The following is a 60,948-nucleotide window of genomic DNA, read 5'->3' as shown; positions in this document are numbered from 1 at the left end:
GAGGTATTTAAAAGACATGTAGATGTGGCACTTAAGGCCATGATTTAGTGGTGGACTTGGCAGTGTTAGGTTTACAGTTACACTCGTTGATCTTAAAGGTCTTTTCCAGCCTAAATGATTCTATGATTCTAATGTTTTAAAGAAAAAACTGCAACCCGCTGTGGTGTCTGTAGGTGTAGCGTTTAGAAAAGCGAGGATTTGAACTGGCGTTTCTCATAAGGCAAAAAAAGAACAGCACTACCGCCCTCTCCACCTCTCCTCAGGGAAGGAAAGGTGCTCTGAGGAGTGAAGCGCGGGGGGGGGGGGGGGGGGGGCGGCAGGCAAGAGCCTCTGCCTCTTGCGCAGGCGCGACAACGGCCCGCCGCGTTGGCGCGATCCGAAGCAACCTCGCTGGCGCGCGGCGGCCGCCGACCAATGGCGGGGGAGAAAGGGGGCGTGGCCGGTGCGCTGCCGGTGCGCAGCGGGAAGGCGCCCGAAGTTTGAAAGCGGCGGGAGGTTCGCCGGGGCGATGGCTCGGCCGGGTCCCGCGGCCGCGGTGTTTTCGGCCTCGTCGCGGAGGCTTGGGATGGCGGAGGCTTTGGTGAGAGAGCGCGAAGCGGCGGCGAGGGGGGGAGGGGGGCGGCTGTGGCGGGCAATGTCCGTTCCCTTCCGTAACAGCCGCGGCGCGGCCTTCTCCTCACTGCGCTCCTGAGGGGCGGGTCCGTCCTTTCGAGCCTGAGGGCGCGGCGAGGCTCTGCGCGTCCCCCGCTTCTGCCCGAGAAGAGCGGGGCGGGTGTTAGTGCTCTGCCCTCCTCCCTCTTGGCGCCGGTTGCTGGCACAAGCACTTCTGTTCTGAGGGCTTGTCTGTTGGGAGCCCCGTTTCCCTTAGGCTGCCTGCAACTGCGCCTGTCGCTCGTCTCTGGAGACCTTCCGTTCACCGGTTAGCGTGTAAAGAACCAGCGACTCTTGTCTAGATATGCTTAGTGGTGGGTTGACCCTGGCTGGAGGCTGGGTGCCCACCAAAGCCGCTCTATCACTCCCCCTCCTCAGCTGGACAGGGGGGAGAAAAATATAACAAAAGGCTCGTGGGTCAAGGTAAGGACAGTTTAATAAAGTGAAAGCAAAGGTCGGGCGCGAAAGCGAAGAAAAACAAATTATGTTATTCTCTACTTCCCATCAGCAGGCGATGTCTGGCCACTTCCTGGGATGCGGGGCTTCAGTATGCGTAGTGGTTGCTCCTGAAGACAAAAATGCCCCGCTTCCGTCTGCCTTTACTTAGCTTTTATATCTGAGCTGATGTCATATGGTATGGAATGTCTGTTTGGTTAGTTTAGGTCAGCTGTCCTGGTTATGTCCCCTCCCAAGATCCTGCCCAGCCCCAGTCTACCATTGAGGGGGTGGGGGGGTAAACATTGGAGAGACATCCTTGATGCTGTGTCAGCACTGCTCAGCAGTAGCCAAAACACTGGTGTGTTATCAAGACCTTTCTAGCTACTGATGCAGAGCACAGCACTACGAGGGCTGCTATGGGGAGAATAAACTCCATCTCAGCCAGACCCAATACATAGAGACATACTATTTTTCTTCCTACCATCGTCTGTCAGCGATACACAGGGAGTTTAAGTTTTAAAAGTTCATTATCTGTAGTGGGGTATGAACATAACAATAAACTGTTTTAAGCTCTTCTAGATCCATTGCAGGAATTTTTAATTTTCTTATACAAAAGGTTGCTTGTCAGTTGATTGTACTGCATGCTGCTGCAAGCGGAAGAAGTTTAAGCCTGACAGACTGAGTTGCTGTGGAGTATGGCTCTGCACCGTTTCTGAAGTGATGACTTTTGGTCAGTTGTTTTCCTGTGCGACCTAGAGCTTCTTCCTGCCATTTTAAGTTGATGTTGAAAATTTGCAGTGCAATAAATCCTTAAGTGGTTTTGGTTATTTTAATTGCCAGAAGTAATATTCAAAGAGGAATCACGAAGAAGTACAAAGTAATGTCAGTATGGCAAACTTAGGAAAAATGTGCTGAATTCTTTTGTATTAGGACTAGATAATCTCTGTACTGCACATACACTTTCCAGTTTACACAAGTGAAGAAGAGGTCATAATTGTTTTTCAGCTAAACAGGTAGAATTTTTTTGAGACATTTTCTTGTCACATTGGTGAAAAACTGCACTCTGCTTAGCTCTTCATTTTTTCTTGACTTGCCCTTTCCTGTTTTTATCCTCTACAGTCTTTGTTCCCAGCTCAGTAGGCTGTATTTCATTTGTTGGCCTGGAAAGTAACGCTGATAATATACTGTCATTTGAATTATTACTACTGTAGTTGTGCTAATAGATGACTGGAGTCATGTTTGCTATTTGAATGACTTTGATTATACTCGGGGTTCAAGTATATGAATAAGTGCTGGGAGTTAATTGAGAGTTTTACTATGGAACAGCTGATGTCCTCTCACTGCCTGTCAATAAGGTCTTGCCTGTGATAAACACAGGGTAAGAATCTCCATGTGAGCAGTTCTCAGAGCAGCAGATGTGTCATAAGGTTATGTCCTAGCTTGCTTTGTGGTAGTTCATTCGTTCTTCTTACTTCAAAGATAGTATCTATAGTCATCACGGAAATGTTAACCAAATCCTTAGGTTCTCTGATTACTGTCATGTAAGTTTCTTGCAAGTCTCTCTGACTTCAAATGCAACAGATGCTTGACGATTCTTGAGAAAAGCTGAATTTCTGGCAGTTGTCACAGGGGTTGTAGCTACTTGGCATTCTAAGAAAAACAGGGCTGCAGTAACTCCCACTAGGTTCCGGTGGATCGAGAATCCTCGAGACTTGCTTACATGAGAAACAGGAGGTTGGTCATTTATTTGTTTTTCTGTTGAATGTTACGAGTGCTTAGTAAAAATTGATTCTTGTTTCTTCACAGAATCATTTTAAAAAAGACTACAGAGCAAGATTCTGCCATGGAGGAAGGTAATTTACATTTAAAATTTTATTCTCAAATACGATTGTTTGGAAAACTTATGTTGATTTTTGTCCAAGAGCTTAATGTCAGAGCTATTGGGTGTATCTTATTAAACTGATCATATGATGTTTCCCAAACTTCTTGTATTTCTTAGTGGTGGGTGGAGCAAATTGTGCAGGGGGTGGTGTGCTGTGACAAAGCACCAAGGATTTCCTTTGAATTCCTCTGCTGAGGCAGTGGAACTGTGGTGTAGCTATACCTAAGCTACCTGAGCACAGAAGCAGTAGTCTGTGCAAACATTTTACCTTTCGAGAGGTAGAGAAATGAAGCCCATGCAGAGTTCTAGCTTATTTGACCCTTGCTGGTAAAGGTTAGAGGTGAGTTTGAGTATTGGCAGTGTTGTAGCTTTCTTTAAAGACATGTCAGTAGTCTGTGAGCTTTTTGTTACTGGAATCCATTTTTAGACTTGCATTTCATGAGCTTACCAAATCTACCGAAATACCTGTTTTTAAAGACATATAATAATCATTATGGGAGAAACACTCCATGGCTTTTCCCTTGTTATCTTGGTTTTGATCACCGTGGTCTGGCTAGTGGATCACTTCTGCCATTTTCATTTGTGCTGGGGAGGTTTGAAGTAGTAATCCAAGCAGCTGAGCTGTTTGCTTGCTTACAAATTTGATACCTCAAGCCAATTCTTGCTGCTAAAACTTTTGTAGAAGCACAGAATAACTGTGGATAAGTGGTAGAAAGAGAAGTAGAGGGTTGAATACTTGTATGAAGGGATAGGTGTGCAGCCTATACATTTCATTTCTGGGCCTGCTGAGACTGGATCACTGTGCAGACAACATTACTTGAGGGCTGATTTTTTTTAAAATTTATTTATTTCAAGCGAGAATCTCTGTTCATCCCAAAGCTGTTTTACCTGAGAACTGTTGTAGTAGTTGTATGTTTTCTTTTATGTAAAGAGATTTTTTCAATCTCATCATATTCTGTGATAGTGGGGCTTTTTCTCCTGGAATCCTTATTTAGACAAGTTTTTTTGCAGATATTTCTGCATGGAAATGGTAGGTAAAATATACTGAAGTGGGGACTAGTGGAAATAATTTAAAATATTAAGAACTTTACTACTTTTATATTGCTGGGATAGGAACATTTAGTATTTTTGATTTAAATATTTTTCCTTCTTTTTTTTCTAGAAATAAGATTGATGTACAGCCAGGTCAAAATGTACTGACAGTCATACAGGATTGTTTCGAAAGTAAGCTTTTATTTGGTGTTTTGCTTAATTTGGTGGTTAAAGGAAAAAAATAATTTCTTCCTTGTATTATATTTAGTGGTAAATAAATAGAAATGAAAAACAGAGATAAAATGGATAAAAATAAAGTCTTTTTAACGGTCTTCAAAAGCACCCCAATCCCAGACACTAAAAACTGTGTCTTAGCTGTCTTATGAAGGTAATCTTTCTCCCCAGTAGGTGGTTTCTTTCTTGTTTGGATTTACGTGACCTTAATGAGCTGTAGCAACTTATTAAAATAAATGACACCTGGACAATTCCAAGAATCTCTTATTTATAGCTTTTTCTTTATAGGTTGTAGCAGTGATCTTGAAATAAGCTCTCCAAATGCAACCTGTTGCTCAACTCCTATTGTCAAAAATGAGAAGAGGACTTCAATACAGAGCCAAAGGGTAATTTAGTTACGGCAGTGTCACAACGTAGCATTGGGTACAGTTTCACTTGGGTACAAGTTTAGCTCTGTAGGGTTTAGTTCTGTATGAGTGTTGAATGAATAAGCTCCATATATCACTTGTATTAGTATATAGGCTGTAATTTAACCTTCTGTACTAGTTGCTGGTAATGTTTTTTTTCTTAGTTTGTTGTGCTCTAATAGTAAATATTCTATAACTAGATTTATTTAATAGATTATTTTCTTGGGTTTTTTTGCTAATATAAGCTTTTTCAGCTTTTTGTACGCGATAGTTAAATTTCTCATGGTCTCAGGTTGAAGCATGCTGCCTCATAACTGGTGGTGGGTATGGCTGCCTTGGACTCCACTGGGGTTGGTCTCTTCTTCACTTTGCCAGATATATGGACACAGTTCTTCTGATGGATAGTGAAATTGAAAGATGATTCTTGTATAAAAGCAGCTTGTCAACTCCTGATAAAGTTATCTGTACTATAAGTTTGTGCATCTGTAACTTTGTTGAAGAGTAGAAGCAAGTTGAAGGACTTGTTAATGTGCTGAGAGAATGATGCCAATAATTTAGTTTGTATATTTAGTTTTAATATTTTGATTCTAGTAGTTTTTTGTAAAACTATGATATTTTATTAATGGTGGTGTTGAGAACAGACATCCTTTATAATGGTGTTTGTTTACTTCAGTCTGATGTTAGTATACTGTATAACCTCAAAGTGATTCTTGCAAAACCTCAGCCTGACTTAATAAAGGTGAATTAAATTGTTTAAATTAATTCATTCTAATGAAAAGAGTAAATAGCTTGCCTGTGGACTAGCAGGATGTCTGTTCAAAGCTGCAAATTGGTATTTACTGTACACACTGTTTTACCTGTTGTTTGAAATTCACAGTTTTAGAAAGTCTTAAGTGATAGAAAATTTAAGTGTTTAGTTAAAATAGAACTGTGCTTCAAATGAGTAAGAATTAAGGGAAGGAAATTATATTGTGTTCTGTAGAATTTTATATTCCTGTCAAAATACCGTTGCTTTATCAAATATTTTGCTTTGTCTCATTATTTGTTATCAACTATACCAGCCAAAGGCAAGGTTAACTAACTCTGTGAAAAGAGCCTGTAATTCTGCAGAGTCCTTACCTGCATCACCACTGAAACCAGTGAGCAGCAAAGGTTGGTAGCACTGTTATTGAATTAAGGTTTTTTTAGGTAACTATTTTTTTGTAAGGTTTTGAGTAGAAGAATTAAATCTGTTCTATATATATGGCAGGATGGTCACATGAATCACCTCTGAAGCCTGCAATACATGATCACATAGCTGATTCTGAAAAACCAAACTCTCCTGTGTCTGAAAGAGAAACAAATAATATGTTAAAAGATGCTGAAGCACTGTGCAAAAGTCCTGCCGCATCTTTGGACTCTGAGGATGATTATGGGGCTATTGGATCACCTCTTCTTCTGGAGGAAGCAAAAAGGTCTGTGCGTATGTAAGTAGAGCTGAATGTGGTGGTGGTGGTGGTGGTATCGTGTCCCCGGCCCCCCAGGCCGCTTATGGTAAATTAACACAGTGGTTTCAATCATTTATGAGTTTAGATTGTGAACTCATAAAAAATAATCCTAAGTTTTTCAGAAAATTTCTGTATCTGGGTTTAGAAAGGGCAAAACTGTTTTTTTTATTAAATATTCTACTTAGACCACAGGACTCGCTTTGAGAAACCTAGTCTGCTGGGGGCTGATGGGGCTCATCTGTCAGAGAAGAGGAGGACCATCTTTGGTCATAGGCTTGCCAAGCTGGTGAAGAGGGCTTTAAAGTAAAGTTGCTGGGGCAGTGGAACCTCAGTCCATCCCACTGCTACCACTTTGATGCCAGTGCCAGCAATAGATGCCCAGAGCCTGGAGAAGGATCACAGGTCAGCAGGAGAGCCCCTGAAGAGCAGCACAGAGTCAGCTTTTTTGGGGCCCCATCTTAAATGCCTCTATGCAAATGCACATAGCACAGGGAATAAACAAGGGGAGTTAGAGATGTGTGCATGCCTGCAGGGCTATGATCTTACTGGCATCACAGAGATGTGGTGGGATGGCTCCTATGACTGGAATGTTGGAATGGAAGGATATAGGAAGGACAGGCAGGGGAGATGAGGAGGGAGTGTTGCCCTTGATGTCGGTGACCAGCTGGAGTACATGGAGCTCTGCCTGGGAATGGATGAGGAGCCAATGGAGAGCTTATGGGTCAGGATTAAAGGGAGGACAGGGACAGGTGACATAGTGGGAGTCTGCTACAAGCCACCTGACTAGGAAGGCCAAGCAGATGAGGCCCTCCACAGACAGGTAGGAGCAGCCTCATGTTCACAAGCCCTAGTCCTCATGGGGGACTTCATCCACCCCGATAACTGTTGGAAGGACAACACAGCAGGGCATAAACAGTCCAGGAGGTTCCTGGAATGCATTGATGACAACTTACTTCTCCAAATGATAGAGGAGCCAACAAGGAGAGGTGCTATGCTGGACCTTGTTCTCACCAACAAGGAGGGGCTGGTGGGGAGTGTGAAGCTCAAGGGCAGCCTTAGCTGTAGCAACCATGAAATGGTGGAATTCAAGATCCTTTAGGCAGAGAGGAGGGTGCACAGCAAGCTTGCTACCCTGGACTTGGGGCCTGGAGCATAAGTCTTATGAGGAGCGGCTGAGGGAGCTGGGGTTGTTTAGTCTGGAGAAGAGGAGGCTGAGGGGAAACCTTGTTGCTCTCTACAACTACCTGAAAGGAGGTTGTAGTGAGGTGAGTGCTGGTCTCTTCTGTCAGGTGGCTGGTGATAGGATGAGAAGAAATGACCTCAAGTTGTGGCAGGGGAGATTTAGATTGGATATTAGGAAAAATTTCTTTACTGAAAGTGTTTTCAGGCATTGAAACAGGCTGCCCAGGGAAGTGGTTGAGTGACCATCCCTGGAGGTATTCAAAAAACATGTAGACAGGGCACTTCGGGATGTGGTTTAGTGGGCATGGTTGGCAGTTGGACTCGATCTTAAGTGTCTTTTCCAACCTAAACGATTCTATGACCAGGAGAGCAGACTTTGGCCTCTTCAGGGATCTGCTTAGTAGAGTACCACGGGATAAAGCCCTGGAGGGAAGAGGGGCCACAAAAAAGATGATTAATAATCAAGGAACCCCTCCTCCAAGCTCAGGAGCAATGCATTCCAACAAAGAGGAAGTCAGGCAAAAACGCCAGGAGGCCTGCATGGATGAACAAGGAGCTCCTGGACAAACTCACACAAAGGGGAAGCCTATAGAGGGTGGAAGCAAGGACAGGTAGCCTGGGAGGAATACAGAGAAATTGTCCGAGCAGCCAGAGATCAGGTTAGGAAAGCTAAAGCCCTGATAGAATGTTCAGCTTGGAGAAGAGAAGGCTCTGGTGAGACCTTGTGGTAGCCTTCCAGTAACTAAAAGGGGCCTACAAGAAAGCCAGGGAGGGACTTTTTACAAGGGCATGTAGTGATAGGACAAGGGGTAATGGCTTTAAACTGAAAGAAGGTATATTCAGACTAGGTATAAGGAAGAAGTTCTTCACCGCAAGGGTGGTGAGACACTGGAACAGGTTGCGCACAGAGGTTGTGGATGCCCCATCCCTGGTGTCCCTGCCCATAGCAGGGGGGTTGGAACTAGATGATCTTTAAGGTCCCTTCCAATGCAAACCATTCTATGATTCATTCTATGATTCTGGTGATAAGGGTTGATTCCCAAACGTGCAGTACACGAGTGCAGGAAGCCTATTAGAATAGATTTGACCTACTTTTTTTCAGGAAAGTGCTCTAAATTATCAGCTTCTCAGTCTAGACTTATTCAGTGAATCCTATTGACAGTGTTGACCTTAAAAGTTAACAAAAAATTTGTTAAAGCAGAGATGAGCAGTCATTGTTCCTCTTGCTCTGAATATACAAATGTTTTATACAGAGTAGAACAACTTCAGTTGTGATCATTATCTGCTCTTTGGAAAACTTGAAGCCCAGGTGTAATAGTGGCCAGTGGTCCCAGCCACAGTTCTTTCCTGGAGGACCGAATCTTGGGGGTAGATCATAGAGGGGGACTGACACTGATCCCACTGACTCCCGTTGATGGAGTGAGATTGGGAAGAGAGTGCACCTAAGGTCTGGGAAGCCTGACAATTTCTTGTGGTGGGTTAACCCTGGCTGGATGCCAGGTGCCCACCAAAGCTGTTCTATCACTCCCCCTCCTCAACTGGACAGGGGAGAGAAAATATAACAAAGAGCTTGTGGGTCGAGATAAGGACAGGAGAGATCACTCACCAATTACCATCACGGGCAAAACAGACTCAGCTTGGGGAAAATTAACTCAATTTATTACAAATCAACCAGAGTAGGGTAATGAGAAATAAAGCCAAATCTTAAAACACCTTCCCCCCACCTCTCCCTTCTTCCCAGGCACAACTTCACTCCCAGATTCTCTACCAAGCCCCCCCAGCAGCACAGGGGAACAGGGATGGGGTTTACGGTCAGTTCATCACATGTTATTTTCTGCTGCTTCATCCTCCTCAGGAGCAGGACTCCTCACACTCTTCCCCTGTTCCAGCGTGGGGTCCCTTCCACAGGAGACGGTCCTCCACAAACTTCTCCAACATGGGTCCTTCCCACGGGCTGCAGTTCTTCACGAACTGCTTCAGCATGGGTCCTTTCCATGGCGTGTAGTCCTTCAGGAGCACACTGCTCCAGTGTGGGTCCCCCACGGGGTCACAAGTCCTGCCAGAAAACCTGCTCCGTGGGCTCCTCTCTCCACAGATCCCACAGGTCCTGCCAGGAGCCTGCTGCAGCGTGGGCTTCCCACGGGGTCACAGCCTCCTTTGGGCACCCACCTGCTCTGGCGTGGGGTCCTCCCCGGGCTGCAGGTGGAGATCTGCTCCACCGTGGACCTCCCTGGGCTGCAGGGGGACAGCCTGCCTCACCATGGTCTTCACCACGGGCCACAGGGGAATCTCTGCTCTGGTGCCTGGAGCACCTCCTCCCCCTCCTTCTTCACTGACCTTGGTGTCTGCAGGGTTGTTTCTCTTACATGTTCTCACTCCTCTCTCCGGCTGCCATTTCCTGTCTGTCCCAACTTTTTTTCCCTTCTTAAAAACGTTATCACAGAGGTGTTACCACTGTCACTGATTGGCTCTGCCTTGGCCACCAGCAGGTCCGTCTTAGAGCCGGCTGGCATTGGCTCTCTTGAACACAGGGGAAGCTTCCAGCAGCTTCTTACAGAAGCCACTCCTCTAGTCCCCCTGCTACAAAAACCTTGCCACACAAAGCCAATACATTTCTGAAGCTCATTCTCCTAAAATTAGGAATTTGTCTTGCTGAGCAGTCCTTACTTTGATCAAGCATCGTAAGTTAGGAATTTGTCTTGCTGAGCAGTCCTTACTTTGATCAAGCATCGTAAGATGACCCCATGTTGCCTCATTGATTTGGACACTTGCTACTGTGCTGGGAGGTAGTACCGCTAACCTGCATTCCAGCAAATTACCAAATGGAAGCTCATTCATAAGAAGTGAGACACTGTCAGCAGGAGAAAATGAGAGCATCTGTCCATCCACATGATACTTTAATGTGCACTCAGGATTTAAAGCATCATATTTGAATGCTGTTTCTTATACACAGATTACATTTTGATGACCAAAATAATCCTGCTGCAGCGAAGAGCCACATGGAAGTTGAAAATTTGGAAGGACCTCAGACTGGGAGAGATGAGCAGATTGTTCCTGTGCAAGGAACAGTACATATTGCTACGTCTTCTGTACGGAAAGAGAAGTCTCTCTCTTCGGTCGTCTTAGCAGCTGTAGCAACAGGAATGTTTGGTAAAAGGTTTGTTTTGAGGCTTAATGTGGAACATAATTTGCTAGTAAAATAACCCAGTCCTAAGTATTGGAGCAACATTCTTTTACCTATAATGATGGTCTGGGAGAATATTTTGGGATAGTCCAACATTACTGAAAAATGCCACTTGAGAAGGGCTTTGAATAGTTGTTTCAAAGTTTTGTGCTGTTAGGATTTAACAGTGCTGCTGCTTTTGTCTGCCAGTAAAATAGTATGTAGCTGTTGAGTAGTGTTTCAGATTGAGGCTGACATGTTTTGATAGGTAAGTTGGAAGATTTAGGAAAACCTTATGTGATTCTGAAGTTAGCAGTGATCAAGCAGTCTTTTTCAGAGCTAATATGGAGCTGACTGGTATTTAACCAGGAAGATGACTATCCAGCATCTGAGAAATAATGAGGTATGAATATGAGGCCAAAGCAAGGAGAAGCAGGCCTTGTCCTATTTTTGGAAGCTAAAGGGCAAAGAATTATGAACTTTGTAATAATTGTTCTGAGGAATGTCCTCTAGTGTGTTTAGGTATTCTGGAGTCACCACTAGATTTGCAAGATTGAAAGTCAATTCCGCCCCCCCGCCCCCCCCCCAAACGATGTGAATACTTTGTCCCTCCTTTCTTTAGGTGTTCAGCTTCAATGTCACCGCTGTTACCTCTTCCTGTGAAAGATCAAGATATAGAAATAGAAAATGAATGTGAATTCTTAATTGATGAATCAGATGGTGTACCTTTTAGTTCTTTTTCAATACCCCATAAGAACAAACAATCAAAAAAAGATGGCTCTGCAATTCCTGTTTCTAAATCTCAGTCTTCTGAAAAGGAGAAGACAGAGAGTAAGAAAGGCAAGAACAGAAAAGTACAGCTTGAAGCACTTACTACACAGAAAATGGATGATTTGGATGTCAGAGTACATGACTTCAAAGGAACATCAGGAACAGATCCAGTCTCTAACAGTGAAGGAAAGGTCCTTAAGTCTCAAAGGCAAAAGAGTACTCATATGGGTAAGTTATTTAATAGGTGTTCAGACTTCTCCTTCCAGGTCATATTACTGAATTTTTTTGTGGTGGTTTATTGGGAAATATGGATAATGTACATGAGAGACATTAATGGATTCCTAATTGATGTTTCAGTTGCACAGTTAGGTTTGGGTGTATATAAGGCAGTTTGGGACAGTGTCTTCACTTCCCCCTCCCCTCCCCCCAGCCCTTCCTGTTAGGACATTAAAAATTAAGTTAGCAGTGTTGCCTTTTCTTATGAGCAAAGAAGGTAGGTACCCACAAGTGTTTGCCCCTCTCTGTAGAAAGGAGGTTAAGGTGTGTGCTTTGAACTGGAGGGGATCAGTTTTTAGGAATTATTTGAGAAGAGTTTTGTAGCAGGTAGCACTGAAAACTGGAAAGCAGATTGAATGTAACATTTCTGCCTTTTTTTTTTTCTGCTAGGAAATACTGGAAGTACACCAAAAATTCTGTTTTGAATTTTTTCGTATACTACAGATCAGAGAAAGCCTTCTTTTAACCATCAGGGAAAAATCTGGTTTTGTGCTACTTTTTTTTTTTTTCTTGATTCCTTGGTTTATTTTTATATTTTCAGATGTCAACATATATCTTCAGGTTTAATGAGAAAAGATATTAATATCTAAGTGTTTTGTGTATTGACAGGAAAGGCTAAAAAGCATGCACTTAGGCAAGGCTCTTCAAACCAGAAAAAGGACACGTCCGGGAAACCAGAAGGCAAAGAACTGGTGTTGTCATGGTCTAGATTGGAAACAGAAGCATCTGATGCAGAACAACATAAAACAAGGGTGATGCCAAGTGATGATTTGCCTATGCCCTCAGCTGGGCATCAGCAAGAGTGGACTCTGTCTCCAAAAAAGAATCTCAAGTCTTCCAAAGATGTGCAGTCGGCTTCAAAAGCTTCTCAGCGATTAGTTCACAAGAAACAAACTGCTAAGCAGAAGCTTCCAGAAATATCTAAGAGACTGGCAGAAAGTCCGAGGAAGAAGCTTAAAAAATCTGACAAGAAAAGTAGTAATAAAAAGCCTCAGTTACAAAGAGAGGGGAGTTCTGACAGTGAACCTGATGAAGAAGAGCTTGAACGAGAGCCCGTAAAATTGAATGAAGTGTTTACCTCGCCTCTGCATCAGAAATTACAGACTTCTGTGATTCACGAGTTGGCTAAGTTTGAAACACCTGAAAATGCATTGCACACATTGGATTCACTTTGTGGTGCAAATAACAAGACTCCTGTAAAAGCACTACAGCATCTCATAGACAGTGTGAAGAATGCTGAAAAGAAACAATTGTCAGCTAAGTCTTCAGGGAAGATGCTCAAAAAGATGCATTACAGAGCCAGTAAAGGTGTTTGCTCAAACCCTGAGGACACTGAGTCTCAAATGGATTCTGACAGCTTTTCTGTACAGGACACGGCAAGAAAAAAACAGAAGTTATCAGATGTGAAAATAAAGAGTAACAAAAGAAAACGTAACATGCAACATGGACTGCGGTAAGATTTGTATGTTATTCCTTACAAGTGTGGTGTAACTTGGTAGATAATTAAACACATCTTGTTAACTTTTAAGCAGTAATGGCCTAATTGAACTATGTGACAGTTTCAGACTGGTTGAATAGCTAATAAAGAAACCAAGTGGTGTAATCAACATCCTGTTCTCAAAGGTGCGTGCCAAGTCTAGTGTCTGCTTCTACATAAGGAAACTTGTGCTGGGATTTTTAAAGTCGTCTTTTGTGACTTGTGTAGCAGATCCAGTTTAAAAACAAAAAAAAAAAAAAAAAAAAGAAGAAAAAAAAAGTCACATATGAGCACACAACCCCACCACCCATAGAATAACTTCACTGTCAGGTTTGTTGCTTCGTTTATAAATTGAGAAAATACAGTGTTTAATTCTTCAGCTATATTTATTTTTTGTGGAAGTAACTTTACTAATGATTGGTAATCAAAAGAGGAAGTTTCTTTAACCAGTCTAATTGAGTTTTTAATTGCTGTTCCTTGCATTGCTTTTTAAAATTTTTTTTAAAAAATGTCTTTTTTTATGGTTCTGTTCAGTACATAAAATTATTGACCTACAGATTCCTTTCAGTAAGTAAAATTGACAACAATAAATGTGATGGTAATTTTTTCTTTTCTAGAGATTACGTTGCACCTGAGAAGGCTACAAGTTGTGAAAGGTAATTTCCTGAGTTGTCTGTAAATTTTGCATTTAATCCCACTTCTGCTCCACTGAGACAGAACAGCTCTTTGGTACTACTACTGTGTTCTGTGTTCCGTGTTCTACTAGCAAAGAACCTAATAGAAAAAGGATCGCGATTCATGCCTGAGGTGTTTAAATACCATGCTAATACATAATACAGTTAATAAACTAATAAAATTCTCCTTCCTGTCATGAATAAGGGGTCATAGTAAGTTTCTTGCCTTTGGGGATTTTTTTCCTTTGAGGCTTCCTTCCACATTAGTGTGTGATTTTTGAACAGAAATACCAGTGCTACTAGAACTAGGAACAACTGTACTAATAAAGTTGCTGCTAAATAGGGTATAGAACTGTATCTACAATCCAAACTTTTGTTTGTGCACAATAGATATGCACACATCTTCTTCATGGGATGGGAATTTAATAACAAAGCACACAGGAGTGGCCGTCTGTGAATTGATTAAATTGTTATGTTGTAATTCTACTGAAAAATTTTATAATGAGCCTACTGCTGAATTAATTGGACAAATTTATAGTGTAGGTTTGCTAATCCAGCACTGAAATGCATCTTTTAGAGTTCAAGTGGATCACAGTTGAACTTCATTGGCACAGTAAAAGCAGTGAAGCACAGCGACAGATGGGGGAAGGAGGAAAGGTTAGGGGTACTAATGCTAAGGCTGTACGAGAAGTCTTGTTAGAAGTGATTTGATTGCTAGAGAATCTCTGGTAGAGTTACATACATGTTAATTAATGTCATTTTATGACAGAATACGTATTACAAATTACAATTGCAAACTATTTTACTGTCCTTCCCTTACAGTATGCAAAACATTTCTTTAAAGTACTTCTATAATCATGGTCTATGGAAAATTGTTTGAAAGGTAATGCTACAAAGGAGAGGAGAAGGTCTCTTTCTTCTGGAATGGAGAAAAAAGAAAAAAGAAGTCACAAGATTTTTTAGCAAACCTGTTTAGAGAGAAGGTGTGAACACTAGTTTGTCTGCCTGATGACCAAGTAGAGGAGAAATTAATGAATTTCAGACCTATGGTTCCTAACTAGCAGTCATTTTCTTCAGTGTCTAATTGGTACAGACAGATGTTTAGAAGGAAAAAAACCCCACCCCACATGATCTGAAAAAACACCTTAAATTTACTATTCTCGGTGGTGTTGTAATGTTCCTTTGACATTTAATGTATTCAAGCAGGTGTATTTTTTTTTCCTTTGAAGTGGGCCTGCTCTAGAACATGGTGATAGATCTGCTTCCAGAGTTAAGTCTTGGGAACAGGATACTACATCTTCAGGTAATGTTTAAAGTTGCTATTTTCTTGCATTTTATGTATAAGCTTCTTATAAGCTGTAATTGATGGTACAGTAATTTCTGTTGTATTCTGATTGTCCAGAATAAGAAATGCAGATTATATTGGCTGTAGTCACTTTTCTGCCCAAGTAGGTGATACACTATGCCAGCTGTACATTGTGTTAGCTTTGGAAGGACAAGCACTACATTGTTTGGCATCAAGCCTACCAGGATAAAGTTACCCTTCCAAAATACTTTGAACAAATTTTTTAGCCTTGGTTTGTACCAGTCTGGTGTGTTGCCATGTGATGGTACTATATACGATCACTTCAGGCCACCCTAGACCAAATTGTGCAGCCTCATGGAATTGTGGCCTGTTTGCCTAAAAATATTTTGGTTTTAAGTTTCCCTACACAAGTTGCACATATTGTCATAATGAATATGAGCCCTGGGGATAGATGGTCTTTTCGTTAGTGTTGTAGAGCCAATTGTGAATGTTGTTAGTTCATGCAATGCTTTCTTCAGAGACCTAAGTGTTGTTGGTGTTCTGATAAGAAGTTTGTTCTAAAGTTAAGCTTGGGTGGTATAAAGCTGAATGATCTTGCACTTTGATCAATAAAATTATATGTATAGTTATGTTTACTTGAATGTATAGCTTTCCTGAAATTTTCAAGCTTACACTGTTTAAAAACTAACTACATATACTGGTTTTCTACATCGGGTTTCATATGCGTTTAAAGGAAAAAATGTTAGTGGAAACAGTAATATTGGGACTTCTGCTTGTATTACCTTTTGATTGCTTCTAGTGGATATATTGAATAAAAGTCACATATAGTAAATGCCTATAGTGGTTGTTTTTTGAATGTATTTTCAGGTAATTCTGAAGACTTGAATTACCAAGTGAAAAATCTGTTGTCAGACAGCATAGCAAGGCGTAAAATAGGTAAGATTATTTTAAAATATATTAATGTAAGTGCACAAATGCAAATGTATTTCCAGCTTGATGTAAACTTTGCTGAAGGAGATGCAAGAAGACACCTGGAAATGGGTTCATATGTTAGTAAGTATTTACAGATAAGGCTTGTTAGTTCTTCAGGTATTACAACCATGCTCTAATTTTGAAGTTACTTTTAAAAACTTCTAGTGTTTCTTTTTTTATTACTATATCCAACAATAATATTTTTAACTGTTACATTTACATTTTTCATTTACTATTGAGTCAAGACACTGCTTACAGTTCAGTGAGAACAGTAAGAATTTGAATTAGTTTTGCACAGTGCAACTGAGGGTGCAAATAACCTGCCTTCTGTGGTGGTCTGAGTCTGGATAGAATGGAACAATGGGCACACAGCCGATTGTAGTCCCATACTAGTCTGTTTTTATTGTTCTTTATTCCCTTGATTATTATTTTATGCACAACACTATAGGTGTCTACCTTGAAAAACTATTTCAGCAAGTTTTTTCTTATTTACCATTTTTATTTCTGGCATTTAAATGTTCTTGACTAATTTGCTCTCAAGTCTTAAGGGGCTTTTATTCTTTCTTACAAACAGTAAACCATCGAATCTTATTATATTCATATATGGCAGCTTAGAAAAATTGAAAGTTGAGACTATGTAGTAGGTAAGTCTGAAGATAAATATCTGAGAAGTCTTGGAAATGTGTGGGGTTTTTGTCGGCAAGTGCTGCTCTTCTGGAGCTTGGAGATAGGACTTAAGAATCTGCAAGAGAAGGGGCTGCTTATGCAATCTCTGTTACTTTCCTCTTGCCATAACCAAGGCAGTGCCTTTTCACTGTTGCTAATGAAATCTCTCAGATTTAGACAGGGTTCTTAGTCTTTGTTGAGAGCTTAGTCTTCACAGTTGTAGCATGTTTGCTGCTCCTTGTGCTTGAGTCCCTAATTTCCATATCTCAGTGATTCACTAAGATATATAGAATGAAATCTAATGTAAAGTCAGCATGATGACTGTTTAAGAAAAAGGAGAGTGAAATACTGATGTATGCAAGAGAAAGCTTTTGGCCATACTTGATTCCTTTTTCCTGTCATGATAGCAATGTGATCTAAATATCATCTGGGAACTGGTGACCTCCTGATACGGAACAACAGGAAAGCATTTTTAATGTTTGCCATTTCTGAATTTTGCTTTCATACTTAATGTGAATGGTTTCATCCTTTAAATCAGTAATGCCTTCCAACACACCTAATGTTCGTCGGACAAAAAGGATACGTCTAAGACCTCTGGAATATTGGCGAGGCGAGCGTGTAAACTATACGATGAGGCCTTCAGGTATTAGTTCCAAAATACCTATTTGCTTTCTCCTGATAAAGCAGTAAAGAGAAATCTGTGGGTTGGTCTTGTGTCATGAAAGCTTTGAGATGCTTACTATTTAGTAATTTTTTTAAAAAGTAGATTATTTATGGTCTCCAGCTGTTCAGTCATCTTTCCGTGGAGTCTTTCTGTCCTGATACTCCTGTGTCGGTGAGGAATAGTATCAGCAGAGCATGTTAAGTACCCTTGCCTTAACTGTTGAGGGAAGAACAAAATGGTTTCTCTGTACTAGTAGGTTTATTACATCAAAGATTCTGTATGATATCAGAAAAAGAGAAAATCTACTGGATCATTCATTGGAGCATTTCTCTTTGTGTGGAGATTGTTCTCCAGAGCAAATACTATATTATTTTGTCCAGTCTCAGTGTTAAATTCCCTAAGTGATAGAATATATCTTGTTCTCAGGGACTTTTTTCTGACAATTCAGCATAATTTGGTCCTTTCCTAATTAGTCTGCTTGAAAATAGTATTTCTTTTGTCCCTAAAATTGATATTTTGTCTCAAAAATTGACTGTCATGTCAAGCCTTTCTAAAATGTTCTTTGACTGAAATATGGTCAGATTCTTTTTAAAAAGTCTCAGGTTGCCTTGCACACCAAAATACTTGATGTTGAAAAGCTTTTTGGTTTGTTCTGGCTTTCTGAAGCTATCTGAAAAATTCAGCATCAAGGAAATATATTCTCAGCTGAAATGCTTGTTGGTTGTGCAAGTCTGCATTCTTGTAAAATTATTATGAGTTAGTGAACTTTGTTTAAATTTCTTTTGTTTCAGGAACACTTGTGATTAGTGGAATAGTGTGTCCAGAAGCAGAACCTTGCAGGAAGGTTGAACGGAGGAAGGGCAATCACAAAAAGAGAAGGGATGAAACAAGTATGAACACAGACTTTTTTTTTCTTTTGATACTTAAAAAAAAATCTGTAGTCAAATACTCTATTTCTGTAAGATTTTTCTCCTGTAAAAACTTGATTCTCTCTCTCTGGGTGAAAATAATGTTATAATGAAATGTGTTAATGTGATCTGATGTGGAAAAACCTGTTCTTATTTTCTCTATAACAATGCTGTATAATGTCATTGTAAAAACTAATTTCTCAGTGTTAGAAAGGAAGAGATACAGGACATATCCACAAGTCTTGTGGTGCCTTTAAAGTAGGGGTTGAAGAAATTAAGCTGTACTTCTGTCCTTGTTCAGCTCATTGATTAATGATACTAATATGTTTAGTTTCATAATGCACAGTTAAGGTATAAAAACTTATGGTAATTTTACTGATGCCTGTTAGTATCACATCTGAAAAGGCAGCATATGGTGTCAATAGAGTTTTAAGCTATTGTAGGTTGAATACAAAAACATAACAAGGTAGGTGAAGAGAGAGCTTTAAGAACAGTGCATAAAATTGTTAGAAGTGGGCAATAAACCTGTGTTTAAACAAACAGGAACAGGAAGCTTTGCTAGAGCCTCTGTGGCCAGTAGATAATAAATACGTAGGTAGTGCTCAGAAAAGGGAGATAGAGTCAAAGTCCAAAAGCCAAATTATTTTTTCTGTGCTCTCTTTGGAAGATGTTTTGATCCTAAAGAACCTTTCTTTATAGGGACTGTCTAGACATTTTGTTTGTGACTGAAACATTTCTGTGTGAAGCTATAGAACAAATAAAACAAATGCTGACAAACCTATGCTAAAGGAATATGCAATATGGTACTGACACAGTTCTAAAACAAATCAGGGCTGAAATAATCATTAGAGAAATAAGGTAGAAAACAGCCAGTGTTGGTACAAATTTCTGATTTTCTAGGGTGTTGCATGTAAATTTTATTCCTTACCTCAAAAAGAAAGTAGTAGGACTAGAGAAGGTTCAGAGAAAGCTTGTCAAAAAAATGAAAAGACTTCTGGAGAAGAAGCAACTACATGGTGAAGGCTCCTCAGCCCTGAAGAGAGTACTACAAAGGTGTGAGAAAGACCTATAAAATCACTAGTGGTATGGAGAAGGGGAATGTAAATAAGTTGTGGTTGGTTTTGTTGTGTTTTTTTGTTTGTTTGTTTTTAAACAGAAGAACTAGAAGGTGTGGAAGGAAGATAGTGAGAGCTGGGTTTTTCAAACAAAATAAGGTGGCACTTCTCACTATGTGCTTGCTTCCCCAGAATACTGTGGATAAAAATATTTCTGTAGACTCAAGTCAAGAACTAGATAAATTCACAGAAAACTTAACTGTTAATAGCTCTAAATAAAGTGTGTGAGCTCCATGTTAGAGGTGGAAAGTATTTCATGGAAGTGCCATTACACTTTTAAAGCATTTCTGGGGATGGAAGGGGTACTTACTTTTGGCCATTGATTGGAGACGGGATCCTGGTCTAGATCAACCTTTGATCTAAGTACAGTTTCAGTACATGTTTCAGTACAAATCATTTGTAGTTCATGTAAAGCCGGGCTGGTAGTGACTGTTCATACTGTATCTTACAAGAATTATTGGTTGCTTTAGGTGCATTTCAACTGTCTTCTGGAAGTGATGGATTCCCTCTTTAACAGACCTTCATCCTGAAAGATAATCTTTCTAGCATCCTTGAATTTTAAGTGATGCATATAAGGACCATCAGCTGAGTAGAATTTCTAGGACAAATTCCTAAATTTTATTGATATGATAAAAATTCTGTGGTTATACCTATAGAGTTGTACCTGTTGCTGCTTCTTTTTATAGAGAGATGGTTATGTTAGAACAAAGCTATTTCAAACACAGTTACTTTCTACCTACCCCAGACTGTCTTGGTGTAAGAGTATTTAAGCAGCCATGAGTGCCTATAAAGTGCTATAGCTTGCCTTTAACATACTTGTTCTGACTGCATTTAAATAAATTTCCTGTGCACTGTGGAGCTAAACTTGTCTGCTTAAGAGAGTTCTGCAAGAGAGCTTTGGGTTATTTATTCTGTTGTGAACATTCTCCAGCATCTCTTTTCTATTTGAAAAGCGTAAGGTTGTCATCAACTCAGGCTATTTCCTTCTCTGGAAAAATCTTTTTTATTATCGAAATTGTTCTTTGATTTACAACTTACGGTGAGATTACTGTAATGGTATTTCTTGAGAAGAGGCAAATTGAACATGTGCTTATTCTTTTGAACACTTTATCTCTTAAGTCTCCTGATGCCCATCAGCAGTAGGTAAAAGAAAAAAATTTGTTCTTCATACTTCATAATGTATTTTATTTCCTCTGAGTATCTGTTGCTAGAAAAGCACTTCTCTTAAAATGCAGATACTTCTGAGTAAATACTGTCATTAATAGCATAGGATAAATAGTGGGCATTCCCCTGGAAAATTCTTTAGGATTTAGAGACCCTTTATCTATTACACACAGAAATAATTCCAATGAAAATTACATTTTCAAATAATTGCTATGGATGTTTTCCTTTTATTAAAATGTATTCAGTCACTTAGTAAAACAAATTTAAGTGCTTAATGTGTGAAATCTAAACTTGTGGAAAAGTTGTTAATTAAGTTTTTAAAATGTAGAGTGATTATTTTTCAGTTTTTGCTTTTTTTTTTTTTTTTTTTTTGTCTCTTCAGGAACTGAGATACCTGCAAATTTGGTTGACACCCTAGCTGATACTTCTAAGCCAACCATTGTAGTGGACCCAGTAACAAATGGGGAAGTACTTCTAGGTGGGTTGAGGGGGTGTGACCAAGGGCCTTTCTGAATTACATAGTAAGTGTTAGACCGATAAGAAAAAAAATTGGGCATGAAAAGGTGAGCTGTTGAAATATTCATTTTTCTTGTGGAGAAAGGAGACACAAAAAGTGTCCTGATTTTTCAGCTAAATATTGAGTCTAGCTCTTAGGGGTGTTGCACTGAAACAATATGTAATGCATATGATTTAATAAGTAGTTACTGAGCAAGTAACAAGACTAATCATGTATTAGCATTAATGTTAATCTCCTGGACTTTTTTTGTAGAATGTGTTAACACTGAAAGCAGTAACTCGTGCTTCTTCAAAGATGAGTCAATAGAAATATATAAAAATTTGAATACATCTTATTTTGCCACTGGTAGATTGATTTTGAAACCATTTAAAGAAAAGGGACACCAGTTTGTCTACATGGATACAATAGTAAGTATGCTTTTTTTCATTATTTTTATAAAACAGACTATGTAAACAGAAAATCATAGAATGGTCAGAAGTATCATACGAAGTTGACAGGTTTTTGGAGCTTTTTCCAGCTATAATGCAAATAAATACAGGAAACATTAATGAATCATTTCAGTTGTGAAATCAGTTATAACCAAAGAAACTTGCTAGGGGTACTTGGAATGCACATTACCCCGCTTTGCTTCCCATTAAATCTGTGCGTCCATGTATGCTTACTGTGTATCTTGCAGGCAAGGTAGAAGTATCAAATCAATAAAATTGCTGCCCCCCCCCTCCCCCCTTCGAAGCTGTGCATTTTATTTTTCAGCAGGGTGGGAAGAAGGGATTGCAGCTCTGCTAGCTTATTTGTTTCTTGATCTTTGTTACAACATGTATGCAAAACAAGGAGTATGTTTTCTTGGATAAGTTAAATGTTTGCAAAGGAAACACTGCTAATCTTGGAACCCCTTGGCTTTCATTAAGGCTTTCCATGTTATCCGTGGCAAAATTATTGTTACCTTACATAAGACGTCATATTATCTGACTACAGGAGACTTCTTCTATGTTCCAGCAGGTAAGTTCATGTGTTTAAAACCAATTTGTTGGAGATGGATGAGACTGAATTAGCATGCTAGGAAGCAAAACCAAGCTGAATGATGGGAGGAGTTAAGTTTGAGTAGAGAGTGGGAAAGTATAGGGTTATGAAGAAAGGAATGTCGCCCAACGCTGGATGGGGGTTGATGAGCTAACCTTTGAACGGGGTGATACAAACACTGCTTGCTTAAGTGAGTTGGCCTCAAAGTTTTTGATGACATACCAAGTTCGTGAATTTCTCTTGGTATTCTGGTTCTGTCCCTAGCTATAATGTTGGGGAAACTTCACAGACAGCTTAATATAGTGGTTGTTAGTATAATTGTTGTGGTCACCATCTGTTTGCTGGTTTTTCTACATAAAATTATGAAAATCCATTTGGATCTGGTCACCATATTTTACTCTTCATGCTTGATATATAGAAGGTGCAGAATGTCTCGTTCAACAGGTTGTAACTTCATGTGGGTTCTTGAGAATTTAGACAGCTCTGATTTTGCCCTTCTGAAATAAGTAGAATGAATTCCATATGTGAAGCTGTCCTTCAGTGGGTAAGACACTAGTCAGGAGACTTTGTAGTAGTTGTAAAGCAGGCTGTTCATGAAGCCATAGAGAGCTTTTGTACAGCTTTCTTGTGAAGAGTCTATATTAGAAAATGACAAGCTACCACTTGTTTTTCCATTAACTTTTCACCATGATGTCCTGATTGAACAATCATTGTTCAATTAATACTCAATGCTTTGAAGCTTTTTTTGTGTGTTTGTTTTAATCTTAAAAGTTTAGGGGTCTGCAGAGACAATTTTGTAGTTTGCTTTTTGGGAAAGCAGATTATACAATCTGCTGAAAGTTCTGTATGGCCATAAGGATCTATAGTTGCTTTCCATTCTTCCTTGCTGCTTTATGGCCTGTCTCTATGCCTGGATGGGCAACGCAATGGTTGTGCCAGGTGACCTCTTTGTAATTCATCAAGTGTGGCTGTATATGAACATTAGGACGTTGCTCATTCCCAACAGTCAGTGCCTTTTAGATGTTTCTATATTTGTGGTCATGTTAGTACGCAAATCCCAAGTGAAGATCTGCAGATAAGATTCCATGTGAAGTTTTTATTGAGATTTTTTGTAGGAATAAATTAAAATAAATTCAGTCACCTTAAAGTTGTATTGTGGGTTTTGAGAACTGAGAGCTCAAGCCTGTTACATTCTTTTCAGTAAAAATCTTCTCAGCAAAGATGCACTTTATTCTTACCCTAGGTTAAAATAATGACACTAGCTGTATTCCTTGTTATCTCTTTGAAATGCAATGATGTACCTGTAAGGGTGGCATCCTAGATTAGGGGCTAATATTCCTTCTGTTAAAGTATTTGAAATAAAAACACACTTGGCTGAAGACAGGACTTCAAAAATTGCTATTAGCTTCTAAAGAAAACCTTCTCTGTTTTTATTTGTAGGAAATGGATATAACATACGTAACCTTCTGAACGAAGAAAGTGTTCTTGTCTTCACACAACTCAAAAAAGACAATTTCTACAGAAAAGTTTGCTGAAACAGTTTTCAAGTTTTTGTATGTTTTGAAGTTCTTTTTACATACAGAAAGTGTTTGAGTGTGCCCAGCTTAACATTACAAATTAATACAGAGCAGCTGAAATCAATGTAAGAAGAGTTAAGAACAAAACCAAAAGAACCTCAGTAATTTGCTATCAAACTGAAAGAACATACTGAAGGGCCTCACTCTGCATCAGTTACTGTTCTTGTCGTCCAAAGACAGAAAGATAAAAGTGTAAAATTTGTGGGTAAAGCACATTGTTGTTCCAAATTGTATTTATATGCCTAATCTCCCTAAAGATGCTTAGCACTTGAAAGAATTTTGACATCTTCAGCTAACGTCTGAGAGTCTTAACGTCTGCCTGGTACAAACTGCTTAGAATAATCTCTATTTAAATATAAGACTGTGCTGTTCACGTTCCAGTAATTGTTGTCTAGGAGATGGGCTGCTGGAATGCTTGTGTGCAGGGGTCCAGCCTTCTTCTAATAAGTTAATGACAGGTGTTTCTTCCTTGTCTAGCAGAGGTATTAGTGCCTCAAATTCGAATTGTGAAATGGGAGCTCTTAGTAGGAGCTTATCGGTCCTATCTTTTGTATGGAAGCTATGGCTTGATTAGCTCTGAACATCGTGGATAGCTTTGTTTTTGTGTAACAGGGATAGGTCATTGTCAAGTGTATTACTTTAGTATCTCCTTTTGTTTCTGTTGCAGTGTTCCTTGATAATAATGAGGACCTTTGGAAAAACTAATTATAATGTATGGTCCAGAAGCCAAGTCTAGATAGCAGATGGTATACATAGCATTTGTCACCCAAGCTTTTCAAGGTTCCTTCTGGTTGAAGATAAGGATAAACTACAGCGATTCTGCTGGGTGCTTTCTCTCTATGGTCACTGCTGTTCTAGAAAATTGAATTGGAATTGTAAACTTTAAGGACTTGAGGATTGAGTATTGACTTTTTAAACAGTCTTGGGAACAACATCTTTATGCTATATCTAGAGTATACATTAAAGTAGGAGGACAATTGGCTTCCCTTAAGCTTTCAGCTGCCAGCTAACTTCATATGTCTGTGAAAGAGCTTGGACACCAAGATTACCATACCTCTGTGAAAGACCCTTTAGATTGGGGAATTCGAGGTAATATATATATTTTTTTTATCATCCTCCTTCAAGCAGTAGTTCCTATGATTAGTGCATATTTAGACTGACAGTGGAAATACATAGTAGAAGTTTTTTTGGCATCTTTGCATTCATGGCTAGGTCATGCTTAACTCTGAGAAGATGAAACAGAGGAACATGCTTATTGCCATTTAGTTTTTCTGTCTTGATACAACCTGTTTGCTGTCAAAGTTCAGACTGCACGGAACGACCTTTTTAAAAATATTTTTATTAGCCTCAACTTTTATAAGCAGTTTGAGTTAATAATAATAAAAAAAGTAATTTAGTTACAGCTGATAATAATTTGATATTGGCAGCTTTTCTAAATTTTGGGCATGGGTTGGTCTCTTCAAGGTCAGCAAGATTCTGTCCTTTCTGTGTTGGAGCCATACCAGCTACCAGATGGGCACACATGCTGTCTCCACTGCTTGAAGGGATCCCACCCTCTAAAATGTTTAGTTTGTAAGTCTTTCAACTCCTCAGGCCTGCAGAGGTCTGGAAGTTTGCCACTTGGAAAACAGTACAGGGCTAGCATTAGACCAAAAAGCCTCTGCTCCTAGCCCAAGCATCTTGTCTCCCAGTGGTCAGGGCATGGATGTGGACTCTGAGCCCAACAGCTCATTAGTTCCAGCTGAAAGTCGGAACAAGACCACTTTTCAGTTGTGTTAAAGGCCAGGGAGTTCAGAAGGAAGACAACCCAGCAAATTTTCTTCTGCATTACATGTTTTTGTAGATCAGGTAGCAGAAGGATACTTTGTTCAGGGGTTAGTGAACATGTATGGACAACGGAGCTCATGGCCCTAAAGGAAAGTATGGATGTATGTTGTGACAGAGCTCAAGGCAGAGAAGTGATACATTGCCCTTGTTGTATTGGGCACCAGTGTGTCTTCCCCCACTGCACTGTACTGCAACTTGGCAGCAAGGTTGAGTGGATTTTCTTTTGGGTCATAAGTAGATGATGAGAAATACGTAATCAGGAATGTGTGCAGACCTTTTCCTGACACAGGCTGGAAGGTAGCAGATGTTCAAGTGCAGGTTTGAGGTCAGCATGCCATGAATGCCTGTTTCTGTTTTCCTAATTCTGTGGCTGGGAGTGTTAACAGCATAGGGTGGATTTGGTAAAGCATGTAATTTTTTTAGGCTGGATGGTTTTCTTGCTTCCTGGCTAGTTGATTTCTTGAGAGAAATGTCCTGTATAGTCTGCAGAGAACATTTTGTAGTTGGACTACATGTTTTTAAATTTTTCGTTTAAGTAGCAAAATCAATTGTGCCAAGTGTGGCAATTAAGGATTTTGCTTTAGTTTAGCAACAATTCCACTATTTGTCACTAGATGGGGCTTCAAGCACAGCTGTTTGTCGTTGGCATCTATGTCCGGTAGGGTTTGGTTTTTGAAAGTAGGGAAGAAGAGTATGTTACAGACGGAGATAAATACAGCTGAATTCTGTTGCAAGGAGATGTAAATCAGTTTCTGTTAACGTTAGGACTTGGCACTGAAACATGCTAACAGAATGAACTTAGCAAGCATGTTGTACTAGTTGCAGCCACTTGTTCAAAGTTGTTTTTTAAAACAGTGCACAGAAAGAGTTGAGTTGAGCTAGGTTGTTCACTGTTTGGCTGGACTGCGTTTTAATTTTTTTTTCTTTGACTTGACACTTGTAAAAAAACTTGCTTCTGTGTCATTAGGCTGAATATAGTGTGAGGAGGTGCAGGAGAATGTTGAGTTCCAGGACTCCTACGGGTGCTGAGTTGTGCAGTGTGGCGAACAAGAATCGGTCGTTAGTCAGAAGAAGCAGCTATGTTTGACCACTACCTGGTCTTGCTTTGGCTCCTGTTTCCTATGTTTATGTGTACATCAGGCTACTACTAGTCATGGGTAACCTTTGGAGGTCTAATTTTTTCCTTTACCAAATGGGATACTGCAAAGAAAGAAAAAAGCCTTCTCTGAAATGTGAGAAGTTATCATTCTTCTTCCTGCATATGTGTGATTCTACTCTGAGTAGTTTTAATTTCCACTGACCACTGTGATAGTTTCACATAGATATGTAGCAAAATTATTTAGACTTGGTAAAATGCTAAAGTAATAGCCCATATAGAGAATGTTGTGGTCTGCAGATGAAACAGATATTCTTAGAGTTTCTGTAGTGTTATTTGCCTGTTGTAGCTTTTAAAACAGCTTTTAAATTATTTCATGGACTACAATGCCTTATATATTCAGCTCGGATGGCACAGCTTGTTGCTTACACCAGAGTATGGAACATCACCTCTAATAGTAGTAGTAGTAGTAGAGATCTGAGCCTGGTTTGTGCTAAGCTGGGCCAAAGTTGGTGGGCCAGTGTTGCCTGCTGTGGAGTGGAGTTGGGATTGTCGTTGTGAGAGACATAGCCTTTTCTGTTGCCTGTGTAGTACACAGGCTGTTCCTGGAGGATATCACTGGTTTAGTATATTAATTCATTGCTTTCTGTCAACGGTAATGGAGAGAACTGGAAGCAAAAGCTGAGTCACATATTTCATCAGGTTCATGTTAGCAGGTACATGTGTTCTATAGTAGGTGTTGTGGTAACAATTAGAGGTTTATTTTAAGGAACTTAATTGACAGTGGCCCACCACAATAAAAAGTCAGGTTTTTGAAGGCTTTGGCTCTCTTTGAAAAAAATTACTTTACTGGTTAGTAGGTTCTTTTGAAAATCCATCTTTTCATAGTTTCATTTGGTTAGAAAGCTGTTCCTGCTTTAATAAACAAAGCCTTTTTGCAGTTTAAAGCAGCAGCAGAATGGTTGCAAAACTGTCAGATATGTGTGCACATCCATATTCGTACAAGTTTGTAAACATAAAATAAGAGAATGTGAGCTGTGTAATTACAGAAAAATAAACAGCACCAATAAAACAACTTGTTGAGGCACATATACAATTTCTTCTATTTTTCAAGTACACAGCTGAATTGGTTATCTGCAGATGATTTTAAATTAACATTTGGGGAATGCAATAAACCTAAAGAGCTATTTCCTCATTTCATAATAGCTGAAAAGACATTTCAGCATGAAGGAGTATTTCTTAGATTTCTACTGATGTATAGACTCTGTTGCACAATGTCTTCTGTAATACAGGATTACTTTAAGTGGTGATTGATTGCAGATAATACATCTAACTGAAGAGTATGGAACATGCCTCTTTAATGATATTGACAGCTGTGGTAACTGAATATGTTAGTCTTTCCAAGCTGGTACGTTTCCTCTTCAGAATATCCTATCACTTCATGGCTGATCACAAATGTAGTCAGAAGAGACCTCGACGCCAAACGTTTCTCAGGTTGCATGGAAAAGCTTCATTTAGGATTTGACAACCAAAGTGATTCCTATGGTCGAGTTCTAAGATGAAAACAGTAGTTGATCATCAGTCAAAACAGCTGGCTGCAGATTATTAGGGAACAAATACCTTAAAAAGAGTGCCTGCAGAGCTGTCCTGTGTTCTTAAGCCCACCCACAAAGCTCCTGTTCTGGTTTGCTTCATTTAAACTCCTGTGCCCAAGTAAGGGCGCACAGAAAGGGTTGTAAAACCACATTTACTTTGCACTTCTTCTGTTGTCTTTTCTTGTTTGGAGCACAAGAAGGGCAATAATTGAAACAGGGAGCCCAAAGAAGCAGAGCATTTACTTTCTCAGTCTGACTGTTCAGTTGAGATGCAAATCTAAAAGTGCTCATAGAAAAACATATTAATGTCCTGAGTAAGATTTTCAACTTCTCTTTGGAGCTCAATAGGTAAGGACTTTAAAATTTTAAACCTGAAGAATGGCAGTACTATTGACAACTATTTAGGAAGTTTATTAAATGGGTATAATAGCTGTTAACACACATTATTTTATTTAGCTTATTACATTTTTTTGTGGTCATGGTGTTAGAAGTTGCCATTTCTTGTGTTTTCAGTAACAGTTGCTGAAATGAGAATTAAGATGGCAGATGCATGGTAACGCCATGTGGGTGTCTTCTGGAATCATTGTGCCGTAAAGAGGGAGAAAAAAGGAGTGATATGAGAGGTGTAAACATAATGAAGAGCTATAGTAGTGTCCAACGGTGGTGCGGACTGGCTTGTCTAGGTTGTACAAAGGGTTTTCAATGTAATTCAGTAACTCTTGGAGGAGCAGTATGTGACCCTTCCAATTGGTAAGGGAAACCTTTCCAGTGTTGGTGCCATGAGAACACATTTGTCTGTGCTAGTAACCTACACTCTTGTTTTGGGATTCTAGTAGTGCTATGATCACTTGTGTTGAAGACCATAAAGTCATGTTATCTAAAACTGCAGGATTCAGCTAATGAACATGATGTATAATCCACTGAGCAAGAGGCCTGAACTTACTGAATTTTATCCTTTCTTTATGTTATCACTTTTGTGTTGTAGTACAGAGGGGGAAATTACAAGAAATGAAAGTTAATTATGAAGAAGTTTTTTTCAAACACAATCTGAACTTGAAATTTTATTGCTGACAAAGAGGGGGCTCCCCTAGGACGCAGTAGCCTATATGCTGAAGAAACTAAGGACTTCTATATTTCAGTTAGTGCCGAGTCAGCTCTGAGGCTAATTAATCAAAACAAATTTACAATTAAGTTCAGGCAGGAAGACTAATTAAGTAGCCAGTTAAGAAAAAGTGCTGAAGGAGGGAGCAACCTTAAGGGGAAAGTATGAGACTCCCAGTATTGGCCCATGAAGGACAATTAAGTGATAATTGCAGATCTCTCTGACTTTTTTTTATGGCTGATTTTCTTCATATTAGCAAAAGCAGACATTTGCCTGTTAAGCAACTCAGCTTTACTGGGCACTCTTACGGTAATTCATAAGTAAAGCACAGAGGTGGCTGCAGGAATAAATTGGAACACAGCTGCCAGACTTGGAACAGTATTTTAGCTAGCGAAAAAGCCCCACTGTGTTTTAAAGACAAAGTAACTCTAAATGTTTGCTTTATTTGCTTCTTCATTTTGTGGCATACCGAGTCCATCTTAGCATCCTGTTTAACCTTTCAAACAAATTGCATTGACTGAATTATCTTACCAGAATTTAGAATAGCTTCGCTTCGTTCAGTTGCTAACCCTATTTAAGTTCACAGAAATCATTACCTTGTTATGAAATGGCTTCTGTTGCTTACACCTTGCACCCATGCTGCATGACATACTTGTGTTTCTTGATGGAAAAAAGAGGGGGGGAACTCTAACAGTAATATTGTTTTTACTGAAAATAATTTAGCTCCTCTTCTGAAGGACTCTTTAAGCTTGCAGAACTTGTCTCCGGTGAGATGCTGAGGGTTGCACCCCTCCTTGCCCATTTCCATGGAACTGTGATGCTGATGAAGTATGAAACCTGTCTTAATTAATTGGACACATGCATGGGCTAAGAATTTGCTTAAATGTCCATCTTTTTTTTTTTTTTTTTTTTGTGTGTGTGCACTTACCTGGAACTTGAATTATTTCAGAAATGGCAAAGAAGGGGCCTCCTCATGTATTAAGGTGTTGATAGTAATTTTCTTTTCTTCATGAAATTCTGTGTGCACATGCTGCCATGTTATGCGCTGTGTCCTGCTATGCACATTGCCATTCACCTGCCACTGTTTCAGCTCAGCTGCTGTATCAAGTTTCAATCTGCTCCTTCATTTTTTGTCTTGCTGCCTAATTTGTTGCCTTTTCTGGATGCGTTGCCCTTACCAAGGGTTTCTTTTTTGTCTTTGTGCTGCTTGCAAGGATTGTATCACTTTTTTCTAACTCAGTTGCAGGTTTCAGAGGTGTTCTTGTGCCTGAAGTTTCCTTTGCTACCTCTCCTTCAAGCTTTATACAGGGCCTGGCAAAGCTCCCAATATTCTCGCTCAGAGAAGTGACACAAAGCTTCCTTTGGCCCTCATTCTTTGTAAGACTTTTGTGTAGTTGTAATCCCAAGAAGGTCAGTTTAGGATGTCACTGGCAAGGCATTTGTTACCATCGTCATCTGCTGTTTTCCACGCTGCAGAAGCAGAACTGAGACTGCTGCACGCCCGCACGGTTGCCCTTGAGCCTCATCCATCTGTTGTAGGCTGGCTCTGCAGTGCCAAAAGAATCCATCCCAGCACGATTCCTCCTGGCCAGACTTATCCCAGAGCATTGTAGCATTGTGCTTCTTGCTCCTCTTGTAGCAGTAATTCAGCATGCTGGTGACTTCCTTTGCCTTGGCGCAATCTTGCTGTGGCTCTGCCATCACTTAGGCACCATGCCATACCCTGATTTTGCATTGGCAGGCTAGTCCAGGCATTTACCTGCTCTTACATCTTCATTCCTCTTGCCAGTGGGAATGCCATTTGACACCAGCTGGTTTTGGCACAGAGGTCTAGCATGGTAGTGCATGCCCATTGCTGCAGATACGGATGGGGATGCTTATGCCCTCTCACACCCCGTTGCTGCCTGACTTTTCTGGTAAATGCCGGGAGAAAATAATCTCCCTGTTTTTTGATGTTTCTGTGGTGTGTAAGGATGAGCCTGGACTGAATAAGGTGGAAGAGCTGGGTGGCCCTTCAGGATGACCTTCATACATTTCTCTTCAAGACAGAGCTGAGACCTGACCAAGCTCATTTGACATACCCTTCCATGTGGCACGGCTCTGTCCACACAGTTCAGAACCTGCCATCTCCATTCTACCCTACTTACTGCCTGTGGGTGGGAGTGTGTATTGGCAAAGTAGGTTAGAGCGTTTGTGTACTTGGTATCCTCGTTCTTATCATGAATTCAGTTTTTCTGAATCCAGGGCAACTGGCTCTAGGTGGTCCTGCTTGAGCAGGAGGTTTGGACCAGATGACTTTCAGAGGTCCCTTCCAACCTCAACCATTCTGTGGAATCAGACTCCCATGCTATGGAAGCTGCTCTCCTATAAATTTATTTCATGCTTGTGTTGGGAGGACCCTTCTGCTGTACATCTCAAGTGGAGGGCCTTTTCTGTGTCACACAGCAGGCTATGAATATGCCAGCTGTGGCAGAGTGTGGGGTGTGCCAGAGCGCTTGGCCACCGGTGAACAGCCAGTGTTTTCCCTTTCTCTACAGCGAAAGACAAAATGTGCATACTAAGTTGTGTTACAACTGTCAGCTTTAAGTTTCCCTTCTGGTCCTTGCTCTGAGGTGTTCCTCTGAGGGAGGCACATACCTGGGTTTGATGAGAAGTCCACTGATCAGTTTTGGGGAATTGGCTAACAATTTTCTGCATATGTACCCCAAAACATTTTAGTATAAGATATTTTGATAGTAGGCTGTTATTTTTCACTTGCAAGTCTTAACAGCAGTCTTCATTCGGTGTGCGGGCTTTAAACCAGCTCAAAAATTTGGCATCTTGTGCAGTCCAGGCTATCAAGTGGCTGCTTTTTCCATGTAACTCTACATCTGGAGTAATAGTCCTCAGCTGTCACTTGATGTGGTGAGTTGCATCAGATGTTATTCCCTCAGTTGGCAACAGTTTTAATTCTTGGACTTTTCCCTACTGTCAGCAGCTTTGTGTCACCTTTGGGACTGTAAATCATAGCTTGTGGACCATTTGTCTAAATGTGAGCTTAAGCGAATTAAAATACACACAAGATTTTTTATAAAAATAGAATGAAACTCACGCACACATTAACTACTGGTGTCTCATGGTCCTCCACAACATAAAACATTTCATATGAGAGATAGCGTAAGAAAGTACGTGCAGAACAAGTGTCAGTGTAACAGCCAGGTGTGGCTTTGATGACTCCAAACTTTGCACAGAGGAACGCATTTGTTAGAGACCACTGTTAGCTAAATTAGACTAATGTGCTCTTTTGAGCATAATTGAAATGATACTAATATTTGTATTGATTTGCCACTGGTGTAGGTGAATGCTCTGATGTCCTTGCCGCTGTGAGTACAATTTGCAGTTGTTCCACTTTACTGTCTAGTAACTCCCTAATATTGTAGCACAGTCAGATAGACCTTTTTTAAACTGTGTTAATTTGAACTGATTTCTATTCTTCCTATTATTTAGACCAAAAGCAAGAAGCACGTTGTTGGAGACGATAATTTTGGCCATAACTTTGCCTGCAAATTGAAGATCATCTAATACAAACGAGTTCTAAAGAACATTACCTACCATCCAACTAGAAATACAACCCAGTTTTAGGGGCATGTTGTTTCATTGACGTTAAAAGATCTTTCTGCAGTGTAAATTGTAAATACACGGTTTGTTACAAATTATTTTTTCTGTACATAAATATTAAATAATGCAAATCAGTTTTGAGTTCTTTGATTTCTAAATATTTTAAGAATTAATTTTCTAGTAGTCAGTGCGGTTTTGAAAATATAGGTAATTGCATGACTTTGACTTGTAAATATTTATAAATAATGTGAGTTACCTTGAGTGGCTTCAAGGATGTCACCAACAGTGACATTTTTCAACTGTTCTGTTGGAGTTGTTGAAATTGTTAAAAGGAGTTTCAAAGTAAAATATTTTTCATAAAATAGAATTATAGAATCATTTAGGTTGGAAAAGACAATTAAGATTAAGTCCAAACAGAAACCTAACACTGCCAAGTCCAACACTAAGCCTAAGTGTTTAAGTTGCCCCTAAGTGCCACATCTACATGTCTTTTAAACACCTCCAGGGCTGGTCACTCAACCACTTCTCTGGGCAGCCTGTTCCAATGCCTGACAACCCTCTCAGTGAAGAATTTTTTCCTGATATCCAATCTAAACCTCCCCTGGTGCAACTTGAAGCCATTTCATCTTGTCCTATCGCTTGTTACTTGGGAGAAGAGACAGACACCCGCCTCGCTACAACCTCCTTTCAGGTAGTTGTAGAGAGCGATAAGGTCTCCCCTCAGCCTCCTCTTCTCCAGGCTAAACCACCCCAGTTCCCTCAGCCGCTCCTCATAGGACTTGTGCTCCAGGCCCCTCACCAACTCGGTTGCCCTTCTCTGGACACGCTCCAGCACCTCCATGTCTTTCCTGTAGTGAGGGGCCCAAAACTGAACACAGGACTCGAGGTGCGGCCTCACCAGTGCCAAGTACAGGGGGACGATCACCTCCCTGCTCCTGCTGGCCACACTATTTCTGATACAGGCCAGGATGCCATTGGCCACCTGGGCACACTGCTGGCTCATATTCAGCCGGTTGTCAACCAGCATCCCCAGGTCTTTCTCTACCGAGCAGCTTTCCAGCCACTCCTCCCCAAGCCTGTAGCGCTGCATGGGGTTGTTGTGACCCAAGTGCAGGATGTGGCACTGAGCCTTTTTGAATCTCAGATGCCAATACAGATTGGCTTTGAAAAAACACTGTTCCTGCTTGACAGTGGCTTTGGTTCCAGTTTTTGAATCCCTGCTCTTCCTGCCATAGTTACACATAAACTCTGGTTGAAATGTTGCAGAATTCTTTTGGTTTTCAAGTAAATCATAAGCAGAGCTACATTCTCCTGCAGTGTTGCGATCATTCAGTGGTCTTCAGATTTGGTGTGTGATGACTTACACTCTCTTCCACATTGTCTGAAATTTTGAAGGTATTTCCATTTAGCTGGAGAGGGTGCTTCCTGAGAGTTCCCTGTTACAGCAGATCTCGGATAGTCATCAGAGTGAAATAAAATGAAAGCACCTCCCATCCCTTTGGGAAAATACGGTCCATTAGTTTTTCATTTGCCAGGAGCATCAGTTTTTAATATTTTTGCTTTTCCTTATCTCCTGGGAATATCAATCTGCATAGATCTATTATTAATTCCACAGCAACGAGCTCATTTTCTCAAAAATCTTTACTGTGGGTAGTAAAAGTAGGTCTCCCTAGGAATGATTTAAAATCCAAATTGGACTCAAGTATACTATGCATAGTGCTGGGTTGCTGTTGGGTTTCTTTGTGGTGGTGCTGGTTGGCTGGTTGGTTGTTTTAAAGGATCTTTGCCTCACCTGAACTCACTGTTTTTGGGATAAGCTAAGTGTTATAGAGTTGTCCAGCATTTAAAACTTGGGAGCCTGGATCAGTATTAAAACAATTCTGCAACCAAAACAATTTTTGGAGGTGAGAGGGTGAGGAAAAAATCTTCTCCTCAAGGACAGTGTACTGTGCTATGAATGATAGTGTATTAAGTTATTTAAATGTTGCAGAGAAGTGAGTGTCATAGTTTAACCCCAGCCAGCAACTAAGCACCACGCAGCTGCTCTCTCACTTCCCCCCCACCCAGTGGGATGGGGGAGAGAATCAGGAAAAAAAGTAAAATTCGTAGGTTGAGATAAGAACAGTTTAATAGAACAGAAAGGAAGAAAATAATAATGATAATAATAAAATGGCAACAATAATAATAAAAGGATTGGAATATACAAAACAACTGATGCACAATGCAATTGCTCACCACTTGCCGACCGATGCCCAGATAGTTCCTGAGCAGCGATCCACTCCCCCAGGCCGACTCCCCCCAGTTTATATACTGGACGTGATGTCCCATGGTCTGGAATACACCGTTGGCCAGTTTGGGTCAGCCGTCCTGGCTGTGTCCTGTGCCAACTTCTTGTGCCCCTCCAGCCTTCTTGCTGGCTGGACATGAGAAGCTGAAAAAGCCTTGACCTAGTCTAAATACTGCTTGGCAACAACCGAAAACATCAGTGTATTACCAGCATTCTTCTCATCCTAAATCCAAACCACAACTCTATACCACCTACTAGAAAAAAAAAGTAACTCCATCCCAGCCGAAGCCAGGACAGGGAGCAAGAGGGGCTTTCCACTCCTGGAAGGTTCTGTAAGCTCCATTTATAACATTCATTCCCATCAACCTTGCCCAAGCAGCACTTGTTAGCATTTTGCTGGCGAGAGCCTTGCTGAAGCGCAGGCTTTCAACCTGCAGTTCTGTTTCTTGAAGCCCTATCTCAATTCCGGTAAGTATTTACCATTAAATAAAGCAGCAGAGAATCCAGCTCTACCACTCAGCCGTCTGCTGCCTCTTCTGTGTGCGTGGGCGAGTGGGCGCACGTCCACAGCACTTGTGCCCATGGGCAGTGCAAAGTGGGAAGGGGAGGGTAGCGCTGCCTTCCTGCGGAGGGTCCCAAACTGGTGCGGCTTGAGCGCTGCTCTGTTCTGTTGCTTTGTAGGATCCCTCGAGCAGGGTGAGGATCCGGGGATTCTCTTTCCTCGTCCTGACTCTTCAGACAGGGTCGTGCTCTCTTGCGCTCGCGGTCTGACACGAGGAATTGTTACTGCTTTTCTTCGCAGCAGTGTTTTGGAGGTGCTTTCATCCAGAACAGTCCATCACAGTTAATTGGATCAAATCAGTGCATTGGACAGAGCAATAACCATGTATATCGTGTACTGCATTTTGATAAGCAGGAAGATTGTTAATACATCTTTTTCTTTTACCTGCCTTAACCTGGAAGAATCAGAACTTGTGCCCTTCCTATGCCAATTAGACTCAGTTGTAACTTCACAGGAGGACAGTTCCAGTAAAATCTGTACAGTGACCCAAAATGAAGTTTAAGGAAGCAAGGAGCTGCTTTGTCTTGTATCTTTGTATTCGTTCTTTTTTTTGGGGGTGGGGTGCGGGGGTGGGGTGGTGTGTGTGTGGTTTTTTTCAGTTCCTCCCGTGATCATAGATGTACTGTTTCAAGTTTGTAATGTCACTGGAAGGTCTAAAAAATTTCAGGAGTTGTAAGAAGTGATAAACAGGTAAGGTGCACAATTCATAGGGGGCATAACAGAAGCTGAGGCTGAATTTCTCTTGCATGTAAAAGAATTCAGCTTAAATTTTTTTATCTTAGTAGATAAAAACTAAAGTACTGGTCTTAAAAATCACTCCCATCGCCTGGCTTTCTCTGCTGCACAGCAGCAGGAGGCAGGTTATGCAGTGGCCCAGGACCAAGCAAAGGTGCCGGTGGTTATACTGTAGCCCAGTTGCAGGCACAGCGTGTGAGTTACTGGCTTGACATATACCGTGAGCCACCGAGTCCCTGCTTGGGGATTACCAAACCTGTTCTGAGCTCGTGTGCCCGTTTGTGCCTTGAGATGGGGTGGATGTAAAGGCAAACGCTTGGACCCAGGACTTGAGAACAGCTTCAGAAGCTTCACGTTGTCCAGTGGTGGTAGAAGAAATTATTCAAAGTCACATTTACTAAATGTCTTTGGTAGCTCGGATTTGGTTTTACCATGTGAGTCTCTTGTGTATTTTCAGTACCTTGAGTTAAAAGGATCCTTCTCTCCTGTAGGAACCAACTTGGTCGCACTGGTATGTGGTCTGCTGGTGCACAGCTGTGACTGCTTTCTCATGTGATTCAGCTATTGTTAAAATAAGGCTCTCATTCCTCTGCAGATAAGCAGGTTTAACTTGTCTGTTAAGGATCCTGTCGTCTTTTTTTTTTTTTACCTTTTCTGTTTTGAACTAGGTATTATCCATACACCTGTTTAACTGATAGAATGTATGTCAGACCAGTGCCAAATCTTTTGCAGCCTAAGGAATTAAGGCTGCAAAGTGGAGTTTATTATGTTGTGAGAAGAAAGCCAAAGGACGAGGTGTGGAAAGCTCTCCCAGCTGTCTCTCTTGACGCTGGGGAAAGCTTTCCCGTACCACAGTAACTTTGCTTTGCTTCTGGTGCTGCCCCAGTCTGGTGAAGCTCTGCCACACACCAGTCCTACTGCCATCATATCTGCTCTTTCTGAGATCCCAGGCTGTGCAAGAGCTGGAGAGGAGCCTATTTCCAGCTCAGACTGATTGTATTTAATCTTTTTTTTCTTTTCTTTCCTCATGAAGAAAATAAACGTAATATAACTAATCTGTAGGATTTACAGATGGGGGTTCAGCCAACCCTGAGGATTCATGGACTCAAAGTCTTGTGCTTGATTATTTTACATTTATGGCATAAAAATCAGGCTGCTTTAGGTTACTCTGTGGAACGTTGCAGAAAAAAAAGGCACTTGGACCAGCACTGAGCCAAGGGAACTCAAACAAGAGGTAGCCTAGAGTTTTTCCTGCTGCTGGTCACATTTCTCTCTCGCACTCACACTCACGCTGGGTGGGTGGTGTGAACACTTCTGAATTGGCAAAAAGTATTAATGTGATGGCTTTTGGCCATTGATGTCTCTTCCCTTCTCTCCTCGAAGGTAAACAAGGTATGCAATCAATTTGACCAGAACAAACAAGTCAGAAGACTGCACTTGGCTTTCAAAAATGTTTTTTTTTCAGATTTGTTAGGTTGCTCGCATCATCTCACCCTGAAAGAATGAATGCTGTGTGGTTTTGGCATGGGTTTTTTTGTTTGTTTGTTTGCTTTTTTTTGGCAGTTCAGCCTCCAAAGAATCTTCTAATGGCATAATCTTCCTAGGCTACCATAGAGGCTGGTAAAATGCATGCAGGAGCAAACCGACACAAAAAGCAGTTAAAGTACATCGAAAATATGTTTTGAATAAGTTTTTTCCCAGGTTTGAGAGTCCCTGCTGCTCTTTTCCCTTTTCCTGTGTACCAAGGCTCCCAAGTGCCAAGCCTCTGGAGAGGATCAAAGGCACATCCTTGGAGCTGGATGCGGGGCCGTGTCTCCGCTGAACGCCAGCCAAGCCGTCCGCTCGATGCCGAGTAGGGTGCTTCCATCGCCTTCCACCGTCTCGAGGCTGCCGTGACGGATGCTGATTCCCAGGGAGCAAACCTTGCCGCGCTGCCCTGGGCTCCAGAAGGCAAGCGTTGGAGGATGGAGGAAACCAAGCCAAGCTTACAGAGCTGTTGGAGGATGCCCAGAGACTTACACTCAGCCGAAGGAGGCCAGCATCCGCCAGCGATCTGCATCCCTTCTCTGCTCAGGAGGTATCTGTACATTGTTGGTGTGCACAGTTCTGCTGGGGGCAGCGTTTGCTTTGTAGCTGGCTCCGTTTTTGAGAGCTCTGCTCTGGCCAGCAGATGACTTGCTCTTAATGTTATCCAGTATCTCTGCGCTGAGCCTACTGACCTCCGTTGACTTACCTTTGCAGAGGTTTGTTCCTGTGATCCTACTTAGTGCTCTCCTTTGATTATGTTTGTATTTTTAATTAATTGAGGAGAGTTGTCATCTTGTTTATATCCGTGGAAACCGGAGCCATGGGTTTTGAATCACTAAGTTTGTACCTAGGCAGAACTGCTATCACAATGACTGTCTGCTCCGTACAGGCATATGTTTTCATTCCGAGAGCCTGTGTTTACAGAAGATAGCAATTGAACTCCTTATTTTAGAGTCTACTTTATAGCCAAACTGCTGCAGTCTGAGCGCTACAAGGGTTAACGTTCAGTGGTGCACATACAATAGCTCGGAGCTTCTAGCTCAAATATCAACAAACTTACTGCCTCTGCAGGTGGAATTTTATTTCTTTTATGGCAGACGGTTAAGAGGCACACCGGAACGGGAACATATGTAGAAAAGAACTAATATTTAACTCGGCGTTTTCCCTGAGTGATAGCAATACCAAGACTGCGTATGTAGCTAATGCAGAATAGTTGTCCTTTTCAGTCGCTTACCTTGCATTCCTTCATCAGGTATGTATTCAAACTCTGTGTGGGGAATGGTATATTCTCTCCCCTGTGCTCTGTAAATGAAGTTTTGTGATTGCAAGACATAGCTTCTGTTTTCCACTAGAGGCCAATAAAGTGTAGGACAAGGCTGCTGCAAGGCTTTCAGCAGAAAGCCGCATCTTTTTTTCCCCTCCAGACTTGTTGCTCAACTGTTGTATTTCCATCTTGATGATTATTTCTTCTTTTAGAAATGATTCTCCCTCTAATGAAGTGGAATTCAATTGCTAAGTCTTCCTTCCAGTGTTTTGTTCCCAAAACCTTGAAGAAGTTAAAGAATTGTCCTCTTGATTTGCTCATACGTATTCCTTCCACGTTTTCAATTCCTAGCTGTTAACTCGGTAGCAGCCTCCGTGGAGTAAAGGGGACATCAAAAAGGTGATGGAAACAGTGGGTAATACCAGTGCTTTGGTCTTTAAGAGCTCCAGGAAATGGTATGGCTTTAGCTACCACATTTTACTGGGGATCTTCCTAAATTTTGTGCTTACCAGCAACCAAGCCAACGACATCCGATTCCAGCTGAGGGGCAGGGTCCTGTCCGCACTCTGTCATCCATCTGCCCCAGTGCCTTCTGCCTCCTGACTCTTTGGGTCCTATCTCAGTCCTAGGTAATAGCACAGCTCTATTGTGCAGTTACAGGAGGGTTGGGACAGCAAAAGCCCTCAAATAGGAGGATGGTAGTGCCAGCTCTGTGTCACAGACAGAAGAAGCCATCTGGGACAATGCTTGTTGGCCTGGGAACCACCCCACGTTTCCTGGCTCAGATCAGCAAGGAATAACTCTGCCTAACATGTTGGTTAAAGCCAGAAATGTTTACAGCAAGACGAAAGCACTGCTCAGTGCGTTAGCTTGGAAGATTGGTTTGGATTTTATTGCTGCCTAGCAGGGGTCTCGTGTGAGCGGCGCGTACGTGCGAGCTCCCCCCGTCGCTGTGCTGTGCTTTGGCTGCTGCTCCTAAACCTGAGAGATTTCTCTGGGGGTTGTGGGGAACTTGACTTTAACTTGACTTTAGAGGGAGCTGGGCTTTTCCTTTTGGAGGATATGCTGCTATCGGAGGCGGGATTGCAGCTCAGAGGGTTGCCTGAGCTAGCTCTAATCGTGTGGCGGCATGGCTTAATGCAGCCCTTTCAGGCACCATCCCCTGAGTCTTTACCTGCTCCCAACCCACCCTGGGAGCCAGAAGGGCTCTGCTGCAGCATTTCTTTGGTTACATCGGTGACTTCAAGCCCAGGCACTCGCCACGCCAGACAGGCTGCAACCCCTGAGGGTGAGTGTGCCCTCCAGCTTCATTCATCCACCACTTGCAAAGGATTTCCTAATCCAGCAGGATGGGGTGCGTTAGAGTTTATACCATAGAGTTGCTCTTCCAGAGTATATGGTGTTTGCAGTACTGCAACGTTTGCTAGGCAGGGGCCTCTGGAAACCGACCTTGAGTTGCCAGTAGCTTCAGCAAATATTGAATGCCTTACTGTCAGCTGAAGAAAGCTGATTGATTATTATTATTTACCCCCCATGGGGTAACATGGCAGGGAATTGAGAGCAGCGGCAGCTTCCTGGCCATTACCTGATGCTGCTGGTGTCCGCATGGGTGCAGTGCTACGGTGTTACGCTCACGCAGGACCTACGATCGGGGAGGTACCAGCTGGGAAAAATGGGGAAAAAAGGAAGCAGAGGGAATCTGGCTTGGCTTTCTTTATCCCCTGGTGCGAGTAGTGTCACAAACGCTTATACAATAAATAACATAAAATGAAAAAGAAGTAGGCAGTGAGACTGACACATCAGGTTTGGTCTAAAAGAGTCTATAGCTAGTTTTGCAAAATGAGAAATTTTATGTATTACTGGTCACACATGCTGTTTAATTTCCCTTGCTTTCCTGCTGTGCATCTTCTCTTTCTTTCATATGTGGATATCAAATAAAGTGTCAGTGGGAATCAGTGTTAACGTTAAATGCTCGGTACCTGTTCTGAGCCTCTTTGTGTGCGTTCAAATATGCCTGAAAGATTAGGACTTTGTGGTACAAGGTGCTGTGCAAACGAAAAGAGTCTCTGCTCCACAGTGTTTATGTTCGGATTGACAAGGGGAAAAAAAATTATCTAAGTGTAATTTTCCTGGTGTTTCTTCTCAGCTACTTGAAACAGTGGGGCCAGGGCCTCAAGGCACTCCAATGTTAATATTTCTTCATTCTCTGGAAAAATGGTGTTACAGAGTGACTTTCTCGCTGTAACTCGAGCAGAACAAAACAGGCGCGTAGTCTGAAATGTGAGCCCCAAGTTCCTTGGTGGAGTTTCAAGTCAAGCACTTCTCTTTCTGCTGAGGTTTGCCACATCAGAAATGCTCAAATGAGAAAAGGGACTTGAGGTCTTTTCCTAGCTTTAACCCCAAGGTGCTATTTCACTTGGCAAGCGACAGTCCCTTTCTGTCCAGTTGTTTTGCCCTCATGTAAGATGGGCAAATTGGGAACTTGCACTTCAGCACCAGCGGTGGAGGAGCCCTGGGTAAGGGCAGGCACCACAAGCCCGCGAGATGCTGAACAGAGGCAATGATTCTCACGTCATTTGTGCATGCACAAATGGAGGATATTTTTAATGCTTTTTAATATGTTAAATTAGAGGAATGTTCAGCCCTGTTTTATCAGGTCAGCTGTTAATTCTGGAGACTGATTATGTCCAGGGAATAAGTTCCTGCTTCTCGTAGCATGGGCCGATTTTGGGTGGAGCTGGCAGCCCTTTGGCCATGCTCAGGTTATGGCACATGGAGGCAGCAGCTTTGCGTTGGGCCGAGGCAGAGGCTTCTGCTGGCACTGAACCTCAGCTCCCATTCGCCTAGCGCCAACAACTGTGTTGGTGCTTATTTCAAGCTGCTCTGACAGGGGAAAATACAATTAGATCAGCACGTGTAGTATCGTATACCAAGCTGGAAGTGGAATAAAGTTATTCTTCTTTTAAGACCTTTTTTTTTTTTTTTCTTTTACAGGAGAAACAGATGAGAATTCACTCTTCACCAAACTGTAATCTTTAAGTGATTCTCCAAAGCCAGCCCTGGCAAAGTGTGTTTAAAATGATACCGAGAAAGCTCTGGATCTCATTGAACTCAATAGCAAAAGGTGTGTCGAGTTCAGTGAAGCCAGGACATGATGCTGCTGGGGTTACTGAGTAAGTACATCTCGTTCCTGATGCCCTCAAGGTTTATTTGGTGTATACTTTTTTGAGTGAGGTTTATTACAAGTTCTGTCTTTTCCATGTAAAGAGCCAAAATAGGTACCTTGACGCAGTTCACCTCTTTGCACTTTCTCATCAAAACATTACGCTGGGCTGGAGAGCTGTGAAAAATGGTGAGGTCTCAGCTGGGGTTTGGTCTCTGCTCTTCCAGTTGGCCCTTGTCGTGGCTGACACTGGCTTGGTGCCAGCCCTGGCTCTGTTTGCTCCAGGAGGATCATGCAGAGATGTGAACCCTTGCCCAACATCCCCTTTGGCATGTACACACAGCTGTGCTTTACTTTAGGGTTCAAGGTGCGCTTGGGTCCAGTTCAATGGGGCCCGTCAGTGTTTCAGGGGAGACTGGTGGAGGAGATGGTGCGAAATCCAGCTCTTCCTTCCCATCCATCAAAAGACTGTTGTAATATTTGCAACCCAAATAGCTCCTGCGTTCTTTGTAAGAACAAAATTAAGGTAGATGGATTTGCTAGACTCCAGTTTGGACAGGTATAGTCTGAATAGATTCAGGAGAGGAAAAAAAAAAGTAAAAATGTTTTGAAGGGGAAAAAGGGCAGAAATAAAGTTTTGAAGCCCTAAATCCTCCATGGGCCAAAGTGGTTGTTTGATTTCAGAGAAAAAGATAATGGAGAGAAGTTTATTGTGAACATTTTTCTTGAGGGGAATAAGTGGGAGATGCTAGAAATAATTTTCTGGCCCTGATTCTGAGCACATGCAAATATTTCTATTGCTTTTTTCTTTAAGTGGGACGGATTTTTCTGGTATACTTCAGGTAACTCCTCTAAGGAGGTTATGTCCAATACTATCCTAAGACAAATTTAAATGATGGTGAAGGTGGTCTGACTTTGCTGCCTTAGTGTCTCTCCCCTTTTGGAGAACAATATGTGCATACTGGGCTTTGCTTTGCTGTGGGCTATCCTAGACTGTGGTTTAGAAAATCCACGTATGCAGGTTGTCTGATTAATTAGCCAAAGCTAATTACTTTTTGGTCACAGTTGTGCTTCATCCCCAACTAAGAGTGACCTCTGCTTTTTCACTGTGATGGAGCAGCTACTGGGGGGGTGCAGTTTGGTTTCAAGGCAGGAAACAGAGCAGCAGTTAACTTTTGGAAGATAACTCTTGCTGGGTGCTATACAAATCCTCTCCTTAAGTAATGCCATGTATCAAGCATGTTGTCTTTTGCGCGTCCCCTTCAGTGCTGTGCCCATGGGACCACGTACTGTATGATTGCTTGCTGACATTTTGCAAAAACATGCATAGGACATGGTGTCCCAAATCTGGAAAAGAACCCCAATTGTCCTGGTTTCAGCTGGGATAGAGTTAATTGTCTTCCTAGTAGTTGGTATAGTGCTATGTTTTGGGCTGAGTGTGAGAAGAATGTTGATAACACACTGATGTTTTCAGTTGTTGCTAAGTAATGTTTAGTCTAAACTCAAGGCTTTTTCAGCTTCTGATGCCCAGCCAGCAAGAAGGCTGGAGGGGCACAAGAAGTTGGGAGGGGACACAGCCAGGGCAGCCGGCCCAAACTGGCCAAAGGGGTATCCCATACCATGTGATGTCATGCCCAGTATATAAACTGGGGGGAGTGGGGCTGGGAGGGTGGGTCATTGCTCAGGAATTAACTGGGCATCATTCGGCGAGTGGTGAGCAATTACATTGTGCATCACTTGTTCTGTATATTCCAATCCTTTTATTATTATTATTGTTATTTTATTGTTGTTATTATTATCATTATTATTTTCTTCCTTTCTGTTCTATGAAACTTTTTATCTCAATCCACAAATTTTACTTTTTTTCCTGATTCTCTCCCCCATCCCACTGGGTGGGCAGGAGTGAGTGAGCAGCTGTGTGTTGCTTTGTTGCTGGCTGCGGTTAAACCATGACACCAGTGTAGAGAAATTTCCAAAGAGGCAGGTCTGGTTTGGGGTATTTGTCCCAGAATAAGGCATTCTGGCTCAGCATTGCATGCTGATCTTTCCCTATGATCAGAGTCAGACCTGTGACAACACGCCAGTTGAAGATGGACATAGGTGTTGTGTTCTCAGCTGGAATTTGGGGTCTCGAAGGGGCACTGTAGGATGGACACAGCTCCAGACTGCTGCTGGAAACAGGAATTTGCTTCTCACTATGCCCACTTCCATCCTCAAGCAGGCCTTGCATGGGAAATCCATTGTTTTTCTCCAAAGCATCAACCTTTTTCATCTTGCAGCCTTGTAGCTCTTAAGCGCATCACTTCGTATGTTTCTTTGGTTCTTAAATCTGGCAAAATTCATCATAATCTGCAAGAATTGTAGAGAAAAGATAAGGAACCACTTTGTCCTGAAGAGTATATTTTGGCTCAAAATAATGCGTTGCTCCCCTCCATGCACATGCTGTGTGTAGGTAGTAAGAGCTAAAAAAAAAAAAAAAAAAATTGAAAAAATTCTAAAATTTAAAAAAATCCTAATATGATAAGATTAAAAAGCAGGTAACAAAGCAATGCATTGGGGGGGGAAAAAACCACGGCTGTGTAACAAACCTTAAGTGCTTTAGGAGGAGGGCTTGATCTTAGGTGATGCATGTGGTCCTGCCTGAAAAGAGGGTGCTGGAGGACTTATCTGGGGATCGTACCAAAATCCCTGGTCACCAGTATCCTTAGTGCCAGCAAGCATGAGTTGGAGCCATGCTTTCAAGAAGAGCTCAGATAAAGAGCATGTTTATCCACTGGGGAATTTGGGTGGTATAAATCTGTACTCTGAACAGGTTCAAGTCTCAGGGGCAGGCATGCTCCCATTGCGAGCGCTTTTCCTAGGGGTAGATAAAAGCCTCCCATAAATAAAGCTTTGAAATCTTCCAGGAGAGGTTAGCAATACAAATATGGGCACATGAAGCTCAGTGTAAGCAATAATTCTACAGATTTTTATTAGAAAGTAGATGTATGGGAGCAGCAATGCATGATAAATCAACGTATCTGCCTCCTTACTGGCTTTTATGATAGGCATTAGCAGTAGCGACTGTCACAGAGATCATAACTGCTTTATTTCAACTGTCTCTGTAAGGCATATTCAAATACAAGCAATTGTTACTATTTTTTAAGTATAAACTCTTTTTCCCTGCACTGAATTGATGACAGAAGTGTTCCTCGTAAGCATCAAGTTTTGGGGGAGTGAGGGAGGAAGGAAACAGTGCTCTCAGTTGTTTGTTTTGGTAGGGTTTTCTTGGAGCCTTGGAGGCAGCTGATGTGCATTGCCCAGCGCACCAGGGCATGCCTAACGCAGTGTCTCCCTGCCGATGGGGCGGTTTGGGGCTGCTGATGGGAGCACAAGGACCCACCGACCTCTCGTTTAAGGTTCTGGAGTGAGTTTTGCTGTTGCAATGCTGATCCCACCAGCAAAACAGTGTTTAATCTTTTTCAGTTGTCTCCTTGAGTAAATCAGCTTGTATGTAATCTGATTATAATACAGACGTATAAATTAAGTAGATAACTGGTAAATAATGGCATTTCAACAAAATGATTTTAATACAGGGTTAGAGAGGCTGTCTGTCTTAAAAAAACGTTTCTCTCTTTCTAGGGTAGGATTTCAAAGACAATTGAAGGAGTTTTGCACCCAAACCTAGAACCTGTAAAGGTTCCTAACTGCTATTGACTTAAATACCTGTGGGAAACCAGGCACTCAGCTCTGATTGGGAACCCCCTGGAGTCCTTTATAAGGTTTGGAAAGAGGAGGCCGTTATGCTGATATTGAAGTTACACGTTCTTGCACCCTTCTTAATTGCTTGCCCAACACATACCGTGCAGTGGACAACTTGGTGAGTTGAATGCCAAATAGATGTTTTTTGGAGCTGCCCTTTTTGGGTTCACATTGTAGGCAAGACTGGAAGCAGTGTTGTGTAAGACAGTAGCGGTACGGAAGATGAGAGGTAGTTTTACCCACTGTCTCATCTTCTGCTGGTCGTCCTCCTCCTCTTAGCCACATCCGTGGCAATCCCACCCTTTTCACACTCTCCTGCCTTCTGTAAAACAACCCGTGGCTGCCCTGGAGAATAATCAGACACATAATTGCAATCTTCCTCCTCTGTGGTTAGTCCTGCAAAATAGCGCTTGGTCCATATGGTGCTGCTGACACTATAGAAATGATGCTATGGATTAATTACAGCTGGGGACACCAGGAGGGGGGAGCTTTGCCTGTGTTGCTCTCCCACGAGGTGCGCAGTTGCGAAGCAACCTGACACATCTGCCAGGGCTGTCTAAGAAACTATTAGCCAGTTGCTACCTCCTGTGCTCAAGAGCTGCAGGCAATTTCACAGTAATAGTTTCTCGGTTTCTTTCACGCAGGCAACCGTGGTGCCGAGATACTGACTTAAATATGTATCACGGAATGGCATCCTTAATAGAGGCTTTACAGGAACAAAATGTATATGGGTAATCCACAAAGGCTGGTTGCAACTGACAGCTTCGTTATTGCTGTGAAGATGCAAGGCGGGCACTGCGGGCCAGGAGCAGGGAGCAGCCAGAGGAATGGACAGCTTTGATTCGGGTCCCGGGAATGATTCCTCAGCCCACCTGCATGGGCTCAGGGGTAAAATCAGAAGCAACTATGCAGGGAGTCCCCAAAAGTGCAATATTACTGTGCTGCAGAGAAGCGGAGGTGAGTTACTGGGAGGCTGGAGCGCTCTGGCTTGCAGAAAGGACCACAAGCTGGTTTCCTCTGAAACACAAAAAGAACGGAGACTTTTATGCAGCGAAGCTGGGCTGAGTATCGAAGTCGCCTAGTGTGGTCTGACATTGAAATGAATAATTTGCCTTTTTGGTTTTTTTTTTAGTAAAGAGGGAAGCTGAACTTGAAAGCAAAGGCAGTTTGGGTATGTGCATGTGCAGAAGTAGGTATAAGGCTCATTGCAGGTGAATGAGGTAGGAGATCATTCTGGTACATCTTGGGAACTTGATTTAAAGCATCTGAATGCTTAAATGACATTTAATGCCTTCGGAAAGCTACCTGAATCCTCAGAGCAAGGGCAAGCTCTAAATTTTGACAACACCGTCACGATGTGAACCCGGTGCCCGGAGACATCTCCTCCTGCTGTACTGCTTCCTCTTAGCAGTATTCCCTGCCCATATAGAAGAGGAAAAAAAAAATCCACTAAAGGATTTGGCCCTGAAGGGATGCATTAGCCGGCGTTATTTTCTCGGTCGTCAAGTTTCAGCAATTCCAAGCAAGTAGCAATGCCTCTCTGTATGGCTTTAATGACGTTTGCTGTCAGAGATGTGAGCCATAGGAGAGGACAGGGCTGTAACATTATTTTAAGCTGGATAGGCTGTAGCTAAATGTCCTGAATCCCTTTCAGCTTTAGAAATGGCTTTCCCCTATCTCTACCTTATACCTGGCACCTTCACGTTGTTTGCGCTAAAAGGGAAATGATACTTTTAATCTCGAATATGCCTTTAGAGCTTTGGAGTGGATCATTTTAAAGTCAACAGTGTTTAAAGCACATTAATGAGGGTATTCACCATAAAACAGTTTTATTTCTGTGCGTAACTGATAAACATGAATGTGAGAGAATATAACTGAAAAGAGGTGGGAAAACAGTCGTGCTTGGAAAAGCAAACAAATTGGGGATCCACGGTGAAAAGGGTATCGTATTTATTGTAACACTAAAGCTGCTTGTGAATTTTCCAGTGAAACATCTTCTCCCCCCCGGGGGAATGCTCATTTGTCTCAACTGGAACTGAATACCCTCAACGGTTTTAATGACATTTTGCTGGAAAACAGGCAAGCTTTTTGCTGGAGTGCCCACCTGTATCCTGAGTGATCTTCCAGGGCCAAAGGCTGGGTGGGAGCACTGTCCTCCCCTGGGGTGCTGGCTGCCCCTGTTTCCTACTTCTAGGCAATGCCAGAAGAGGAGATGCACAGAGAGAAGTTTGTAATAAAATGGCAACAGTTTTGTTTTTTTTTCTGGGTGTACTTTAAAAATTTTAATTAAATGGGGAAAACAAGTTTCTATCTGGAGCTTTATGGTGATAATTTTGTGGCATGTGGCATATGATTTTTTTTTAAACTATACTTTCCTACCTAACAGTCTTGGGTGTCAGTTCCTGGCCCAACACTTTGCCTGGTGTTTGGTAAATGATGACTAATCAGACTACACTGGGAGAATACCATTAGCTTACTGGATAAGCTTTTAAAACAAAGATGGTAGCTGATGCTCACCATCCTGGCTTATTCCTGTGCAGACACAGGGTAATGCAAAATGGGAGAGGGCAGAAGCAAACAAGACCGTTGCCTTCTAGCAGGCAGAAAAATTAGAGGAAAAAAAATTAAAACAGTTTAAAAATTAAGAAAAAAGCAGGTCAGATGGGTTCTCGGGCATCATCCCCTTTTGCTTTGATATTTGCCTTTATGAGGGTAGAAGACCTGAAAGTCCAAATGTAAATTGTATGTCTGTTAATGGTGATAAATAAGTACTATCACCCTTTGCTAAAATGAACTGGAGGGGAAAAAAAAAATCAAGCCAATCATTTAAATCAGGCACTTGTTCGGCTCTTAAGGATGTACAATATGATTATAAAACGAATCAATAAGCTTTCAGACTTTCTGAATGTCATGGCAAATGATTAGGTTACATGGACGGGTCTGAGCTCACCCTTCTCTGGCCCCAGGGAATTCCAAAGTGCCACATTTGGACGGAATGGGGTGCACCTGGTTCAGTAATGTGAATTTTTGTCATCATTGCTCTCCCCCAAAGGATGCTTATTAAGAGAAAAAGCGGCTAGAGCTGTAACACAGTATGCAACTATAGCGATACTCTTCTTTTAACATGGGCAGAAATCAGCTTCTAAGAGCCATTAGGACACTCATGAAAATGTGTTAGCTCTAGTGGATATTCCTGCGGATTTGGGGCTTGTGTAAATAACAGGTGCACTGCAGAAGGCAGCCATGCTCACCCTTGCAGCTGGCTTTTCAGAGGTGCTTGTCATCCTCACATAGATACTTAAGCCTTAAAGGTGGTGTAGAGAGACTCATTAAGAGTGGCAGGGCCTGATGAAAGTTGATGTCTTCTTGCAGATCTGTCCATCTGAGTCTCCACCGCATGGGTTCCCTGTAGCTATTCACCTGTGTAAGGCCAAATTGGACAGGTTTTAAGGAGGAGAAATCCCACTTCCCCCCATCCAACTGCACTGCGGTGCTGAGGGGCTTAAACACATTGAAATGCAAAGCAAAAAAAAATTAAAGAAAAAAAATCATGTAATAATACATTTACATTACCACTGTGCTCTGAGCTCCACAACAATTTTAACTTAGTCCCCAGGAGGCTACAGAGTACTTTTGACTGTGGACGTGTTTACTTTAATATTGTAATAGCTGTGTGTAAAGTAATTGATTTGTAGTCGCTATGGCAACTATAATCTTCTATTTTCTAATGCTGGGGTTCAAAATGTTAACCTGAATGGGGTTTTTGCCATAGAGTTTGCATTCCATTTCTTTCATTTCTGGGGTGTGGGTTTCTTTCCTCCTTTAGTAAGAAATGTTCCAACTGATGGATTTGAGAATGGGTTTTCAAGACAAAAGCTTTTAAAACAACCAGCTTTTCTTCCTACGATGCTGCACTCCCCAGCATTGGCGGCAGGTTAAATACATCTCTAATCATGGTAAACTGTAAGAAATGTTAACTTCTAAATGGAGTAATTTTCATTATTGCATGATTCTTTACTCTGAACTGGTTGGGCTACCACGTTGGGAAATACCAAAGTAGAAATAAGTACCCTTGATCAAACTGAGCACAGGCTTGAAAACTCCACCCAGTTAGTGTCGTCTGTGTTTTATTAGGACTCATTTCAGAGAGGACTGGAGGTAGCCTCTAAATCCAGTAGCTTTATGCTCCAAAGGAGGGCCCCACTACTGGTGTTAATGGGAGGGGCTGGGAGCTGAGTTTCTTTGAAATCCTGGCTTTTTCTGTCAATTAACTCACTCTGTGAGCACTCCTGCCAGGTAAACCCCTAAGAGGTGTGTAACTGTACCCTTTGGCTGCAAAAAGAAATCCTCATTCTCTGTCCTCTTTGTTACACTAATCCTCCTCTCCTGCTCTTGTTGGACAAGAAGATTAATATTCATTCTTTGCCTTTCTTTTAAGGGCTTTCTGAAATGGCCTGGTTTTTTCATTCCCCTGCATCCTCTTTAGCCTTTCCTATTTTTGCAGACCTCTTACTGAAGTGAGAGTTAGCCCACTTCATAGCTTCAGGAAACCACAGGAAAAAAAATGTTTGGTAAGGAACTTTAAAAAAAAACAAACCAGGAACTTCCTCCTTACCCATTCTGCTTTAGAATGAAGATTTCAAACTGGTTTTGCTCTCAGCATTGAAGCCTCGCTTCTCTTTCTCCCCACTAAGTACTACTTCATTTCCAAGTTTATTCCAACTTTCTTTCCAAAGATACGGAGGTGATCTTCAGCACTAAAACGAAGTTAGCGGAGTAATCAATGAAAAGAGAAGGCTTGACTGTCCGGGCAAATTGAGTCTGAGACAGTTAAATATTTATATGTGAAGAAAGCAAAGCCTGCCTTCCTCACTTCTGTGTCACTTCTGTAGCAGAATTGCTGGGGTGAGGGCAATGTTTGCTATAAAAGTTGGGTTTGGGCTGATGTTCTATTTGCAAGTGTGTGCTGAGCTTTGGGAGCAGTTTTAGGTGAAAGAAAGAAGGACAGATATTTTCAAGATGTGTATGGAAACAAGGTGAAAATTGAGAAATAAAGAAGAAATGCCCCAGTTTTTGATTTTGGGAGCAAATTCTTTCAGCAAAGTGAAAAGCCTGTCCTCAAACATAGGACAAAAAATTTCATTTTGAGTCAAATGAATTGTTTTGGTTAACCTGAAGTGTGTTGTATGGTAGCGCTTACATTTTATACATCATGGGTCCTTAATAACATGGAATAATTTGGAGGATTATTCTGCAGGTAGAATAGATTTTGGAAAAGATTGCTGCCATATGTGGCTTCCCTTGTATGGGAGGCATGCAAATAAGGAAATACGTCCTGAGGAGCTTTGTACAATTTTCACATCCTTGTTTTTCTTGAACAAAACAATCTTTCACTATATAACCATAGGCATCAAAATATTTAAGCAAGTGAGTACTTCCGATAAAGTTGAGGCATTTAGAAGTTTAGCTTCTGGTTGAGGATAGGGATGAGAGACCACAAGTGTCCACTGAGGCATTTGGTGAAACCTGTGTAAGTACAGTAAGCCAAGGCCATGAGTTTGTGGTCTGTACCATTTCTTCTTTGTGCCACGGAGTGCCTGGCCTACAGCAGGATCCATAGCGTGAATAGTTTCATATTGATACTTGATAAGCTGATGCCCTGTGGATCTGATTCTAAGACCATTCTGCTTTTATATTTTGAACTATCACTGACTTTGCTGGGTTGGCTCAGGTAGCCTAAAGCACTTTTTGCTGATCTTCCGCATTACCTTCCCTGTGCAGCCAACAGCTAAGCTGCTGTAGCCATGTCAGCGTTAAACCCAGCAGATTTATGGTGCAAATACTTGCATGATGGTGTTTTTTTGGCCATCCGTGGAGGCTGCGGGTGCCTTAGAGGTGCCTGGAAGAAAAGATCCAGGTGAAGGGGAGCTGGAGGAAAAATATCATTAAGAAACATTGCTGGAAGTACTCCACGGGAAGCAGTGTGGGTGTCCTGGGCTGCTGGTGAGAGATCAATGGTGAAAGGTCATTTTATTTGCCAATTCTTGTCCTTTGCAAGGCAGAGCTGCAGCTGAATTGCAGCTGGGTGGTGCTTCCCATGCTGGAGATGAGGATGCTGCTTCCATGGGTCTAATGGAGCTGCAGAAAAGCCTTTTGATGCCTTGGCTGAGATGGTGTTTAATTTAAAGGAAAAAGTCTTTCTGGTCAGAACGGATGCATTCCTCCCCTTGGGCCAGGGTTTGGTGATGGTATCAGATGCTGCTTAAGAGGCGCGGATGTAAAAGCCATCTGTACTCACAGATATATGACCCAGTGGTTAAGTAATGGAGTAACATGCCAACACAGCCGGCTGCTCCCTAAATGTGTAGCCAGAAAATGTTTGATTCCATTTTTGAATTGCTTTGCGGGTGCTAAGTGGAGCTATTGTATTACCGGCAATTAAGGCACTTCTCCCTGAGGCTGCTTGGGCGCTACTTGGCCCCGACACATAAAGTGATGCAGGCTCAAGTGGTGGGTGGGCTGACCTGTTGCAGAGGATGAGGATAATGGAAAGGCTTTCTTATCCCACTGAAAAACGAGCCTTTTCAGAACACGTTGCAGAAAGGTCTCTGCACCCTCTCTGGGAAGCCTTATACAGAGGGTAGGAAAAATCATAGAATCATAGAATAGTTTGGGTTGGAAGGAACATTTAAAGGTCATCTAGTCCAAGCCCCCTGCAATATGCAGGGACACCTTCAACTAGATCAGGTTGCTCAGAGCCCCGTCCAACCTGACCTTGAATGTTTCCAGGGATGGGGCATCTACCGCCTCTCTGGGCAACCTGTCCCAGTGTTTCACCACCCTCATTGTAAAAAATGTCTTCCTTACATCTAGTCTGAATCTACCCTCTTTTAGTGTAAAACCATTACCCCTTGTCCTATTGCTACAAGCCCTACTAAAGTCTTGCTGCCCCAAGGTGGCTCATCCCTCGGCTTCATTACAGATGGGCTTTCTTCAGCCAGTTCATAGGATCGGCAACACTAGTTGCAACCATTTTTATTATGCTCTTTTTAAGGCACCCCCTTTTCTCTAGCAGGAGATAGGAGAAATAACTTGGGTCCCCCAGACTTACATGTAATGAACATGGTATTTCATACGTGCCTCAGAGAGGTGAAAAAAAGGGCTGGGTTGAGTAACCTGTGTGTAAGCAGCTTTTAATAAGGCATATTCATGTGCCTGAGTGAATCATTCTGGTCCATTGGGTAAATATGTATTAAAGTAATTTTCAAAATACTTTTCTGCAGCCAATGAGCTGGAAAGGTCAGTCCAACCATGCATTATTTTTCAATGCATACGCTTATTTATGGAATAGAAGGAGGAACTCAAGATCTTTCTGGTTACCTGCCTGGCCAAAGGCACCTTTAATTTCTTCCAGCATGGCTATACCATTTGGAAGGAGGGTCAGCGATGCTCTTCCCTGGTGTTGTGATTGCTTAGTGATGGGGTCCAGATCCACCGCAACACGACAGGGACTGTAGTCGCATCTTGCCCTCTAGGCAACAGCTCCCACTGTATTTGGCATGAAATCCCAGGAGACAGGAGGCCTTGGAGAAAGCCCAAATGAAATGGGTGAGACACCCCTTGTTTTGAGGCTGTTATTAAGATTGCGTGTGAGGAGAAATCCAGTGGCTCAGCCTCAATTTTTCCAGCATGCAGAGCAGGATTGGAGCACCTGGAAACGTTCTGGCAATCTAGCAAGGTGCCTGATGAATTTAGGTGAGCCGTGTGTAGGCAACAGCTGCATGATGATTTTTCAGGATCATGGTTAGACTTCGGTGGCTTAACTTCCAACTAGGTAACTCCTTAGGCACCTAAATTTGGTTTTGGTTGAGGACAAAACACAGGCAGAAGCCCTATTTTTGAAGGTGTGCAGCAGGGAAGTTGGAGTCAGTAGCAGAAGTGTGATTAACCTTGGATTCATTCACATGTTTTTAGATCGATTTTCATTTTGCAACAGTAAATCATAAAACATCTGGGACAGTTTGACATACACGTGCAGGCAGCAATTAGTCCAGATATTATCTAGCCTGGGGGCAAGGGGAGAGGGAGGGATTTTGTGCCAAGGTCTTGACTGTTTGTGGATTGCTTTATCTTTATTGTACGTATGTGGGCTTAGCACCTAGGAATGGAGGCAGAACAGCAGAAATGCCCGGTTTTCCACTACTAGCACCTAAACAACAGAAGCAATTAGTCATTTGCCTCCCCTGTAGAAAAAGAGCATTTAAAAAATATATCCCAAGCAGGAATTTGCATGTGTGCCATATTCCATCATTAACGTATCTCCAGCCCAGAGTACTTTATAAGTATGCACAGATGGTTCTTGTTCCTGGTTAAGATTTACAATTTGGTGGTTCGTATTTTTAAATAAAACCTCAAGTGCTAAATAAAGAAAATGTCACAACTCTTTACAATGGAAAAAAGGTCTAGTTCAAAGGCACAGCTGCAGGACATCATGGGAGTGGAATAAAACAGGAGGCCTTTCCCTGGAGGAGCTGGATATCATATATTTAAACCATTATTTTTGCCCTCATAAAGAGAAGTCTCTGGGCCTGATGTCACCTTACAGAGCCCTTCTGCCCCCTCAGATGACCGGAGGGGTTGGGAGACACGGTTTGCTTTGCCTCTGTTGTCTCCCCTGAGTGCTGGTGGGAACATTAGAAGGGCAGCCAGCAGCTCAAAGAGGTTTGGGGCTGTGGTGTTGCAGTTCACAGAGCAAAGAGGGATGCTCTGTCCTGAAGAATCTCCTGTCTGGGGGTGGTTATATCCAGGTTTGTGTGCACGTGTGTGTATGTATATATAAGTATGTATATTAAAAAATATAAATAGTATACCCACCAGCACACATGGATGATGACAGATGGTGTTAATGGTGATAATAAATATGCATCATTTACTTTTATCTGCGTTTTTACCCACTCATTGCAGTGAAATCGATATCAAATAGTTCTAGTCTGTGCCTCCCTTCATATCCACAGCTAGGAGGGAACCCTTTATTTTAGTTATTTTTGAAGCAAAATATTAGTCAGTTAGTGGGTTAAGATTAAGAGAAAAACCCCCAGACGCTAAATGAAGCAGCGCTTTTAAAGTGAGTGAGGTTCTTTGTGTTGTGTATTTGAATATTTTTAATTGTTTGGCTTCTTCTTCCCAGTGCTGCTATCTATTTGCCTACCAGGGCAGGAGGCAGGGAGCAATGTGGATGTGCTGAGCATACCCAGCCCAAGCCGTTGCTTGCTCTATCACTAAAAGGCACTTTACCAGCCTTCACCAACTCTTGCTTTTCTCAGCACCTGTAAAAACAGTGCTAACCAATCTTTGGCTATGGAAACCTGCAGCAAGGCAGACACCTGGGGACAAACTTTTTACTTTTTTTTTTTTTTTTTTTTTTTGTGGTTGATATGCTGGCTTTGTTTCCCCATATCAATGTGCTGTTCTTTCTTTTTTCCTGTCTTTGAAAATTTTTCTTCTTTGCATGCACCAAGACAGATGCGGGGGTAACCGAGTAATGTTTTTTGGTCTGTGTTAACACCCTTCTGGTCAGAGCGCGAGCTGCCCTGGATTTGCAGGATGCAAGATGCAGAGCTGGAGCATAGCTGTTGTCTTGTGCCAATCTGGGGGAATGCCTAGTTTCTTGCTTTTAGTGTGATTATTTGTCCTGAAAAAGATACTGCTGTGTAAATATGATGGTCTTCTAAAAGAGGTAGGGCCAAAAGGATAAGGTCTGTATTGAGCCCCTGTGAAGCTGCTCCTGGAATAATGCCCTGCATTTTCCATGATTGCCCTTCAAAAGGAAAGATGTGGGAGCTGCCTAGAAGCTCTGCCTGTTAGAGCAACCCAAAAAGTGATTTTATCAAAGGCTGAACGTAGCCATGTTGTCTTTAGCTAAAGAGCTCTTCAGTCGAGCACACAAGGGTGTGATGACATTTGAAGGCTGAAAGCTGAAGGCTGCAAAACAAAGGGCAGATTTTAATAATGAGGGAATTAACTGCTGAAACAGCTCACTGAGAGACGTGGTGCATGTCCTTTTGCCTTAAGTCTTCATAGCAAAAGTGTATGCTTCTCTCCAAAATGTATGTTATGACTCAGACTAAAAGTTTCCAGCCCAGCTGCAGGCGTAGCTGGGTAAAAAGTTCCCCGCTTGCTGTTCATAGCTTCCTGACCCTTAAAGTTCTTCCTAGCTGAGCTTTAGTTTGGGATGCCTATGAGGAGAAAATGAAAAATTTCCTTTCAATCTAATAGTGTAAAATACTTTCAGAAGTCCTTTGCAATCTATTGCTAATTATTCTTCTGTAGTTCCTGATGGTTTCTCTTCATGATTTGAGCTGTGCTGAGCTGACTGAGGTCCAGGAAAGCCAAGCTACGCTGAACTTAGCAACTCCTGTTCTCTCTCTGGATTTGCTCCCCTTTACACTTCTTAATTGCCAGTTGCTGGCAGATACCCTATTAAACAGCTGCTGGATGGGCAGAAAATTCTTATTTTATTCACTTCCGTAAATTAACCCTCCTTTTTTTTTTTTTTTTTTAACCATGCTCATCAGACATATTTCACATCCAAAGCGAAGTTCATTTTTGGTAGTGATGATGCCGAATAACTCATTTTCATGGCACTTAGGCTTGCTTAGTTGTCAGGAATAATCTTTTGATTGTTTTCCCTCTCTCAAAAATGATTAATTTAATGACAGTTAATTTAAATAAGTCACACCTTCAGGAAGTACCCCTCGGCTCAGGCATGGGGCCTCTCCCCCACAGGCTGCGGGGGGGATCTCTGCGCCGGTGCCTGGAGCACCTCCTCCCCTTCCTCCCTTTTCTCTCACCTCACTGCTTGCAGGGCTGTTTTTCACACTTTTTTTTCCCTCACTCCTCGCCGGTTGCCGCTTTTTGCCCTTTCTTGAATGCGTTTTCCGCCAAGGGGCTGTGCAGTGCCCGGCTGCAGGGCTGCCGTGGATCCATCCGGAACCATCTGGAACTCGGCGGGCAGCACCTCTCCCCACGCAGGGGCCTGTCACCGACACCTCGCCACAACGCAGCGCTTTCCCACATAGTTTTGGCCAAAGATGTCCTCCGGGAGCCGAACTTTCCTTCAGGTTGCCTTGTTTCAGGCCGCTTCTTGCCCCTGGGACCCGCGCGTGGCCGTTGTGTGGAGGCTGGGGAGCCGGTTGGCCTGAGGCGGCAGCCTGGCTTTCGGGGAGGGAAGAGTTTGCCGATCTTTCTCACCAAGGTCAGACTTCAGACTGTGAAAACTCTTCTTCATGTGGTCAAACTGGTTGTTTAAAAAAAAGAGGTGTGCAGCACCCAATGGCCAAGGACAGCCTGGGATTTATTCAAGGCCTGCAGTGCTGGGGAGGACTATGCCTTCAGCTCCTTTTACTAGTTTTATTACTGCAATTCAGGCATCTCCTACAAACAATATCACTAAAAGCTATGTGCAGTCAAGTTTTATTTCATTTTTATTTCTCTGATGTCTGGTTTGGCTCTCTTAGTGGCTTGGCATTTCTGTATCTTAATCTTCTCAGTTTGCTAGCAAGGAACAAAAGAAATGTACAAATACTGGAAAAAGACACATTATGGCAGCAGAGTTTTTTTCCTGTGATAGGAAGAGCAGCACGTCCCATCCTTGATGGTGAAGGGCTCTTGTTCATCTCTGGACGCTCTCCTCCAGGGGTAACACCAATTTTTCCTTTCTCTGTGCCTGTATTTCACCCATGTTTCTGTAAGGGCTGGGAGAATTTTTTTTAGTCAAAGAGGAATGATTCTACCCCACAAAATTATTTGCTCGGTTAGAGGCTTTCAATAGTGCACAGAAGAATTAAAACAGGTGTACTGCTGTGAATGGCAGAGGGAAGGGAAGCTGCCTTGAGGGCACATTCAATAGGCTGTGGGAGCTGGGGCATGCTCGGAGACCTCGGAATAGCCATCTGAAAAAAACTCGAGTAATTGTCTTGCCCTGACTCCCTTTATCCAGCGGCAGCCACTGGAACAAATATTCAATAGAAACGCAGTGGGTGACTTTGTCATTTTTCTTATCCACGTTTTGAGGGGCCCAGGAGTTGAGAATTTTGTCGCAAACAGAGGATTTCAACTGAACAAAAACAAGTTGCAGAGAAAATCAGGCAGTTGAAATTGCATTGCCTTTTGCAAGGTGATGTTCACCCCGTGTTTTGCCACCTGATGGCATGGTCTGGGTATGGGAAGAAGCCACCCAGACCTCGCATGCTGAGTGTTTATTGTGGTCCGTGCATGCATGTTGAAAACCTTCCCCATGTGAGTCTGGTTTTTATAGCTATGATATGACTTGATTTTCCACATCTCCATTTCATAGTAAACATTTGCACTGTGGCTTTACAGTAAGCTAAGTCTCTGCTCTGTGTCTGCATAGCACCCAGTACAGTAAGGTTACATGAAAGTCATCCATTTAAATGGATGGTTCCTAGTTTTGTGGTCTTCAATCAAGATTTTCAGCCCTGAGAATGTGTAGAAGTTACCTTCATTTTCAGACAAAATTTGTATTGAAATTGGTAAAGAAAACCAGGGCGGCTATTTAGGTGCCTGAGTATGAAGTCAGCTTTAAGCACTGAGTTTGCCAGTATTGTCTCTCACAGACAGCGCACTGAGCTGTACCCACCACTAATTGCATAATAAATCAGTGCAAATTGCACAGTGTTGTGGCGCTCCAGAGCGGCCTTTGCAAACCTGCGTCCTCTGCTCACCAAGCAGCCGCTGCCCCGTGTGAACCCACTGTCCTGCTGCTCCTGGACGTATCAGCTAAAATCAGTTATAAGCAGATAGGAGAAAGTGTGTGCTGGTGGACTGATGAACCAAGGATCCCTGGGGCTTAAGAGCATTAATCCTCTTGACTTCAATAGCAGCGAAGCTTTTTAATTGCTTAGATGGTCTTCCAAACACCCCCTAAGGAAAAAGCTAGTCTTCCCCCGTTGTGAGCTTGGCTGTCTCCCTTGGAATAGATGGAGCTCATGAGAACGAGGTAAGGACTGGACTGGAATTTGAGTAAAATTGTCCAGCATGTTGCACCGACACCTTTACCCCTTACTGTGGTGGCAAAACCTCTAGCAAAGGATGAAACTCATTTATATGAATGGCAGCTGTGGCTCCCTGAGCCCTAATGGCTTCAGGGCAATATGTGCTGACCTCGTCCCATATCAGGAGCTGTTGCTGGGATGGTGGTGTGCTGCAGAATGCTTGCAGTTAGGTTTCATTTGCAAATAATCTAGCAAGGCTGGTCTGGTTTTCCTTATTTATTCTTGAAGGGCAGATCTTCCCTGCTGGGTTGTCAATTGGCAGGCATCTAGGGGTGTTTCCATGCTTTGATAGTGATCAGAGGAAAAAAGGAGAAGAGGGATTGCGGCAATGGTTGTGTGTCAGTCCTTGGGGATGCAGTCCTTGGTGTGTAACGTATAAAGACCTTTTTATATGATAAATCACTGCAGGGACAGGCATGTCTGTCACAGACAGATTCGTGCTCCACAAGATGCTGGGGTCACCGGGACGGTCCGTATGTAACTGGAAGTCTGTCTGCACTGGTCCCTGCGCTGGTGCCAAACGCAGACCAGTTTTCCCACCCCATGTAGATTTTCTGAGTTTCAGAGAAGTTCCCAAACAGAGCCAAATTCTGTCCTGAGACTGCAAAAGTCAAAAGAAAACCTTTTATGTTTCTTTTAAAACAAATTAAATCAATTTAAATATTTTCTTTGATAAATTTAAAATTTTACATTGTGCTTTGGACATTTCATTTTTTAACAATAATTTTTTATTATAAATTCAAGTTTCAAAACAGATGAAATTAAAAAATATGACATTTCAAGAGGCTTAAAATACCTTGCTCCCTTCTTCCTGATTTCTTTTTTGCAATCGGAAACTCATCACAAATGCCCCTTTCATACAAATGGCTTTAATTTTGACAAAGCATTTGCTTTCTGATGAAAAACCTTTTTTGGTAGAAAATCTCCATACAGTGTCAATAGCAAGGACTCTTTAGCTTCTGTAGCTTAAATATTGTTAGCGTATCAGGGACTTGCAGTTAACTCAAGTGTTTTGATTTTTTTTTGGTTCAAAAATGAAGAAAATCCAAAGCTGTAAAAGCTGTAAAAGCTGTTTTAACTTAATCTGCACATGGCTCTGCCCTGTTTCTTTGTTCCTTCTAAGAATTAGTATTTTGTGTGTGTGTGTGTGTGTTTTGTTTAGGGTTTTATATAAGGACAGGAAAAAACATTTTAGAGTGAGACTTGTGAACAAGCATGCTGGAGAAATACTGTTTCTCCATAAGTTTCAGACTGAAGCGTAACCTGATTTATTAGAGTTTTTCCTTATTTGTAACAAATGTTTTTCTATTGCCCCTATTAGTTGGTGACACCGTTTCTGTGGTAAATGAACTGACATGTGAAGGTAATGATGACAAGCAGCTGATAATGGATGGCAAGGGGAAAGGGGGGCTCCGTGCAACAACATGCCCTACTGAGGTTGATCCAAGGACACCTATCAATCAAAATGGTGACAGCAGTCAGGGAAATTTAATTGGAGATTCATTGAACCCTTAATGATGTGACAAAGAAAAATAAGGAGGCTAAAAAAGGCTTCTGGGCTTTTCTTCCCCCTCATTCTGCCAGTTCTCAGAAGGAGAAGGGGACCGTGGGATTGCCAAAGGCGCCTCTTGTCATTGTGTCTGTAAGAGGTAATCATCATGCTTTGAAAGGGAGCAAAGTGTTTGGAGCCGTGCGTGTATATATTTCATTGCTTCGGTACAGAAAGGGGGTTGTCAAAGACCTTTTCTTTAACTTGTGGTGGGCCTACCTGCCTCTTGATTGTAATTGGAAGTATT

General features: G+C 41.9%; 1 protein-coding gene across 3 annotated transcripts; it reads left to right on the top strand.

The window, feature by feature from the left end:
• The first annotated feature begins 479 nt into the window (after positions 1 to 479).
• On the top strand, positions 480 to 32,892 carry CENPC (centromere protein C). 3 transcript variants are annotated; one of them, XM_049814756.1, is made up of 19 exons: positions 480 to 580; positions 2,896 to 2,942; positions 4,134 to 4,195; positions 4,526 to 4,623; positions 5,706 to 5,796; positions 5,894 to 6,098; positions 10,267 to 10,470; positions 11,099 to 11,475; positions 12,133 to 12,976; positions 13,618 to 13,656; positions 14,904 to 14,977; positions 15,848 to 15,916; positions 17,157 to 17,261; positions 18,074 to 18,172; positions 20,852 to 20,947; positions 21,239 to 21,393; positions 21,895 to 21,985; positions 23,447 to 23,559; positions 32,690 to 32,892. In XM_049814756.1, exons 1-18 carry the CDS (start codon positions 509 to 511, stop codon positions 23,539 to 23,541), a joined length of 2,823 nt encoding a protein of 940 aa, XP_049670713.1. In that variant the 5' UTR covers positions 480 to 508; the 3' UTR covers positions 23,542 to 23,559; positions 32,690 to 32,892. The 3 variants fall into 3 exon arrangements, with proteins under 3 accessions (XP_049670713.1, XP_049670711.1, XP_049670712.1); XM_049814754.1 differs by having other exon boundaries at positions 5,894 to 6,110; XM_049814755.1 differs by lacking the exon at positions 32,690 to 32,892 and adding an exon at positions 24,251 to 24,676 and having other exon boundaries at positions 5,894 to 6,110.
• The last annotated feature ends 28,056 nt before the right edge of the window (positions 32,893 to 60,948 follow it).

Source organism: Accipiter gentilis, chromosome 12 (assembly GCF_929443795.1).
Source record: "Accipiter gentilis chromosome 12, bAccGen1.1, whole genome shotgun sequence".
Classification (NCBI taxonomy): domain Eukaryota; kingdom Metazoa; phylum Chordata; class Aves; order Accipitriformes; family Accipitridae; genus Astur; species Astur gentilis.
This window is presented reverse-complemented; position numbering and strand designations above follow the sequence as displayed.

Coding starts and splice junctions, on each gene's coding strand:
- CENPC (XM_049814754.1), top strand. CDS start 509: ATGGCTCGGCCGGGTCCCGCGGCCGCGGTGTTTTCGGCCTCGTCGCGG. Junction 10,471..11,098: donor ACAGGAATGTTTGGTAAAAG/GTTTGTTTTGAG, acceptor TCCTTTCTTTAG/GTGTTCAGCTTCAATGTCAC. Junction 21,394..21,894: donor TTGTCTACATGGATACAATA/GTAAGTATGCTT, acceptor GCTTTCATTAAG/GCTTTCCATGTTATCCGTGG.